At 46.5% G+C, this 60,000-nt stretch overlaps 7 protein-coding genes across 12 annotated transcripts in view; 4 read left to right on the top strand and 3 right to left on the bottom strand.

Moving 5' to 3' along the window:
• Window positions 1-11,581, top strand: part of tbc1d24 (TBC1 domain family, member 24) — a 13,948-nt gene extending 2,367 nt beyond the window's left edge. The window contains exons 3-9 of one of the 2 annotated variants that reach the window (XM_030340420.1): window positions 1,275-2,301; window positions 2,683-2,688; window positions 3,507-3,665; window positions 4,839-4,902; window positions 5,327-5,422; window positions 8,215-8,464; window positions 9,216-11,581. In XM_030340420.1, the coding sequence (XP_030196280.1) occupies window positions 1,301-2,301; window positions 2,683-2,688; window positions 3,507-3,665; window positions 4,839-4,902; window positions 5,327-5,422; window positions 8,215-8,464; window positions 9,216-9,373 (1,734 nt within the window). In that variant the 5' untranslated portion in view covers window positions 1,275-1,300 and the 3' untranslated portion in view covers window positions 9,374-11,581. The remainder of the gene's footprint in view (window positions 1-1,274; window positions 2,302-2,682; window positions 2,689-3,506; window positions 3,666-4,838; window positions 4,903-5,326; window positions 5,423-8,214; window positions 8,465-9,215) is intronic. The other variant, XM_030340421.1, reaches the window with a different exon arrangement.
• Window positions 11,582-14,414: 2,833 nt separating this feature from the next.
• Window positions 14,415-22,538, top strand: atp6v0cb (ATPase H+ transporting V0 subunit cb). Its single transcript, XM_030340147.1, has 3 exons — window positions 14,415-14,701; window positions 20,780-20,963; window positions 21,518-22,538. Exons 1-3 carry the CDS (start codon window positions 14,626-14,628, stop codon window positions 21,720-21,722), a joined length of 465 nt encoding a protein of 154 aa, XP_030196007.1. The 5' UTR covers window positions 14,415-14,625; the 3' UTR covers window positions 21,723-22,538.
• Window positions 22,539-22,852: 314 nt separating this feature from the next.
• On the bottom strand, window positions 22,853-26,725 carry nubp2 (nucleotide binding protein 2 (MinD homolog, E. coli)). 2 transcript variants are annotated; one of them, XM_030340146.1, is made up of 7 exons: window positions 26,644-26,725; window positions 25,858-25,973; window positions 25,218-25,416; window positions 24,905-25,059; window positions 23,830-23,940; window positions 23,664-23,733; window positions 22,853-23,423 (listed from the first exon to the last, which is right to left on the bottom strand). In XM_030340146.1, the coding sequence occupies exons 1-7, from the start codon at window positions 26,660-26,662 to the stop codon at window positions 23,284-23,286; spliced, it is 810 nt and encodes a 269-aa protein (XP_030196006.1). In that variant the 5' UTR covers window positions 26,663-26,725; the 3' UTR covers window positions 22,853-23,283. The 2 variants fall into 2 exon arrangements, with proteins under 2 accessions (XP_030196006.1, XP_030196004.1); XM_030340144.1 differs by lacking the exon at window positions 26,644-26,725 and adding an exon at window positions 26,410-26,455.
• A 521-nt stretch (window positions 26,726-27,246) lies between these two features.
• spsb3b (splA/ryanodine receptor domain and SOCS box containing 3b) lies at window positions 27,247-36,326 on the top strand. Its single transcript, XM_030340520.1, has 7 exons — window positions 27,247-27,362; window positions 28,604-28,709; window positions 30,314-30,500; window positions 30,838-31,025; window positions 33,420-33,522; window positions 33,794-33,919; window positions 34,815-36,326. The coding sequence occupies exons 2-7, from the start codon at window positions 28,611-28,613 to the stop codon at window positions 35,312-35,314; spliced, it is 1,203 nt and encodes a 400-aa protein (XP_030196380.1). The 5' UTR covers window positions 27,247-27,362; window positions 28,604-28,610; the 3' UTR covers window positions 35,315-36,326.
• Window positions 36,324-40,820, bottom strand: eme2 (essential meiotic structure-specific endonuclease subunit 2). Of its 3 annotated transcripts, none has more exons than XM_030340518.1 (9): window positions 40,280-40,820; window positions 39,063-39,184; window positions 38,846-38,941; window positions 38,616-38,734; window positions 38,370-38,436; window positions 38,118-38,233; window positions 37,585-37,774; window positions 37,058-37,187; window positions 36,324-36,964 (listed from the first exon to the last, which is right to left on the bottom strand). In XM_030340518.1, the coding sequence occupies exons 1-8, from the start codon at window positions 40,740-40,742 to the stop codon at window positions 37,104-37,106; spliced, it is 1,257 nt and encodes a 418-aa protein (XP_030196378.1). In that variant the 5' UTR covers window positions 40,743-40,820; the 3' UTR covers window positions 36,324-36,964; window positions 37,058-37,103. The 3 variants fall into 3 exon arrangements, with proteins under 3 accessions (XP_030196378.1, XP_030196377.1, XP_030196379.1); XM_030340519.1 differs by having other exon boundaries at window positions 36,953-37,016; XM_030340517.1 differs by lacking the exon at window positions 37,058-37,187 and having other exon boundaries at window positions 36,324-36,938.
• A 333-nt stretch (window positions 40,821-41,153) lies between these two features.
• Window positions 41,154-46,996, bottom strand: LOC115531114 (uncharacterized). 2 transcript variants are annotated; one of them, XM_030340171.1, is made up of 6 exons: window positions 46,719-46,996; window positions 42,611-46,573; window positions 42,322-42,526; window positions 41,881-41,954; window positions 41,651-41,739; window positions 41,154-41,549 (listed from the first exon to the last, which is right to left on the bottom strand). In XM_030340171.1, exons 1-6 carry the CDS (start codon window positions 46,770-46,772, stop codon window positions 41,489-41,491), a joined length of 4,446 nt encoding a protein of 1,481 aa, XP_030196031.1. In that variant the 5' UTR covers window positions 46,773-46,996; the 3' UTR covers window positions 41,154-41,488. The 2 variants fall into 2 exon arrangements, with proteins under 2 accessions (XP_030196031.1, XP_030196030.1); XM_030340170.1 differs by having other exon boundaries at window positions 41,651-41,742; window positions 46,719-46,995.
• Window positions 46,997-58,323: 11,327 nt separating this feature from the next.
• Window positions 58,324-60,000, top strand: part of LOC115531626 (putative protein MSS51 homolog, mitochondrial) — a 4,206-nt gene continuing 2,529 nt past the window's right edge. The window contains exons 1-4 of the mRNA XM_030340984.1: window positions 58,324-58,600; window positions 59,113-59,268; window positions 59,363-59,487; window positions 59,739-60,000. The exon at window positions 59,739-60,000 is cut by the window's right edge and continues 305 nt beyond it. Coding sequence (XP_030196844.1) covers window positions 58,587-58,600; window positions 59,113-59,268; window positions 59,363-59,487; window positions 59,739-60,000 — 557 coding nt within the window. The 5' untranslated portion in view covers window positions 58,324-58,586. The remainder of the gene's footprint in view (window positions 58,601-59,112; window positions 59,269-59,362; window positions 59,488-59,738) is intronic.

Below are 60,000 nucleotides of genomic sequence, written 5' to 3'. Positions count from 1 at the left end.
CTACGCTTTGTGAAATGGCCTGAAGCCAAAAAACACGTTTTCTAAAGTTCTAGTCTCAGCAGATTTGTTTTGCCTTAAAGTGCAAGTTAAGGGGCTGTTTCAGCTGGGAGTAGAACATCTATATATATTTAATACATTTTTGTGCAACGGGAGGGGGGGCAAGCTGTAACTGTACTGTCGGAAAGGTAAAAGGAATCTGAGCAACTATAGGTTGAAGTATTTTTGTTGTTTGACGTGTGGATATTATATGCTCCTCAATGACATCCCTGCTCCTCAATAACATCACTGCTTTCACTGTAAGTCCCATCAAATGGGTGTGATGGGTCCGCTCAGTAGAAGCCTCACTGAAGCACAAACATCATAATAATAGTAAATCAGGAAGCGCTTTCCTTTGAACACTCAGCTTTACCTCCCATGGGCTACCTGGCCTTCGCTACGACCCGTACAGCAGCAGTGAATGGTAAAAGTAATTAAATGGGATCTGCAGGGCCTTCAGGGGTTCCTGAAGTAGGGCAACATCTAGGGCTGCTAGTTTATGGGAAAATCATAATCGCAATTATTTTGGTCAATATTGAAATCACAATTATTCAAACGATTATTTTTGAGTTTGAAAACATGTTGTATTTATGTCTCTCCCAAAGAAAACTTTGAAAATGAGAACTTTGAGAATTCGCCTTAAAAAAATACACAAAATGGTCAAAAAGAAAATTTTCCAATCTAAAATAATAAACAGATATGTATCCAGCTGTTCTGCCCTTTCTATAAAACATTAATGAAAAATATATATAGATGAAAAAAAAATAGAAAATCTCGATTATGTTAATTTTGTGTTCGTTTGACTCTAAAATTGAAATTGCGATCGAAATTCGATTAATCGCCCAGCCCTAAAAACACCATGTTCTGATTGTTATCCTCTTGGTTTAAGGTTCTAGGATCTGCAGGATTAAGGTGTTTTTCATGTCCTACAGCCCTACAGCTTCTCCAGCTCTCTTGTTGTAGGCTATCGTTTTTTTAAATGAGTGTGGCTGAAAATAACCCGACGTAGTGGATCAAATATCTTGGGTGTTGTGTTGGCGACTCCACTATAGCGCTCTGTGGGAAAGAAACGTGGATTTGCTTCCACATAATTCATGGCGTGGCTTACATTGTCCTTGTTTTTCACAAAGAACATAAGTGAGTCTACCTGATGATCCAAGTTTTGCAGTAGCAAAGAATTCGGCTACTCCCGTGAACGGATTTAAACCAATGTGTTGATCTTTCCTCCCCGTCTCCAGCGTCCGTCCCCCCCGCCGCCCTCACCATGTCTGAGGAGGACCGCGGCCCCTTCGTGGACTGGGCCCTGCTGGGCGAGACCCCCGAGGCCGGCGCGCCCGCCAAGCTGGACCTGAAGGACCTGAAGCAGCAGGCGCGACAGGGCCAGTGGTCCCGGAGCCACACGCTGCGCTGCCAGGCCTACCGCCACCTCATCGGGGCCGTGCCCTGCCGCGCCGTCACCTCGGACGCCGCCGTCTACCGCGACCTCATGGCCGGCGCCGCCCAGAAGCCCGCCTCGGCCTTCCCGCTGCCCGACTTTGTGGACGACAGCCCCGTGCCGCGCTACGCCCTGCGGGCGGAGGCGGTGGCGTCGGTGCACCGCGTGCTCTCCTGCGTGGCGGGCCAGTTCCCCGACATCTCGCACTGCCCGGCGCTGCCCGCCGTGGCGGCGCTGCTGCTGCACTTCAGCGGCGACGAGGCGGCGTGCTTCGAGCTGACGGGCCGCCTGCTGGCGTGCAACGACCCCGGCCGCCGCCTGCTGGACCAGACCTACCTGGCCTACCGCTCGTCCTGCATGACCTTCGGCGACCTGGCCACCAAGCACTGCCCGGCGGCGCACAAGCTGGTGGTGGGCGCGGCGCGCGACGCGCCCGAGGTGTACGGCGACTGGCAGCGCTGGGTGCTGGGCGACCTGCCGTTCGGCCACGCGGCCCGCGTGCTGGACGTGTTCCTGGTGGAGGGCTACAAGGTGCTGTACCGCGTGGCCCTGGCGCTCCTCAAGCTCTACCGCAAGCACAAGGCCGGGGCGGCGGCGGCGGGGGGCGGGGCGCAGCCGGCGCCGGCGCCGCCGCAGCAGCAGGAGGCGGCGGCGGCGGTGCGGGAGGACATCCAGGCCTTCGTGAGGAACATCGGCGCGGCGGCGACGCCGGAGAAGCTGCTGGAGAAGGCCTTCTCCATCCGCCTGTTCAGCCGCAAGGAGATCGCTCTGCTGCAGGCGGCCAACGAGAGGTCGCTGCAGCAGAAGGGCATCACCGTCAAGCAGAAACGGTACCAGTGGTCCCAGATCAACCCGCTGCCACCCTATCTCAGTCTCTCCGATATCAGTCCTTTAAACTCTGACATTGATCTTTGAACCGATGGCCCCCTAAATTCCAGCTTTTCTCACCAGTTGGGGTTATGGTTGTTGACATTCTAGCCTCCTCAGTCAGGTCCCCAGCCCTACACTGACAGCAAGACGCCATCCGCCCTCTCATAACATTTTCACTCCAATGGACTATTTCTCTCTCTTTCTTTTGCTCTGTTTGCCATTTCATTCGTCTGTTGCTTTGCACTAATATTTCCCATGTTTGAAAACGTTTTTTTTTCTGTTTGATTCCACCATGCGAATTCTTCCATCCTCCATCTTCTGTTCACGCCTCGCTCTCAAAGAGCCAGGTGGGTTATCTTTTACCGCTTCCCATCTCCTCTTCTCCCCTCCCCACTCCTTCTCCTTTCCTCTTCCTTATCTCTGCTCAAGCTCCTCTTCCCCTCTCACTCTCCATCTGGTGTGCCTCAAGCCCTCCTCTTGTTTTTGAGTAGACATAGATGTAGATTCATGCTGAACACACACGTTACACGCACTGACACTCATAGACGTGCCTGCCTCTATGCAGAACTGCCTACCTTAAAGTGTAGGAGGCCGGATAATGTTTCAGTCCGGATTGTACATAAAGGATGAGCAATGGAGGCTGCTCCATTGAAAGTATGTTGAAGTAAGATATCTTTGTGAAAAAGTCATTGAAATGCCTTTTTGAAATGCGCTGCTGATTAGCAGTGGATGAGTCCCAGCCCACTGAAACACCTTCATTTGATTTCGCCGAGAGCGTTCAATTTATTCTCGTGTCTCGCTGTCGAAAAACAAACAAACCCCTACGTTTGTTCCCGACAAATCGGAGATGAAGTGAAGCGAATCCCTGCAGACAGGGCGACGCCTTGCTCAGGCAGAGCTGCATGTCCTCATGTCTGCATCACTCCTTGACTGGCCAAAAGGAAGTGTACGACCTCTTGGCAGTGACATTGGTCTATGCCATACCTTCTATACCATACCTGCAAGATGCAAAGATCCAATATAATCATTGCCTCTCTCTCCCTCTCCCTCCCCCTTTTCTTATATCCGTCTCCATCTCTCTCCCTTTTTCTTCCCATCTTCTGCCTTTCCCCCTTCTCTCTCCCCTCTTTCTCTCTCTCTCTCCTTCCTGTCCCTCCCACTCCAGGCGTAACGTGCAGCTGTCCCTGAACCCCGACACCTTCTCCTCTGAGATCTTCAGTGCCAAGGAGATGCGCGATGTCTGGGCGTGGATCCCTGAACGCTTCGCCCTGTGCCAACCTCAGCTCGTCTTCACCACCGCCACGCACGGCTGCAGCCTCAACCGGTACGCACATGCAGAGTCTAAGGGGACTCTGAACAAGGGTTTTGAGTCTCTTTTGATGAAGCTGGTGAGCGACTGAAGCTCGTGCTACCAATTGAAGAGTTGTGACTTGATTGTTCGACCTTTAGTCGCTCTTAGCGATGGCGCAGAGCGCTCGAGGGGACTAAGGCCTGTGTGGTCGGACTAAGGCCTGGAGGTAGTCTGGGGGAGTCCCATTGACTTGGATCTGATGCGAGCTACTACAGGGAGCCGGTGAAGGTCCCGTAAAGGGGGGTCACAGGGGAACATTTTGGCAGGTTGAACACTGCAGCGTTCTGAATACGCTGCAAAAGGTTGATCGCGGAGGCAGTGTCTCCAACCAGGAGCTGGTTGCAGTAGTCGAGGCGGGAGATGACTAGTGCTTGGACCAGGAGCTGAGCTGCTTCCCTCGTGAGGAAGGGCCGGATCCTGCGGACGTTGTAGAGAGCAAATCTGCAGGATCAGGCCACCGCGGTGATGTTCGCGGTGCAGCACAGCTGACAGTAAAACTGAATTTACAGTCAAGAGCATGAGACATTTTTAGTGTCTGCTGTCATGTGAGTCAACCGGGCAACAAGCTGCAGAACAGTGTGTTCAGTCCCTGTAAGAGTGAGTTAATATTCACCCTCTGGTCACAATATCAGAGAATACTGGTAGCAAAGTGCACCTTTCAGTAATCATTGACTGGATTGGTATAGGTTGTGTAAAAATCATTTGATCATGACTGTTTCATAATGGGGGACGGGGAAAATATGATTTTGTTGTTATAATGTTATAAACAGCACAGTCCCATGTTTTAACTTGTCCTAAACTTGATTAGAATGTATTCTTTATATCGTAACATTCATAACCTCTACAAACGTCCAATGAGCCTCAGGAAATAGAGCAGGCTAAAGAAGAATCCAGAAGGTCTTGGAGAGACCGTGTGATGGTTTACCATCTGCTGATCTGTCCATCTTACATCCCAAAGCCAACCCCAGTTATGATGTTACTAATGGGTAGATTTTGAAATCGCCTATAATGACTAGGACGGCATCCTCCCCTACTGTAAAAAATAGGAACACGGTAACTGGTGGACGCTTAAAATGATATCTATGCAATATTTGTACTGAATGGTCAAATCAGTGCTGGGTTCTAATCCCTGCATTGTCCCTCCAGGTTCTACTCCCACTGCGAGGGCTATGAACCCACCCTGCTCCTCATCCGAACCACAGCCGGAGAGGTAGGGGTTGTCTGTTGGTATGTGTGTGTTTATATCATGTGTGTGTGTCTTTATATCATGTATGTGTGTGTCTGTGTTTATAGCGTGTGTGTCTTTATATCATGGGTGTGTGTGTGTGTGTTTATATCGTGCTTGTCTTTATATTGTGTGTGTGTTTTATATTGTGCGTCTCTTTTTATATCATGTGTGTGTGTCAGTGTTTATATCGTGCGTGTCTTTATATTGTGTGTGTGTGTGTGTGTCTGTGTTTTATGTCGTGCGTTTCTTTATATTGTGTGTGTGTGTGTGTGTGTGTGTGTGTGTGTGTGTGTGTGTGTGTGTGTGTGTGTGTGTGTGTGTGTGTGTGTGTGTGTGTGTGTGTGTGTGTGTGTGTGTGTTTTATATCGTGTGTGTGTCTTTATATCATGTGTGTGTATGTGTGCAGGTGTGCGGAGCGTTCCTCTCCACCGATTGGGAGGAGCGTAAGAGAGGAGGGAACAAGCTGAGCTTCTTCGGGACGGGGGAGTGCTTTGTTTTCAGGGTCAGTAGGAACCACTCACTCACTCACTCACTCACTCACTCACTCACTCACTCACTCACTCACTCACTCACTCACTCACTCACTCACTCACTCACTCAGCTGCTCTTATTAATGTCTAATTAAAATTCAAAATCTCACATGGCTACTTATGAGTTAAAAGTGGACATATCTCTGATTTGTTCAAGCGATGCCTGATGCCTCTCTATATCTGACTACTGGTACATGTTTCTGACTTCCTGCCAGGGCTTTCGGCGTCCTAAGCCCAGTGTACATACTCTACCTAGAAAATCCTTACTCCTACCTGCGCCTGAATCTGACGTCAGTGTCAGTTCCTTTTGGAATAAAGGGACATAGATGAAGTAACTAGTAAGACAACAAGAACTTGGCTTCTCAATCGTTGGTGTAGTTCTTCAGTCTTTTCAGTAGATGGAGCCATACTACCAATATACACTAAACAATTATTGAAGTGGTCAATTTACATTTAACTTTACATTCTGGAGGATTTGTTTGCAAAACATACATTTTAGACAGCTTTGTCCATTCCCAATGCTGGACGTTTCTACTTTTAACATGCGTACATCTCTGTACTTGCACTACCAACATTCACCACAATACTAGCCAAACCAATAGGAAAGGAAGATGATTCAGCTAGTACAACGTCTTTATTCAGGCCTTCCCCCCCATCATGTTTGATGAAAGCCCTACTCTAGAACATAGAAAATGTATCAATCTAACCAATCTTCTATCAAAAATAAGAGTTGACTACCTAATCCCAGGTAAACCTGAGATTAAGAATTCCTATCAACCTAAATAATATGACCAATATAATATATTCTCAGTTTAAGAGTTGCTAATCTGATATAGTCTTATCAAATGTTTCTATGAAGAGAAGTAGGTTAGAAAGGTCTTGTGCTCTCAGACTAGAGGCGAACGATAGAAATCGCCGAATGAGAATCAAAGAAATTCACATTCCTTTAAACTCCTGTCACCCAGATGAAGAGTTATCAGTATAATCTCTTTTAAACCAGATGAAGGGTTACCAGTATAATCTCTTGTTATGTAACCCGGATGAAGGGTTACCAGTAGAGCCCGACCGATAACCTACCTACTTCCGCTCAATTTTCATTTCACTTCAGTACTGGGTCTGGGTCTGCTTCATATGCATGGGTTCTTTGGAAGCCAGATTTTGGGCGGTCCAATCAGCGAACAGAGGGAGTGGCTGAGAACGATGACGTTGAGGTCGCGCGCCGATTTCAGTTGTAGTCAGAGGAAGACCAGGAAGACAATGGAGAAGGATACGAGAGAAGCTATTCGGTCTGTTGTGGGATCGCTGCCGAATATCAATCAATTAAAGCCGGAGCAAGAACAAGCTTTGCTGAGTTTTGTTGGTGGCCATGATGTTGTGGCGCTTCTCCCCACCGGGTTCGGGAAAAGTTAGATTTTCCAGCTGGCTCCGTTAGTGGTGAAGGAGCCGGTCCCGTCGCATGACATACGTCACGACCAAGCGCTATGCGATTGGTTATGGCAGATCCAGAGTGGCACTGGGCAGATCCAATCTTTTTAAAACTTCAACAGACACCCGCCTCCAAGTGAGTGAACGTTAGTCAATTGGGCAGTTCCAGACCTTCTGTACAAATGAAATGAAGTACGATGGTCTGTAGGACCAGGCTAGGACTATAGGGTATCCACCACAAAATAATAACTATTATCAGCACTAGTCTAGGCCCAACTGAAAAAATATCAACTGCACTCACCATTGATGTTTCGAGAAGTACCTTTGCTGATAGCCAAACTGTTGCGAAGGGTACTTTTTCAATGCTGGCCGACGGGGGCCTTCCTCAGGCTGCTGGCTAACATAACTAACAGTATTCCCACTAGCACTAGTAGCAGCTTCATCCTCCACGTTCTCTTCCCGCTCCATCTCTTGTTCCTCTTCTTGCCCTCACACTCCTTCGATGAACTGCTGATGTCCTCATCCCCACTTACTTCTTTCTGCATGGCACTTTCAATTAGGAGAGGCTGAGGCGCCACTGATTCCTCTGAATGAGGTCGTTTTTACACAAGAAATCGATCCATTTTTCACGCCGGCCAAAATAATGCACGCTAGCTGGTAAAAGCATAATGTTCAATGTTGCTATTATAAATCACCAAATATTTGTATTTTATCAGCCTTAAAAATCCTTTATCGTCGTGCTCCAGTTACCAATATAATATCTTGTAAACCAGATGAAGGGTTACCAGTATAATCTCTTGTAATGTAACCCAGATGAAGGGCTACCAGTATAATCTCTTGTAATGTAACCCAGATGAAGGGCTACAAGTATAATCTCTTGTAATGTAACCCACATGATGAAGGGTTACCAGTATAATCTATTTTTTAATGTAACCCAGATGAAGGGCTACCAGTATAATCTCTTGTAATGTAACCCAGATGAAGGGCTACCAGTATAATCTCTTGTAATGTAACCCAGATGAAGGGCTATTAGTATAATCTCTTGTAATGTAACCCAGATGAAGGGCTACCAGTATAATCTCTTGTGATGTAACCCAGATGAAGGGCTACCAGTATAATCTCTTGTAATGTAACCCAGATGAAGGGCTATTAGTATAATCTCTTGTAATGTAACCCAGATGATGAAGGGGTACCAGTATAATCTCTTGTAATGTAACCCAGATGAAGGGTTACCAGTATAATCTCTTGTAATGTAACCCAGATGATGAAGGGGTACCAGTATAATCTCTTGTAATGTAACCCAGATGAAGGGTAACCAGTGTAATCTCTTGTCCCCCAGATGAAGCCCGAGATGGAGCGCTATGAGTGGGTGGTGATCCGCCATCCTGAGCTGGCCTCCGCAGTCAAGACGGGCGGCCAGGAGGGGTCGGGCGAGGTCGGGGGTCAGAACTCAGACGGCAGCAGCAGCCTGCAACAGCCCGAGAGGCCAGCGGGGGAGCTGTCCCCCTTCCTCGCTGCTCGCCACTTCAACCTCAACTCCCGGAACACGTCCATGTTCATGGCCGGGAGCTTTGACTCCATCATCGTAGGTGAGTGGCCGCACAGACTGGAGGACATTATAGACAAACGGACCAAACTACACTCTAATGTAGTGGGTGAGTTGGACGGACGTGCAGACAGACATTCTAGAGTCCATCTTATTGTGTGAGTGGATTGACAGACAATCAGACAGACTAGAGTCCAGCAAAGTGGTTGAGTGGGCTGGACAGGCAGAGTCCATTATAGTTATGACCATATTGGGTGAGTGGGACAAGATATTTTATTTTGCAAGAAGAAACTAGTCAACATACGTTCAAGTGTGTGTGTGTGTGTGTGTGTGTTTGAGAGAGTTATCTATTGAAAACCTTGGCGGGAAAGTGTCGCCATTGGGATGTCTCCATATAATTGTTTCACCATTGCATTAAGCACCGGTGCTCTATCTTATAGGGAATGGGTCATTGTTTCAAATAGGACTCATTACTCAATCATAAACAATCATTATTACTTCTTTATTCATCCATCGTCATTTAACACTTCGGGTTGGGTTTAAGAAATGATCCTTTAAACTATTAACCATAACTACTACTGTTTGCATTAACTTCTACTATAAACATTAACTACTTATATTTAACTATTTACAATAACTACTACTATTAACATTAACTATCAACAATTAAAACAAATGTCCTACTACTATAAACATTAACAATATCTCCTACCATTAACTGGGGTGCCCACCTGCTAGGTGCATGTTAATGCTGTTGCTTTGCTGATGTGCGCGTGGTGCTGCTGTCTGTCCAGGAGGGGGCGAGGGCAACGCGCTCTACATCGACTCTGAGCTGAACCACGGCCGCACGGGCAGCTGCACCACCTTCGACAACCCCCCGCTGTGCTCAGAGAGCTTCCAGGTGGCTCTGCTCGAGGTCTGGGGCTTTCAGGACACCATGGCCCCCGAATAAACACACACGCACATGCACACACACACACATTTAAATAACGGTGAGGGCTTTCCACAACAGTCAAATGCCTACTGCTCTTACAATTATTCAAAACATGTATCTTCATTTACAGACCTACAATACAAATCATGGAAGAACTTTAATACGTGTTATATGTATTCACTCACAACGCGAGACGTCCATGGAAAAACAGTCCAACCATAGTAACCAAACCAACATCCGTCCCACATAATACGTTTTAAAACATTGTTTACTATTATTTATTATTGGAGTACATTTTAAAAGAAATTAATGTTTTTGTATAACCATATATGTTTTAACATTGTGTGTATATTGTTTCGGTGTCGTGGCACTGGCATTTACAAGTATTGATGTACTTGCATAAAACTACGTACTATACTAATAATACTACGTAAAACCATGTACCATTATTCAGCCACTGTTGATTTGCTGTTTCTGTGTTTCATGTCAGGTTGTGATATGCACTAGCACTGAGCTCGCATAACGTTCGAGAAGGAAAGGGTGTGCAGTCTGACTAATGCCATTAACAAATGCTACCATCCTGGAGCTAAGTGTTGTGGTCTTCTAGGGTTGGGTTTGGTGGGTGGGTCTGATGGGAAGGGCTTGGCTGTGAGAACTCTGTTCTGTGAACGTCTACTATCATGGCTGAAGATGCGATGAACCCATGATGGCTAGGTGGTCTGCTTTCATTTCATCACGTGGTTGGTTATCCAACTACCAAGACTAACTCTGTGCGGGAACACCTAGCTAGCTGAAGCTTTGTACCTGTGTTGTAAGGAGACAAACGACTCCCTCTGCAGTACCTAACCTGCGTAGGTTGAGACAATAGGCAAATTGTTTTCATCACAATAATGTTTCCCAACAGCAGCAATCAAGTAGATGAACCATCAGTGAGGATGTGTGGTGATGCTGGTTTCACCGTGCACATTTATTTCTTAATGCACAACAGGTGTGCAGCCTGCTGAAGGCTGCTGAAACCAGCCGTCATCCACACACTCCACAACCATGAACATAAGTGACATCACAAGTGGGCGTGTTCACCCAGAGATACCAGCCTACCCAGTGGACTGTAGTAGGCTGATCTCTCCATCATCCATCTGCGTGGACACTCTCACTTGTGAGAGTGAAATGGCTTTTAATGGCTAATCACCATCACACCTAGTAGTAAAGGTGCCCTTTAATCATCAATCACTTTCCCAGTTATGTGTTGGTCGTCGATGGTGATGCGCGATGCATGGGCGGTATCACGTGTGCTTTCTGCTAATACTGCTACTTAGTGGTTGGTTAAGCCGTTGGAATGAGAGACCAGAGGGAACTGGTCTAGTAGTAGGGATCAGGTGCACACCCACGTGTGTGTCTGAACCGTCTCTCTTGGGAGATCCTTGAAGTGGATTTGGTGCTTTGTTTTTGTGTTCATATTGAATATCGTTGAATATCACTTGTTCTCCCTGCGGCAAGTGTGGGTTCCGTGCTCCCGGTTGTGAAGTATGTGGGGCATGTCTAGTTGTTGTGGGAGCGGTTGTGTGAAAAATTTGTGTGATTTGTACTGAAAGTGTAAGAATTTGGATTACCTCTGTATTTCAAATCCAAAGGGATGGATATTCTCTGACTATTGCACTGTATATCTCTGTCTCTAGCCATCTCTCTGTTATCTGCCACTCTTGGTCACCTCTCTTTCCTTCTCCCTCTATCGGGCTCTGAGTCTCGCTAGATTTCTGTCCCTCTTCTTCCATCCTTTCAGCTAGTGCGAACCTATCCGTCCAAATGTTTTGGAGAAGTCCTCGGCCATGGTGTGGCCGTTGAACATCACCGCCATCCGCAAAACTCCTAATGTATTGTACATGTGCTGCAGTCCTAATACTATCCCTCCAGTAAATCTAAAGTCCCTGATCCCTGCTAGTAGTGTTTGTTGTGTAGATGTTGAGGACCTTACTCCGCCGTCTCAGCCACGAGATATGGAAACATTTTCACAGTTTGGTAGAAGGATTCTCGACCAATATGTCGACCTGACCTTTGAGCCTCTCTACCACCCAACTTCTTCCTCTGTGCTACAGTTAAGTCAAGGAGGTATAAATGTTGGATGTACTGATAATGATGACATCTATGTGTATAGAGTGAATATGTCAATACTGAGAACCTTACCTTGTCAATACAGAGCTGTTTCAAAATAAAGGTGGTATCATAGATTTTCCGGAGAGATCCTTAATTATGGCTGAAGACCGATTTATGTTCAAAACATGATTGGGAAGATCAAATGTGTGTTTTTGGACAGAAATAGGAGCAGTGGAGACATCAGGAAGCATATTTTACCATGACTAACGTGGAAGTCCATAACCAGCTGCTGCCTGACTGGAAAAAATGCATTTAAAATGACTCAAGATTAAGGTTACAAATATAACCCTGTGGAAGGTCAAAAAGACAGACTATATGTAAAATTCCATGAGACTACTTTTACTAATTTGTTTCAAGTTACATACATTTTATTCCTACTTTATTTTCCCTTTATTTAAATGACATGGTTCAATTGTATTTACTAACAGGTGAAATTGTTCAGCCTATCTGAATATGTATCTTATATGTATCTGTATATATAATTTAAATGTCCTAACACCTTATTTTATTCCAACATGTAAACCAATTAGGATATTAGTCATGAAACACTGCATCACTATTCTTCTTGGTCAAAACAGTCTCACAATACTACTTAGTACATTCTCTATTGCAAAAAGAAGATAATGTGTTCAGTGTTGACCAAAAGGACTTCACAGCGCAAGCACTAAAGTACAGTTCAATGAGTACATTGTCTCAATTCCCATTTCTAGAAGAGCAAATGAAAAACGGTAAATAGTTCAAGTAAAAATTTGGATTTCTTTAGTGTTCAATGTACCTCAGTTCACACACTTCAAAGTCTCTTGGGGAATAGCCTTAGTATACCATATATGGGCTACGATTCAATCCTTTGAGTGGTATTGACTCAACTCCAAAGTTGTTCATTCACAATTCATCCATCCTCTGTCCCGCCCCAGGCAGTAAGACGACCTCTCAGTCCATGGCTTCCCCTTTACAGGGGCTCTCTCAGCACAGCCGTGTTGGTGTAGAAGAGTCGGCAAACAATGCGTAAAGACTGTGACTAAATAATTGTCATATAGGCTCAACATATGGCGAGGGACTGAGACCGCTCGAGGTGGGAAGAGAAGGTTATTTCAGAGGCCTGTACCCAGTTAGCACACAAAGCAATTCATCTGTAGCCAGCAGTTTTAAGTACAATTATTTTTGAATATAGGCTACTCCTGTATAAGTTCTCTGAACGAGGCAAATTCAATTTCCAAAGATCCTCGTCCATAACCATCCTCGTCACAAGTGCACGGGCCACAGCTTGGCCTCTGTCTGACGTGATTGGTTCAAATCCAATCAAACTTTATTTATATAGCGCCTTTTGTAAACAATGCAAAGCAAGGTGCTTAACAATACAATGAAAATAGACAAAATAAGTATCAATAAAAGGTTGGTTGAAGAATAGCAAAGACTATTTGGCGTTTTTTAGAACCAATATCTGTTTATTTCGAAGTGGCATGAAGCAATGGAGGCATATCTATAATGGCCGTTAAACATGTGTGAACTGGTTGTGATGTTGTGTAGACTGTTGATAGTGGTTATCTGCTGATGCATGACTTGGCAGGGCACTCTGGCCAAATATATTTAATCAATGCTATCTTTAAAGCAGTGGGGAGAAATCCTGGCTCTTCTGCCATCAGACATCAAACCCTTGCGTGTGTCTCATATGACGAGGTGGCACCCTGCAGGTAATGGGACCTAGCCGACATCGAGATACACTGCGTCTCCCGTTACAGCAATGGACCAGCACGGTGACCCCCCCCCCCCCCCCCCCCTACCACCACCACAAACGCACACACGCACACGTAGACACACAGAATACAAGCCTTAGTACCACGAGAATATAAATCAATACATTTATAGATCATTTCAACTATATTTCTCTTTAACACTGTCCCTTCATTCGTCTCTGATGAACCGTTTTGGATCACCTCCCCCTCCCTTGCTTGCGCGCGCAACGGTCGATAACCATCCTCATCTACAAAGTGCACGTGCCAAAGCTCAGCCTCTGACGTGATTGGCTGAGGAATATATATATAATTTTTGGTCGAGGGATGGGAGGAAAGAAGGAGGGGTGGAGGGAGGAAGACTGCACGAGCTCCTGGTGACTCACGCACCTCGTCACTCCCATGCAGTCCCTGGCGCGTGCTCCCTTTGAGCGATACAGTGGGGATTCTCGACTCCCTCCCCCATCACACACACAAACACAAAAAAAAAACACATAGAAAAAATGACAGCAACATTCCTTCTACTACGTTTGAGATTTTATATTATACAATCTTTGCATTCCTCGATTGTTGTATGTTTGTTAACATGATATAAATATATTATTGATATAAGCCTATATTTGATAAGAACGCAAATAAAGATATTTCTTTATTATATAAGTTACATGCATTTTTAGTATTTACCAATATAGACCATTCATGTGTTTTGCTTGTGCCATACACGCCCTCTTATTCTGCTATGAAGGAGACAAACCGCCCAGGTATCAAAACCAGTGTCTGCAGCGGATCGCACTAAAATGCATTATCGCGGGGGATGGAGTGGTGACCTTCAAAAATCCAAACACAACCATACCAAAATAGACCCATGCACACTTCTAAACTTCAACTTTCCAAGAACAATCGATGTGTTCTTTATATTTTTGCTAAGTTGGTTAAAACACCATTTCTAATAACACAAATACGCAAAGCCACCCCCCTCTACCCGAGCCGAAGATAGTATGATTCACACGGCCGGTCAGGTGACGTGTTGAGCTTCGCCATTTTGTGCCGCTACGCAACAAAATACCCGCCCGGCGTACATTGTTGCCAGATTGCACCCTATTTCCCGCCCAACTGGCAACCCAGATTGGGAGGGTGCGCTGCGACCAGGGTTGCCAGATTGGGCAGGAACTCTGGCCCAATCTGGCAACATTGTAACGCCGGGCGGGTATTTAGAGAAGCGTCGTGACTCGTCCTTACTCTGCAGTCTGCGGTCTCTCCACACCACTCAATCCTGGACCTATCGACATCCACAGCTGTCACCGTCCACAGTCATCCGTTTAAGGATATATAGTGATAATAAAGCATCGTTTTTTATCAACTAGTTTTTTTATATTAATCTTAGAAACCATGTCATCCAACGGCAACCCCGAGTACTCTGCGTTCTTCGCGGTGATGGGAGCCTCGTCCGCGATGGTCTTCAGCGGTAACTATTCATTATTTATTAAATTATTTATGAACATTAACCTTAACCGTGAGTCTGGATCCTGCTGGGCATTAATATTCAAATATCATTTTATTGGTAACATCGCATTAGCGTACTTGGTACACAGAACCAGATGCTAGCGCCTAGATATCGCGATATCTAGCTCCTAGATATCGTAGCTCGTTCCTCAGACGTCGAGGTGTCGTTCAGACGTCACGATGGCTCTCTGAAAACCTAACGCTATAACCTTATCTCTTAAACACTTACAGTCGGGATGCTTCGCTATAGCCGTGTATCTCACCTATATCTATCATTTACACAACGTTGGGAAGCTAACATTAACAAGTGTTAGCTCGTGTCTGTCTGTGTGTGTGGTTGCTGGGTGGGTGGGGGTTAGCTGCATTAGGATTAGGTTAAAGGGTTTGATGTCCGGGTCTACCACCTTCAGTCTGCTGAACACAATGTTGGACATGGTGTCCGGTCCTCTGCAGTCCAACTGCTGCTGTCTGGGTTTGATGGAGGGGGTCGTATGGGGAGGATGGCCCGTGTCATTATCATATCTGAAGAACTAGTTATAGGCCAATGTCGGATCAGCTGGGTGGTTTCCTTATGGTTCAAGAGGAACTACCGTCGATCACATGACGATCACATGATGAAACTGTCAATGGCCCAGTAGACTGTCGATTACACTAAAAACGGTACTGGTATTTAACTACATTACTCCCTGATCCATCAACTTGATAAATAATTCCTGACTGGGTATCTTAATATCTCAGTTTATACCAATGTTTTCCTCCAATGGACAGTGGCCTTCCGTTGTAATGCCTCGGGAAATTGTGTAAGCATATTGTATGTGGCGATTTCTTTGTCTTATTTTCTTTTAGCTTAATTGAATGGTGCCCCCAGCCAGTAGGTGCAGCCTCGTGCAGGATTTACTATGGTAGTCATTGAGAACCCAGACACTGATCAATGGGCTACAACATGAGACTAATGTCTTCGTAGCAGATGACCCTACGACCTTTTTATTACAAAAGTTCTCATTCCATGTATTAATTTATGGTACAAAATGTCATACAACCAGCACTTGGTTAAAATGACTTGTTTTAGAACATATAATAAGTGGGTGTACTCCCACTGTCGGGGATGTAGTGTGATGCATAGACCTTGTGACAGATGGAGGAATAAGTCACTTAGGGAACGGGTTGGCGTGCGTAAGGATCAGGGCAGACTGCAGCACTGTTTGATCGAGACCCCATTATTAAGCCTATTTGGGTGGGGGAGACGGGACATTTGTGGTCCAGGTTGATCGAGAATATCGGGGATTTGGCAATTGTTTGGGTCTTCACACTAATTCGGGTTCCTAATGGCTGAGCTTTATCATTTAGCCTCTCTGGTTTAATGTACTTGCAAGTGTTGAATTTCCACCCCTTCTGACATTCACGTGCCTAAGGAAGAGGGACTTCCTCAAAACTCATTAGCCATAAAAATCGAGGAATTGTATGCAAGTGAATGGAAACCAAGAATCCAGTGTTCTAGCATAGAACCAATGTATGGTTAACGAGATTGTTGGACCATATTTTAACGTTGAATATCCATTTCAAAGCACTTTCATCTGGATTGATGTGGTGGCAGGCTTCCGCTGTTGTGCCAATGGCTCATCCATGTTAGTATGTCTGCATTTACCTGTAGGCTAGCTCTCTTACCTGCTCTGAATAAGTCCCACGCTCTGTGGCACTTGGCAGTGAATCCAGTTGTTAACAGATGACCGTTGGCAGCAAAGCTCTGGCTTTGGGGCTGCCTCTGTGGCACTGGGCTCAGAAAAGTACTATGCTTTAATGTGTGTGGTACATACATTTTGAATGAAATCTCCCGTCAATTCAAGAGCTCCAACCTCATTGTCATCCAAACTAACGCATGAGAAAGGTTAAGCTGTCGGTCTCTTGTAGTTTTGAGTCTTGTCCAGCAGGTCTTTGTGGCACAGATCTGGAGACATCTGTGTCTCAACAGCAGTGGTTCTGTGGGCAAGTCATCTCCTTGATGAATGAGGCGGCCAGTCAGCACTTGAGCTTTAGTGCTCTATTGTTGGGCCTGACCAGTTCCTCTGCTCCCTGTCCTTTAGTTTCACATAATGGTGTTCTATTGGACCAACCTAATCTGGTAACTTCAGTACATAATGCAGCTTAAGCTTTACATAAGAAGTGCTAGATTTGTTTTGTAAGTGTTATTACTTTTTAATTTAGTAAGATTCTACCACTGACCTCATCTTTATGAATGAGGACGTTCCCTATTGGTCCAATCCAGACCTATTACCGGTTGGCTAACGTTGCATGACTGACAGCTGGCTCCTACTGTTACCTAATGCTTTCATCCAGCCTCCTTCAGAATATTCCTCAATTGAAAAGGGAAAGACAGGAGAGGGCTGGTTGGAGTAACGGGAAGGGATTAGGATCAAACAGTGCAGCTTTGGTCCTACTGTGTGGTCACATCTGGAGCTGAGGTAGGCTCCCAGTGCATCATCCAGCCGTTGATCCGCGAGGCAGAGGAGCTACTATAGCCCCTACTGGCATCCCCTGGGGATGCCCTTCTCCACAATGGAGGATGCAGGGACAGGGTGCAGTGTCTGGGGCTGTCTAAACCAGGGCAGGGGGATGAACCCTCTGAATGTCATACCAGCTTGTCTGCCTGTCTGATGGTTGGATGCTGTTCTGGGGGTTAGAGAGAAGAGAGCTAGAAGGTATGATAGTAGGGGTTTTCTTCCTTCTTCTAAAAGGGAGGGTGAGATGACATGGATGGTTAGTGACATCTCGACTCCCAGAGTAGGAAAATGTACCACGGTGGCATCAAGTTGTACTGTGGGATATATGGATTTGAGCTCAAAGCTCATTTTATTATCCTTGTCATCCTTTCAGGAAGTCGCGTGATTGTTTCTAAAGCATGTGTAAAAAAAAATTGAGGTTGTCGTTGGTTAGACTGTTTGAAATCATAAAGTATAGTGGAAGCAAAATGATCCACTTATTGCTTGTTGAATAAGTGCTGATTTATCCAGTCATCCCCAGCAGAAGGTCACTTTGATACATACTATACTTGAATATCACACCAAGATCAGCCTCAATCCACCATACTTGGGAGTGGCTAGAACAGTGCTTTATTAACCCTGGTCTATTTAACGTCATGACTCACTAGTCCGGACTATATGTTAATGTGACAAATGTAGGACAAGTCTGTTGCCTGCGAGTGCAATTATGATAGAGGCAAATACTGGTTTCATTCTCCTTCACCACATTACCATCAGGTTACCTTTTTAGGAATGGAAAACTGTTTCCTGTTTGTTATTGATCTGGGGTTGTATTAAAACTACTATGGAAAGGTTCTGAAATATGGCCATTGGGTGTTTCAGAATGATTTGTTATGCTGGGTTTGACCGGTGATGAGTTGAGCTTTCCGGCCTTGTTTTTCTGCTGCGCTTGGGAACTTTTGTGGACTAAGACCTATTTATACATACTGTTTAACTTTTTTCTGTATCATTCATAAGTGGTTGCTTATTAGGTAAGGAAAGTTGGTTGTGTTTGGCAAAAAACAAACCACTGCACGTCCAGGCAATCATTCAGACATGATCTTCCTGCCTTCATAGACATGAGTTGAGGAAATGAATTGGTGATGTCTATCAGCAGTATACCTGAAGCCCAGCGGTGTTCTCAGGGGTCACCATAATGCAGACGTCTTTCACATATATTTGATGGTGCTGTTTTATCTTTTTTGTGTTTATGGCTTATATGATTTCAACATGGTAATCTATTTCTATTTTTCCAAAGTTTCTAACATCAGACTCAAAAGGCTTTTGGATTTCTGTGTCCAAAATAGACCAGTCCACTCTGAAAATAAAGTCACGTGACGTTACATGAGGTGATCTATGGTTCTTGCGTGAAGAAATTCTTTTTTTGGGTTTAACGGAAACAACCAAGCTGGCGGTGGCGAATAAGGCAAGTAATTGAGTAAGAAGCAGACGAGAGAAGAGGTTCTAATGTCAATCCTGAATCTTTGAACTTTTCACCTTTTCACAAGGCAACTAAGGGTAATATTGCAAAAAAACTACTTTTATTAGCAGTTTGACAGCGTCCAATACGTAGGAAAATCAATTGCAAAGATTTTGTGGCACCAATAAGGACATGAACCACATTTGGCACCTGCATGGTGTTGACGTCTGATTCCTAATAATGGTCATTAGCTCATTCCGATTCCTCACTCGCTCAAACCATCATTATTTATTAGACTGTGTCCAATCTGAGTAGTGCAAATCCCTAGTCTACTGTCCCCAAAGGACTAGTCTGAGGGATTTTACTTTGATTAAGTCAAACAGCAGATATTCCTCTCTGAAATGGTAAATATAATTTTCAAATTCAGTTACTTGAAGAGCAGCCAAACACGGTGTGGGGTTGCAACCCAAACCAATGCAATGGTTGCACTTTTCGCTGCTCTCCGCCTCTACCACATTGTGAGCCTTCTGCAGCCCCTGCAGTTGATTAGGAGGTCTGGAGTGCACATCTCCGGTTCACACACCAGGTGTGGTCCAGGGTGGATATGCATCTGCAGCACTCCACACTAGGGCCCGACCGATATTGATTTTTGAGTGCCGATGCCGATTATTTTAAGAGAAAAATTACGATTACGATTTAATCGGCCGATTAAAAGCAAAACAAAAAAAAGCCTGTAAAACGTAGTTTTTGATACCTTAAATATACTTTAAACACTTGACGAATATGTGAATTGAATGCAGAACCTTTGCGTGTTTTAGAATACATTTACAGTAAAAAATGAGTGGAATGTAAAATAAATAAATAACTCCCAATGTGCTGCGCTCGTGAGCAGTGACTAACACGTGCGTGCTGAGCAGTATGGTCTCACCGTTAGAGTCTACAGTATAACAAATTAACATGGCCTGGGACCTAAAGAAAAACAGGCACAACATGCTCAAACAACGCGTCTTGTGTACATTGGTGAGGTGAGCGCGCAGCTGCCTGAGCGAGCGTGCTTTCATGTTGTACGGTAAAATTAAATCTCCTCTTTTTTACTCCCGCTAAAGTTGTTAGTTAGCAAGGCGAGTAGGAGCGCAATCTGCAGGATACTAAGCGCAATAACATTTCTAAAAAAAAAAAAAAAAAATCGGTTGTAATCAGCGTCTTTTTGGCAGATGTCGATTATTTTCAAAAAGGCTATAATCGGCCGATTAAATCGGCAGTCCGGTGAATCGGTCGGGCCCTACTCCACACCACTATCTTCCTACAGTCAGCCCTGACTATGTGTGACATCCAGTACCATAACACCTTCTCCCTCCCTGGTTATTTCCCTTGGTTTCTCTCTTCTCTCTTGTTATGGCTTCGCCCATTTCTCAGCCTTCTGCATCTTCTCTCTTCCTTCTCACATGACTGTATTCCCATTAACCTCAGTGTGTGTGTGTGTGTGTGTGTGTGTGTGTGTGTGTGTGTGTGTGTGTGTGTGTGTGTGTGTGTGTGTGTGTGTGTGTGTGTGTGTGTGTGTGTGTGTGTGTGTGTGTGTGTGTGTGTGTGGTTTCATCAACTCTCTAAATGATGTAATCCTGGATTTTTTTTTTTTTCTCGTAGAGGGAATTGAAAATTGCAAACTGTCTTGCCTGCTTCTCCACCTTAGTTTCACTTCCTTTGCTTATCCACAAGACCATCTCCCAGCATACTGCTATGCCTGGTAGCCCTTTAATAGTATGCATCATTCTTCTATCTCGCTGTCCTTTATCTCTAGTTCCCTTTGTGCCTCTCTATCCCCTCTTCTCTCCTTCGATCTTCTGTCTGGATCTGTTTTCTCGTGCTGTGAGTGTTAACTCCTTCAGCTCTTTTTTCTTTTGGTTTGTCAAATCTTCACTACAGCCAACTGTATCCATGTTAGAACGGGCCACAATACCGCCTGCATCATTGACTTTTCCTCTCGGCGTGCCTTTTGTCATCAAACCAACCAAGCCGCCTGTGCATGTGACTACACCAATTTGTATTTCCTTGTGGCCTGAACTCTCTCCATCTTAATACATCTACCCCACCTTCTCCCCCCCAGCCCTGGGCGCGGCCTACGGCACGGCCAAGAGCGGCACGGGCATCGCAGCCATGTCAGTGATGCGTCCGGAGCTGATCATGAAGTCCATCATCCCCGTGGTCATGGCGGGGATCATCGCCATCTACGGCCTGGTTGTGGCCGTGCTCATCGCCAACAGCATCACAGAAGGCATCAGCCTGTACAAGTGAGGAACGCATGCTCTCTGATTTGGGTTTGGCCTCCTGTCCACATGGAATCTGTTTCCAAAGTAGGCACATCTAGACACGCATCTCCAAGAGTGACCGTTGTTTCAGACCCGAGGTGCAGAGTACTAACTATTGGGTTAGAGGTAATAAGAGATGAATAACAATGCCAATTTTAGTTAACACAGTAGAGGGCTGACTATGAAGAGGCCTTTTCTGATTTTTCAACAGTTACAATATGTAAGCAAATAAGGCCGGTCAAATGATTCAAGATTTAAACGGTTGATCACATGACGAGTAATGGTTTAAAACACTAGAATGTGCTTTCATAAATGGATTGGTGGTGTCAAATTCCTCTCATTGGATGTCTGGTAAATGAAGACACAGGGAAGGAGAGTAGGCGTAGATCACAAGGAACCCATCCCTGCTCCACACAGGACCTGTCTCCCCATCAGTGTGTGTGGAGCTGCCCCCTCCACACTCTGCTAAACACTGCCCCCCCCCCCCCCCCCCCCCCCCCCCCCCCCCCCCCCCCCCCCCCCATGTTGTGTTGCAGGAGTTTCCTCCACCTCGGAGCGGGGCTGAGCGTGGGTCTCAGCGGCCTGGCGGCAGGCTTTGCCATCGGCATCGTGGGGGACGCCGGGGTCCGAGGCACGGCCCAGCAGCCCCGGCTCTTCGTAGGGATGATCCTGATCTTGATCTTCGCTGAGGTCCTGGGTCTCTACGGCCTCATCGTTGCCCTCATCCTGTCCACCAAATAAACGGCCTCTCGTCCGCCCGTAAGGGGCCGCTGGAGGAAGGAAAACAAAAAAAATACAACGGGAAAATATTGTAAAAATTTCTAACATGAAGAAAAAGGTTGTGGGTGGGGGTGGGGAAAGAGTAAAATAAGTATCTCTCCATACTGATGGTCTTATCTGTAATATGTGTACAGGTGTCCCTTTGATAGTCAACCTCTTGTAAATGCGCAAAGTAGTGGTTTGTCTGTCTTGTGTGTGTGCGTGTGTGTGTGTGCGCGCGTGTTTAATGAGAATTAAATGTTCTGATAAAGAATAATTTTGCTCCACTAGTTGACTTGGTGTCTGGCCGTAGGGAGATGAGCGCCAGCTGGTTTCTCTCTGGCCATCCTGTGAGGACTCTCTGCATGGGCAGACCGGTGAACGCCCAACTTGGACAGACTTGGCTTTAGTATTGTTCTTTTCCAGGTTTAATTTTATAAGATATTGTCCTTGAAACAGTCTAATTACCCATGGTGTGTCTAATAGATCTAGATATATAGAGATCTATGTAGATCCAGAGATCTCTCTAGATCCATCGATATAGATCTCTATCGATATAGATCTATAGGTTGATGCACTGTGGATGAATTGATCAGTGATTGAAATTCCTCTGGATAGGTATCTTGGTTTATAGATTCTGATTGCCTTTAGTATTTGGATGGTGGGACTTGTGTTAAGTGTATTATAATCATTACGAAAGCATTCTCAAACACGTCAACGTTTTTCCCTGTAGTACTGCTGTTGGATTGCATTAAAGATTTGTGTGCCCAGTGTTGGGTCTCACATGTTTAATTTTCATACCTCATCTCCTTATTTTTCATATCCCCCCCCCCCCCCAGCCCATCTTCATAACCGGCATGGAGTTTGATATAAGCTACACCCTTCCATTTTCTGAATGTCTTCAGGTCAGCGTCTCATACCGTACCCAGTGAGGTCACCTCCAAACTATCAAATTAAGGGAATGATCCTCGACTCTTGTACTTGGTTAAAGAAAGTTCAGAGGCCCACCACCTTCCACATCGTCTGCTTCTGCTTTCAGGGGTCTTGTCTAGCGATCTCTGCCACTGTGCAAAATATAGGATTAAGCTTTCTATATAAAATACAAATCCCAATAGACATTGAACTACTTTATTTCAAAAAGTGCATTAACTGCCATTGTGTGGGTTAACAGAATTAAATCCTACGTCATTGCATACGTTAAAAGGTTAGTGTTTCACACGCTAAAGTATAAAACAAACATACGTAATTATTCCAACAATTTACCCACTTTAATCACACACATTTAAGGATTAAAATATTCTGGTGAACTCCATCCATGAAAACTGTTACAATGTAGGAACCTCAATTCGATTTCCTGTGAAAAGTATTCATATCAGTCATTGCATGCCAAAATATAAATACAATTGGCTGTTCTTCATAGAATGCATCCTCTCCAGTGTTTGGTCCTCATCGATAGACAAAATAAATCAGATTTAGTCGACCAGTAATTCAACCATCTCATGAATATCCTAGGTGTCAATAGTGCCACTCAGGCTCTGAACCATCAAGCAGCTCCAAGGGTGTCCAGAAGAGTGTGGCAGATGTTGGTGATGGCGCTGAAGGCTGCGCTCTCTGGGAACATCTTCATGAAGTCTCCACCCCCCTCCAGACTGCTGCTCAGCAGAGGGTCCAAGGGCACACAGCCTGGAACACACCGCCACAATGCTGATGAACCAACAATATCCTCACAGCTCTGGGTGTCTGGTCTCAAGACATACCAGTATCTACATTAGTTCTAAACATATTTCATCAACACAACACCTGCCCGCTGTTTTTAAATCGCACTAACTTTTGTGTATCTTGTTTAATGTGAACGTTTACATCATTGATTAGTCAAAGGCCTCCTGGTGGCTGAAAAGTGACATTACACCAGTGAGTTCTCACCTAGAAACGGTGAGCCTGTGATCTTAGCGAGCTCCTCGCCTCCACCCTTGGAGAAAATGTTGCTGCATTCCTAGAGATTTTTAAAGATTACAAAATGTTTCATACCTTGATACTTGAAAGAGGTAGAGTTGTAATATGAAGTGCCTATGTATGTGCGTGTACTCACTGAGCAGTGCGGACACACAAAGCCGCTCATATTCTCTACGATGCCCAGAATGGGAACGCCAACCTTCTTACAGAAGGTGATCTCCCGCCTCACGTCCCCGGTGGACACGGCCTGCACACAGAGAGACAGACAACAGACGCTCACACACACACACGGCGGCTGAGCTCAGAGCCCTAAATTCTGTTCGTTACAAATTATGTTCATGTTGTGAATAGTTAGCAGGCTCTTACTATTAATGAATACACAGTGTACAAATGAATTAACTGGGCGGTACAGTTGCGTTACATTTATCAGAGGAAACACAGAAAGTTTCCCAAAAATGCCTGGCCGATTTTCAGTGATTGAAAGTCAATATTGTCAGCAGCAATGACACCTATTAAAACCAGTATGCATTGCCATAGAAAGATGATGCTTCATCTTTAGGCACGTAATCAAAGTCATTTGAAAATGTGCTTGTTAATAAATAGCATAACACGAGCTAGGCTTGAACCAATCTTACTACGGGGTTCAAAGTGAAAGCACTTACTATAGATCCCAGCAGAGAAAGCAAACATCTAAAGGAATGAGAATGTCCAGCAAAGAAATATTGATTCACTGCTCGTTTCAGGATTCATTTTGCAGGAAAACACAAAGACACAGACAGACACACAAATTCATCCTGAATATCCGTTATGGAAACAGAATGTTTCCCGATCAAGCTTCAATGTACTGCCACTCAGAATCGCGTTGGTTCCGCTTTTACGTACACGTGCAAAAAACCTCCCATTGTTGTTCTGTTTCTCACACACACACACACACACACACACACACACACACACACACACACACACACACACACACACACACACACACACACACACACACACACTCTATGAACTGTGTGCATAAACGGGTGTCCTTATCGGCCATCTCATTACGAAGCCTCCTTCATATCCCAACAGCCTTTGTAGGGTGTTGGGGTAGAGCCCCTAGCTGCGGTGTTGGTAGGGTCATGGGGTCAGGCTCCTACCTGCGGGGTCTGTAGGGTCATGGGGTTGCGCTCCTACCTGGGGGGTGGGTGGGGTCAGGCTCCTACCTGGGGGGTGGTGACGAGCACGGCTCCGTCCAGGCGGTGCTTCCTCAGGTTCTCCACGACCGACAGGTGCTCGTCAGACGTGCCAGGGGGCGTGTCCACCAGCAGCACGTCCAGCTCCCCCCACGCCACGTCCGACACAAACTGACCTATCAGGGCTGTGCGCGCAAACGCGACGAACATATCCACAGTGTCAACGTACAGTGGGAGGAGACCCAGGTTTAGATCATTACCCTGATGATCTGTATTCCATCGTTAACATCATAAGGTGAGAGCCTGCCCCTCTGTGACGCTGCCGGGGGGTCTGACCGCCTACCGTTCTTCTTGGGCCCCCGCCACACCACGGCGTCGTCTGGGTTCTCCAGCATGAAGCCGATGGACATGAGTGCCAGGCTCTTGCTGGAGTCCGTGTAGACAGGCACCCAGCCGCCGTCACACTGGTGCACGTCGGGCCGGCCCACGCTCAGCATGCGGGGGATACTGGGCCCGCACAGGTCCACGTCCAGGATCCCCACCTGACCAGAGGCAGCGTTAGAGCGCTGAGGAGGCCTGCTACAGCCGAGGAGGGACCCCCAGGCACCGACCATAACATTACACCACGGGTCATCCACAGATGCACGCAGACACAGTTTACATTTACATTCAGGGGATTTCGCTGACACCACGCAGGGCGACAGCCAGGTCGTCAGGAGCAGTCAGGGTGGGTGTCGACACCTCGACACTAGGAGGAGCGGGGGATCGAACCAGCAACCTTCCGGTTACCAGTCAACCCGCCATACCTTCTGAGCTACTGCCACTCTGAGAGACCAGCTGCAGGCTTCTGGGGGCGATGATACAATCATTTATGACTCCATGACATTTGAGTCCATGGGAGGGCGTGGCAGAAGAATAAAAGAATGCAATGCTACCGAGACAACCACACATGGCCTGGATGGATGCGTTTGTCCGGCCCTCACCTTCTTGCCTGCATGGCGCAGCGCTAGGGCCAGCTCTGTGGTCAGCGTGCTCTTCCCGACCCCGCCCTTCCCCGACAGAACCAACACCACGTGCCGCACCTGCGCCAGGTTGCCTCCTTTTGGGAGAGAGAAGATACAAATGATACAAAATATAGGCTCCCTGTGGTCAATGAAGATGTGATGGTTTACTCCTCCTCACCACGCCACTGTGATAGCGACACACACACACCCACCACCCACCCACCAACCCCCCCCCCCCCCCCCCCCCCCCCCCCACTATATAAATCCCCTGAATAGTATTACTACTATGAGTCATCTTATGTTATTTACAAAGTCGAAAAGGACTAATATAAAACAGCATTTATGGAGGTTCGGATCCCGCTGTGACCCGAGGAGCGAAATTATCCAAACTGACGCAATACCAGTGAACTTTTGACCAGGAGAAAAATTCTCAAGTCATTCTGAGTCATGTTTCATAGCCGGAAAGTCTACGTTAACTTTTAGGATACAAGTCATTCCCGCTGCTTGATACGATATGAACCAAAACCCTACCATCCAATGTGGTTCTGGTCTGCATGCCCATGGGACTTAAGTCAGGTTCATTCTCTGTGCGATATGTGACACATACCTTTTATATCGAAAATATTATTATCATAATGATTATCGATAATAAACAAGGAGATAATAACCAATAACCACAAGGAGTGGTGGATGCCGTAGTTGAGATACTTTAAACTGAGACATTACTAGGATAATAATAACGGCGTTGATGTGGGGCTATCTTACCGCTGTTATTCTCTCCCATGTTGCCCCGAGTTGCGTCGTTGTAGCAAGACACTTCCGTATAACGTCACGGACTCATCCTCCAATCAGGGGGCAGTATGTCCTGATATATATTGGGGGTATATGTCCCTCCCTCGTCTCAACGCCAACCAATCGCTGCTCGGTGCGTTCTTTAGTCCAACAGCCTATTTGGGGCAAGGTTCTGAACGTGTCCTTTATAGTCTTTATGAGTCTTGATGTCTTTAGTTATTTATATAAGTTTACATTATATATTGGGTTTCACAAGTGTTGCAAAACGGAAGGATTACAATGCATATTACTTGTTATTTTCTATAAACACTGAATTCTAAATCTTATTAAATTGCAATGTAACAATTCAGTCATTATTTTTCTGTCCTTGTTTTTCTGCATTGTGTGTTTGTCATTCCATAGTTGTTAACTCGATGTTGTTTACAAGATTACACTCACACAATGCATCTACACACGATCCATAAGCAGGAGCGCCTGAGTTGAACCCACTTAAATCATTAGGTGAATTAGCATAAACCACGCCCCCTCGGTAGCAATATCGAATCAGAGCAAGATGAGGGCGTGGTCTGCTGTGTTTTGATGGTGCTGTAAAGTGGGCCAGAGGGCAGGCTGCAGCTGTCACTCCCCGGAAAGCACAAGGGCCGGCATGTAGAGCGCTACGTCGCAGTGTCACTCAGAAGAAGACCGTTAAGGTAAGAGAACTTCGCCACATAAAGTTTTGCATTTAGTAAGAATAGGCCAATATAGCTTAAATTAGCTTAATTGACCTTTTTGGACTCGACAACATGCTTAGTCCTCTAAGCTATGTGTATCACTGTCTAAAGTGTGCCAGGCTATGTCCACAAAGGCTTTTTTATTGATTATAAGATTGGACTATTATTTAATCGGTTGCTATAGTTGTGGTCTACGTGCAGCATGCGTCAAAAGGTCAGACAAATTAATAACCCTTCACTGCCTATTGGTCTAGAACAGAGTGGAAACCTCTAGAGAGTTATTTAGTGTAATTAGTCGCGTTTTATTTGGCACATCCCGTTGTGCGGTATGTGACCACGTCATCGGAGATCGGAGGATTGACATCGATAGTTGACGCTATGTAGGCTAAAGCCTAGTTAAAGTGAAGTCCAGACGGACTCCTCTGACACGGTGGCCTTTACCTGCGAGGGCAACTATTGGCGCCATCTGCATTGGCTTTGAGAATGACATGAGGTCAAACGACCTGCAATCAAAACAAAGCTCCACACATATCGTATTAGATAAATGCGAAATATCACTTTTAAAAAGATTAAAGATTGAATATATATAAAGATGTATTACATATTTAAGGGTAGCAGGGGTCTAGATATCCAGACAGTTTGAAAGGACACGTGCACTGACACTGGGCTCGATGCCATCAGCAAGAGAAGGACCCAAGAGCGTCCAAAGACCTCCAGATCATCCACTGTGATAGCCAGACCTCCAGATCATCCACTGTGATAGCCAGACCTCCCGATCCCTGTTCAGAGAAAGCACCCCAAACCCATCGCTCCTCTGCTCCTTTCTGGAAACAACACTCAAACAAGTCCCTTCATGTTCAGAATAGGCATTAGAGCGCTGAGGAGGCCTGCTACTAGCCTGGTTCTACCAGACTCTCGTACTGCACTTCATTTCATTTCTACATTTGTACTAGTACTGAAGGGAAATTCAAATTGAGCGGAAGTACTTAGGCGGGCGGAGCCAGGCTAGCCTGCTACAGCAGTACACGTCAGAAATATAGGCTCCCTAGTGTGAGATCCTTATGTCAACTGAAGTCCTGAACCAACTTTTTCATACGATTGTACGTGTCTTTTATCATTTTCAAATGCAGGCGGTTGGCATAACATCGGCTTTTACTTAGGTTAGCCGGAAGGTCCCCTTCTCCCAGGAAGCAGAATCAAAGGATGTCTTTGTCTTTCAGAGCCGCCATGTTGCTGAGCAGAGCAACCAGTGGGTCAGAGCCTGGCCGGGAAGTAGATCTGGAACAGGACCTCCATGTGAGGGGTACCACAGAGGGGCCAGGGGACGTGAGTCCTTCACACACTTCATTGGGATTGATTTAGGTATAAAACCAGAATAAAGATAGTGGCTCATTTAACATTAGTTTAAATTCTTTAGTAGTTCCCCAAGGGCCATAAGCAGTTCCTCTTAGTGCCATTGGCAGATCCACTTAGTTCCATTAGTAGTTCCCCAAGGGCCATAAGCAGTTCCCCTTAGTGCCATTGGCAGATCCACTTAGTTCCATTAGTAGTTCCCCTTAGTGCCATTAGTAGTTACACTTAGTACCATTAGCAGTTCCACTTAGGGCCATTAATAGTTACACTTAGTGCCATTAGTAGTTACACTTGGTGCCATTAGTAGTTACACTTAGTGCCATTAGTAGTTACACTTAGTGCCATTAGTAGTTCCACTTAGTGCGATTAGTAGTTACACTCAGTGCCATTAGCAAATCCACTTAGTGGTGGGGGCAGTAAACGAGGGCCTTTTTAGCGATTAATGAAGCGCAGCCATAGTTTAGTTCTGGATTTGTAGACACCTTTGAGCCAGATTCCAGCCTCTACCTGCTCATGCATCTGAATTTACTGTAAATTGCTTTGAAATGAAAGCAATATACAGTAAAAATGTATAAACAGGATAAAAAGGCACATTTTGTCTTGCACTTTGGACCTCGAACCATAGGCCCTTTATCAGCAGCCATTTTGGAATGCCATATCAGGGTAGGAAATGTGGAATCTATCTAATTAATTTTGGTCCTATTTAATATTGTGTAACCCTGACCCTAAATGCACATCAATGGAACAAGGCCATTATAAAATATATAAATTAAACCTGTGAACTTTTCCCTGAAATACATTTTCAAAATTGCTGCTGGAAAATTGTACCATTTGAAGGGCTGGATTAAATCCCTGAACTATGGGCTCTTGATGTCAGGACCTCTCTCAGAGTGAGCTGAAACCAGAGATGAGGGTGACAGAGGCCACTCCCTCCTTCCCCAAACTTCACCAGTACTTTTCCACTGGCACTAGAAGTGAGGCAGTGGGTCAAGAAAGGAAAGCTCGGGGCCTGTCCTTCCCCTCCTGGGAGTCACTATCATCTACTGTTACCGACCGTACACACATGGGCACGTCCAGGATAGACGATAGACAGCCTTTTGGGGCCTGGGTCCTTCTGGAGTGTTCTGGGTAGCAGAGAAACCCACCTGTGTATTTACCTTTTGTTTTCATATTTTATCGTGGGTACGATTTGAGAGTGGTAAAGAGAGTAATAATTAAAAATACCATTACAAAGTTAACATTTTAAGAACCTGTGATTGACAGGAAAGATGGATTCCCGGATTGGTCAGAATTGAGCTAGAGGCGGGCTTAAAATAGTCAACTCAGAAAGGATATTCTCGCTTTCCTTCAGGATTTGCTGGCAGATGGCTATTGAAATTCCAACAATGGCACTAAAATAATCTTTCTTCAATCTTAAATACAGCCCATTAACAGTTTATATTTCTTTGCATATTTGAATCCTGTTTTTTTTACTTTGATGTTTCTATCTTTGTAAAGCAGAGCATCTGTGACCATCACAATTGAATAAATTAATTCCCAATAAAGCTTTGTGAATTTGAATCCCCTGCGTTGGACAGGTCAGTGAGCTGGAGTTCCTGGAGGACTTCTCCGTCTCCACCTCCTGCTCCATCTCCTGCTCCTCCTCCTCTCCCGAAGCAGTGACAGGAGAGTCCTTCTGCCAGTGTGAGCTCCAGGCAGCCCCCGGCCACGGGACCCCGCTACAGGGCCCTGCGGCAGAATGCCTCTGTGGGGAGGAGGACGACGGTAAGGACCCTGCCAAACTACAGCCAACAGTTATAAATAATAATGGTTTTAAATGATCGTATAATATCTTCCTGGTTCCTAGTGTTAATAATTATGCTTAACGCTAAGAGTATAATAATAGTTCATAGACCACCGCTGTATTACAATGATGCTACATTATAACAGTATACGTTTTTATAGTTGGCTCTGTAGCCTAACTTAGATGCCTCCTTGCTCATAAAGACATGTCATAGTACAACATTCAAGCATTATTCCTGAGCTTCAGTACAGCTCACATGGGCTTCTAGCTCACCGATGTCAACAGCGCCCCATCAACACCTGCCTGTCCTGTCCCCAGGCTTCAGTTGGGTGTGGGAGGAGACCAGTAAGTCCACCGAGGTGTCTCTGAGCTGCGGCGGGAGGAAGGCCAGCTTCCACGCCGACTACAGCTGCGGCACGGCGGCTACCCGCGGTACCGAGGCCCTGGCCGAGGGCCAGCACTTCTGGGAAATCAAGATGACCTCCCCGGTGTATGGGACCGACATGGTGGGTACAGTCTGGGTGCTACTGAGGACCACTATCATGTTAAGCCTCACAATATTCCTTAAGGTTGTGTCTGATGTTGTCATCAATCCAAGGGGTTTTATTAATAACTGGGTAACCAGTGAAAGTATACGGAGCATAAATGTTAAGGGCTGATGTACACACATTATTCAACCAAAATTGGTCTTTAATATTAGCAAATTGAGGAGGGTAAGTAATGACTACTCATTAAGGATGCAAGATTTTGATTATACGTTTCTGGGTAATTGTAGGAAAGTCTGAGGTCTGACAGCAGACAAGCTCCAATGTGGTTGAACTGGGCGTTTCACATCCTCTTCCTTCATATTTGTTAAGATGAATCGTGTTGCTGGAGGTGATCTGTAAAGCCCAGTTCAGACCAAAGATTCACCTTGCAACGGCTTGCAACGGCTTGCAACGAGACGGTTTTAGAACGTCGCAGGGGCGGTGTGAACGGGTCGTTGCAAGCCGTTGCAAGCCGTTGCAAGGCGTCGCAAGGAGTCGCCAGAGATTGAACATGTCAAATCGCAAGGTCCAGTTTTAGAACGCGGCGATTTCTTCAGCCAATCACAGCAAAGAACAACTTGTACGTCACGGCCTACTCCGTCCCGGTACCGTACTGCCGTATTTTGTTGATGTATTTACACTTTTAATCTTGCTGAATTCTACGACGAATAACTGTGTCCAAATACAGATATGAGGACGTCAAATGACCTGAAAAGATTTGGTTGGGGTTTGTCTCATTTTTCCTGCATTTACAGTGTGGGCGCAGAATTCGACGGTGCGCTAGATTGATTGTGGCATCGTTGATTGCGACCTGCGTTGCTTGTGGACTCTGTGATGATCGCAGACACGAATAATTGTGTCCAAATACAGATATGAGGACGACAAATGACCTGAAAACACTTGGTTGGGGTTTGACTCATTTTCCCCGCATTTACAGTGTGGTAGCAGATTTCGACGGTCTGCTGTCATGAATTGTGACCCATCGGGAATTGCGACCTGCTGCTTGTGGACTCTGTGATGATCGCAGACATGAATAATTGTGTGCACATACAGATATGAGGACGACAAATGACCGGAAAATGCAATGTATCCAACAACGGGTAATCTAAACTAACTGTAAGCTCCAGCTATTTACTCCAATGCAGATGTAGTGGAGAATGACAAGACATAGTAACTCTAGCCTACTCTCAAGTAAAATAAAACTAATTGCAAACCTAACTAATCTAACCTAACCTACGCAAATGATGATGTTGTTGCGGCTCTCAGCATGTGCCAGAGCGTTCACAGTTGCTATGGAAACCACCTAGCGTCGCAGCCCGTTGCAGCGCGTTGCAGCCAGTGTGAACTGCCCAGTTTTAGAACGTCGCAGCCCGTCTCGTTGCAAGGCGTTGCAAGGCGTTGCGAGTTGCAAGCCGTTGCAAGGTGAATCTTTGGTCTGAACTGGGCTTAAGCGTGCAATTGGCAAACACAAAATCAACACATTGTAGACTGAAACCGAGAAATGCTGTTCCACTTATGAAAGCTTCACTTTAATATCCGTAAACAGACAAAGGGGGAAATAATCACCTTCAATCTCCCAAGAGACCAGAAATCCTGCTATAAAACAGTAGGACTGCTGGATAAATAGTTCTTCTATAACGTGGAAGGACTACTGCATCTGAGGAGCTGCTATAACATAGTGGGACTGCTGGATCAGAAGTTCTGCTCTTACATAGTGGGACTGCTGGATCAGAATTATTAATACCAGTTGAGAAACACTGTCATGTAGGATATCTCTCTCTGTTGAATGTTTCTGGTGATCGCTGGTTTAACCTGCACGACAGGTGTGTAGCCTCACCCAGCCACAGAGTCGAATAGACCTGGCTCAGGCCAGGTGAGGCTGCTTAAACCAGTAATCAACCAAACACTCCACAGTTTACTTTCGGTAAATCTGCTGTGATGACACACCAAGGCCATTTTACTACATCAAGCTCACCATTTGTGCAAACATTGGAAGTGTCCTCATTCTCCAAATATAGCCTGTATTGCCCCTGCTGGTTGATACCGCCATGTAGCTCAGTGGTAGAACGCTGGGCGAGCCATGTTGGGCAGGGGGTCTACTGTTTTTTGTATGCAGGACCCCGTTAGCATTGCCCTAACCAGACTATACATTTTGATTTGTTATTGTTCCCACCTCACCCAGGTGGGAACCTCCTAGGAGAGGTGATGGAAGCAGTGGTGTATGTGTGTGGGACAGGCCACTCTCTTTCACCAAATTAAGTTTGAATGCCAATGGTATGTTTAGGGGAAATGTGTGGGAACAAGCCCACACCTTTCTGCTGTTGTATGGTGGCCTTTTCCTGACTCCAGTCATGTTTGTGTGACCTGGTTCAGATGGTTGGTGTCGGAACGTCTGAGGTGAACCTGGACAAGTTCAAGTACAGTTTTTGCAGCATGTTGGGCAACGACGAAGACAGCTGGGGACTGTCCTACACAGGTAAACAGGGTTCACAGTTCAGTTTGTATTAGAGCTGTCATGTTTTAAAAAGTTAAGTTGTAGAACTCGGGTGTTCCTGTTTTAGTTGGATCGTTTCCCTTGTGCAGCATGTTAATTGTCTCAAACGCTCATATTTCAGATAAACGAGTTTGCTCTCTGTCTTTCTGATGTTTGCTATTCTTTTAACAAATTTCTTGCGTTTTTTGAAGTGGTCTTTCAATAAAGTCGGACTTGAATAAGGTTTGTTTTGCTGTTGTTGTACCTTTTTAAGGTCTGCTGCAGCACGGGGGGACCAAGGAGATGTTCTCCCCCAGGTTCGGCCAGGGCTCCATTATCGGGGTACACCTGGACACCTGGCACGGAACCCTCACCTTCTACAAGAACCGGCACTACATAGGTGAGCTTCTGCCACCCATCACATCACATGACATCACCCACGTCACATTCAGCTGAGCTTTAGCCAAAGAACCGGCGGTGCACAGCTGAGCTTCTGCCACCGTCACATCTCTTAAGATCCATCTGGCGCTTTATAGAAAGCAAAGCACAATAAGTGCATTCAACAGGCCAGTAATTGCAAGAATCATGTGAGTACATACAATCAATCAAATCAGGCCACACTATTCCTTCTCGGCCATCTACAGTATTCATTTTTACTGAGTCACGTCTCAAGGTTTTTTTGTCTGAGGCACAGCAGAGAAATAAGAATCTGAACTGAAACCTTCATCGGTGCCTCCAGCCGGGACCTCTGGAACTATTTGTTCAAGGAGGCTTCTCGCTTTGGATTTCTTGTCATAGTTTCTTCCATTATCTACTCCTGATAATTTTTGATGTTTGCCTTTTGTGTGTGAAACATTTGACATTGTTGACATTGGTTGAAACCATCTATATTAAACCTCATCTCCTCTCCTGATTGATTTGGTTGTTGTTTGAGGGTTTGTATCTGCCCTGCATCTCATCCTCCATACAGGGCTTTTCCCGTCCAAAAGATGTGTTGCTCTGTTGTTAGATTATATTATATTAAACAGGTTTTTGTGGTGAACTCTGGATCTGCAAAAACATTTTGGGGGCAAACGGACCAATGAGGTAAATTGTCCTCTCCGCGACTTCTCCACAGAAAAGGGGTTGATGTTGCATAAAGACATCAACCTGCATCTGAAGCACCACTCTCCTATATTATAAGATGACCAAAATCCTTTTTAATGATGGCTGTTACAACGATGTCACTGGCAAAATGGCACAAGCCCTTTCCATCTCCTCTTCACCACATCCTCTCCCTCTCCCCCTCCCCCCAGGTGTGGCCACCACCCGGCTGCAGAACAAGGCCTTCTACCCCATGGTCTGCTCCACAGCCGCCAAGAGCAGCGTGAAGGTGATCCGAGCACGCCACTCCCCCACCTCCCTGCAGTACCTCTGCTGCGCTCGCCTTCGCAAGCAGATGCCCCGCTGCCCAGACGTGCTGCGGGCGCTGGACCTCCCGCCGGGCCTGCTCCGTCTCCTCCAGTCCCAGCTGGGTTGGGTCTTCAACCTCCCCCAGGGACCAGAGCAGCCACTCAGAGACGCGGTGGTCAACGACCTCACCCAGGACACGATGGGTCCCCGATCCTCTGGCAGCCCAGTGTCCACCCAGAGTGCCTCTCCCTCCCCCAGCCCGCTCAGCGACACACAGCCCTGCCGGGCGTGTCCCCAGGGGTACCTTGACACCGGGGGTACCTGCGTCTGTCCTCCGACGCCCCCCAGCAGTGACTCCTCTGAGCCCGAGGACTACCAGAGCAAGCAGGGCTGCAGGACTTGAGCCCGCCAACATCCTCCCCCCGCTCTCACCAAACGGCTGCTGGCAGTATACCAGGGGCCCCGGGGAGCCAATCATAGCTTTTGTCCGATTTCTATAATTTGCCCGAAGTAAAGTCATACGCTTATACACTAGCAGCCACAAGCACACCTATGGAGCTTCATTATGTCATTGTTTATCTAAATGATAATTATCTCCTGTATCTACACTTATCAAGTTTGTGTTTTGTGACGGGGATTTTGATTTGTGTTCATATCATATTGTGATAAAATAAAACACATCTACCGTTCTAACTTGAAGGTCAGCAGAAAATATACTTTACTTTACTGCTGTTAGAACAGTTGGCCTTTTCATTAACTATGCTGGCTTATTGGCCTCTGCTACTGTGGAAAAGTAGTGAACAAAGAGTCGCCATTTAGCCAATACACGCATGGCTTCATATCCATATAATGTTTGTGTGCCCACTGCCCATCAAAGACATTTGTGAATGAAGGAGAAACAACAACGTTGCATGGGACAGAGTAGTGCAACACTATGAATGGCTCAGGTCTACAACAGCATCACCTGTGGTGAAACGGCTGTTTCACCAAACCTTAAATGCCAAGATTGATTTTAGCTTAACTTAAAAAAAGAAAAAAGCTTACACAAACGATTTCTATAACCTACACCAATGGTGGAAGGCTTGATGTGGTTGTCGGTTTATGATCTGACAACAAGCCACTTTCAATGTTTTTCTCATGGATCGGCTTCCAAGAAGTCTGGTTTTGTGTAATGGATTCTGTAGATACTAGAATTTCCTTTTTTTTATGCAATCTACAGTAGTTAAGGTATAAACAGCCATTGTGATTTTAATGCTTTGAAATGTGAATGAATGTATATTTTCTTACTTTGTACTGAGGAACCTCATAAAATTAATCATTACCTATTTCCGCACAACCTGAATGATTGATTTCTTCAAATGTATATGAATGCATGTCCATTAATCCTTACAATTAAAAGAAAATCACAAACGGAACAGTAATTTTTTTTTTTATTATAAACTATGTACATAATACATGTACACAATATAAACTCATCACGTCACTCTGAAGGTGTAATAAAGTGCTTTCAGGTTGATGTTATTCAGCATGATAGCTCAGTAGGCAACATCAAGAACCATAACATTAGCTAAATCATTAGCTAGCTTCCAAACATTAGAAATCGTGTAGATTAGACATTGGCTAGCTTTGAAACATTGGCCCTTAGGTAGATAAGAGGTTAGATATATTCAAAATATTAGCTAGTTCGAAATATAACATATCTTATAGACATAAGCTAGCCCTTAAACATTAGCTAGATTGTAAATGTTAGCTTGCTTTGGTAGCCGCCATCTTGTAGACCTTAGGTAGCTTGTAAACATTTGCAAACAAATGTCCGGAAGTTTTTGTTGACAAGGATTTCAAAGCGCTCATTCAGGCCAGAAGGAATCCGCCTAGTCCAGACCCATCTCCGGGTTTGGCTCCGAGAGACAGCGGTAGATTCTGGATGAGATATCGGGTCCAACTCTTCTTTCTCTTCCCTCGGAAGTCACAGAGAGTGGGGCCAGTAGCTTCCTCCGCTGCTCCTCTGATTCCAAACTCCCATAGGCCTCGATAAGAGCAGGATATATCACACCTCAAACCCTTCAAACTCCCATAGGCCTTGATAAGAGCAGGATATATCACACCTCAAACCCTTCAAACTCGATAAGAGCAGGATATATCACACCTCAAACCCTTCAAACTCCCATAGGCCTTGATAAGAGCAGGATATATCACACCTCAAACCCTTCAAACTCCCATAGGCCTTGATAAGAGCAGGATATATCACACCTCAAACCCTTCAAACTCCCATAGGCCTTGATAAGAGCAGGGGGATATATAATACCTCAAACCCTTTAAGTCCATAATTATACAAACGGTCTGAATGTTGGTCTTTTATCCCCTGCACCAGGGCTTGTTTTAGATATTTCATTGTCCTATTTTTTAGGAATTAATTTTTGCATTTATTTTGGTTGCGTTCTCAGAGCTAATTTACATACAGACATTCCAAATTATTCATTGCACTAAGTGGGGCGCCATGCCGACTCAGACATTGATATTACTGGCAGGTGCAAACGATGTCTGTGTGTGTGGATAAAGATGCACTGCATGAGCAATGCCAAAGGTTTGCAACAGTTCAACACCCAGAAATTAGGTCACACGAAAAACACCAGTTGGGAGCCAACTCCTCAAGGATTGTGAACAAGATTCTACCTGCAGCAGGAGATGGGGGGAGGGGTAGGAAGCCGTCACAGCTGTCGCTACGGCCACGCTGACCCGATTGAGCTGCTGCACCTGCCGGTTCCACACCTGGCGCAGCCCGGCGCCCTCCCTCTTCACCTGCACCCCGCTGGCCCACGGCCCGTCCGCGCAGAACGGGAGGCCGCCTCGCTCAGCCAGCTGCCTGAGAGGAGACCGATGAGGCTTAACAGGCCACAGCCATGGGCCGCCCGGCGTCCTTTACACTCTGGATCCGCACAGCGTTTTGAACCCCACCAAGACATGCCCCTCATATCGACGTCCAAACGATATACAGTATATATATATATCCCCACTCATTATATTGCTTGTGGCTTTTCAACCTTTTGGTTAATTATTTAAATCCAAAATATATAAAATAACGTGAGCTTATAAGCCATCAGTCAAAGTGTCATCAAAGTGGGGTCCCGCCCCCAAGGTGGACCTGAAGATGCATGACTTGATGGAAATGGCATGTTACCGTGACAGCAGCACCAGGTGTGCTTTACCTGGAAGGCCGTTTGGACAAGGCTTTCGTGACGCCCACCAGGTGGTCTGTGACGGCCTGCCAGTCGCGGAAGAAGGAGAGGGAGACGTTCCTGTAGAGCTGGAGGTACACCATCACCTGAGAACACAGACGCCGGTACTGCAGGCTGGCAACACAGCTAGGAGGGAATGCTTCGGGTTCTATACACTAAATTAAACCAACCGCACAACCATTCATGGAAAGAAAAAAGTTTTAGTTTTCAAACTGAACCCACCTCCTCCATGTCCAGATCCTCCATGCCGATCTGGGCCTGAAGGCTGGGGGCGCTCCAGGCTGAAGCACTAGAAGACATAATGCCCTCTCTTAGTTAGATTGAGTTTCTAACAACATTATGAAGTAAAGAAGGCGTTGGTTAAACCACAGGTTTGGACCCGCAGGCGAGACTATGACTGTCACTTTACAACCTTCACCATAGACATAGAAATGGAGTTAATAATAATAACAAGCTATTTAAGAGAACCTGTTCATCTGTGATCCAATAACCAACAGGGTGACCACTTTGTTGGCGTTTCCATTCAGAAACTCCAGCATCCCAGCGAGGAGAGACCGCCCGGAGGGACCTTCCTCGCTCCGGAGAACCTGAAAGTAAAAAGACCCCCCAAACCACTAAAACACCACCACCTCACCATAGCAAAGTTTCCAAGATTCTGGAAGGGTTTAAATGTGTGAAATGTTTTCACAAAGCTTCACCTCTTTGACACTGATCACCACGTCAATGAAGTCGGCCAAATCCAGAACCCAGCTCACTTGATCCTCTTCCACCGAACCACAACCGTCCTCTCCGGGCTGAAAACAGAAACGTTACCCTAATAAATAATTTCTACCAAGAAAATTACTTCTAAATCGCGTACCACGATCCACACCTTTTGTGCCCCCACCAATACATATCTCGAGCCCTGAGACCAACCTGGGCCAGCTCCCGGGTCCAGCAGATAGTCTGGGGAAGGGATTGGCGGTCGATCACAAACCTCCAGCCTGAGGTGGAGAGGCGGTCCAACAAGACGTCTGAGCCATTGTGCTGTAAAACCGCTAGAGGGGAAGAGAGACGGGTTACAGCCCTGGCCCCACCTGGTGGGGACGTTTTGAGTGAGGCGCAGATAAAACTTAACTTTCATCTTTAGAAAGAAACACATTAATTAACTTATGTTTCAATAAAATATCATGTTTCGGTGGCTTACTTATGCATTGAGTTTAGAGCCGATTATTTCAGCTTTCGGTTCACTGAATGCTTTTAACATTCCATGACATTATTTTTGATAACAATGTTGATACATTTTAGATTTTTTGGATGCACAGATATTGCGAATGTGCTTAAAACAACTGAATGTTTTGAGCCGCTGAATGTATGCCGATTTTAGGATGTCTAAACCACAGCTAATGCCAGGGAAATGTGTGGAAGCTGCTCCAACGCACAGAGAAGGATTTTGAAGGTAGGAAAGGGGGGGATATTTTTTTAAACCAAATTGAATAGTTAAGATCTATCACGCTCCATAGTTCTTGGATGAAGACACGATTTAGTTGATATTTTGTTTTTCATTTTTGAACATTTATTTCAGAATTACATGGAAAGCATATTATAATGCTAATCTGAAGTTGTTAAACTCCACTTTGCAAACCAAACGGCATGTTAGTGTTCTGATATTCTATCTTAATAAATCTGTATACCGATTAGCATAGTCATCGGTGCGTGCCACCTGACCTTTTTCTTTTGCGTTCAAGATTTATGCACTGGAATGAAATGTATTCCGTTTTTTGCCCATCATATAAAACCCTGAACCTCAAAGCAATAAAAGGTGTTTAACTCATTAGTAAGAACTTTGGCCTATCTTAAATCCTCCAAATGATTTCCCAGGGCCTAATTTGGTTTCAGTCGCAACATGGGAGTGAGGATTATTTTTGGGCCATTCCCAACAATTCCGTAATCTAACAAAATATGCCCTCAATGAATTTCCTTTTAATAATCAATATTAATAATTGATAACCACATATTTTATCGGCGTCTAGTTGTCCAATGTTCCAATGATGAAATACAAATGTTAATGTCGCCCATTTAATTTCAGCGGGGTAAGATAACTGACAATATAAAGCCCCTATCAACTCACTCTCCGGCCCCCCATTGTTTACCTGGATCTATGCATATAGTCAGGCTTTTGAGACAGTTCTCTGGCCTCAAACTTCTCATGTGCTCTGCCAGTTTCTTCCTTCCCTGCTGCTCCCGTTTCCTCTCCTCCTTCTCTATGGCTCTCGCTGCTCTCTGATCATCTCTAGCATCTCTCTTCTGCTTTGCTTTAAGCTGCTCTGCTTCAGTGTGATCTCGGGAGCGTCGCTTTCGGTCGGGACAGGGGCTCAACGACCCTGGTCCCAGCGGAGGACAGGGGGTCTTAGACCTGGGTACCCGCGGAGGAGACAGATTATGATCTTGACTTGGTTCATCTGTGGATGCCAAGGTTGTTGATGTTGTGTCGTCGCTGCATTGGGTGTCAACGCTTTCTACTATGAAGGTCACTGATTCCGTCTTGCTTTCACTGTGACATTCGTCCTCGGATTCGGATATTTCCCATGTTGTAGCTCTGAGTGCCGCAGACATGGCACCATCTCGTTTGTATGCTGGAATGAATTCATGCCATTATATTTCCGGCTTCTTCTGGCCCCACGCGTCACGGGCCCCGCCCCACGCGTCACGGGCCCCGCCCCACACCGTCACTGGCCTCGCCCCATAAATGTAATTAGATGTCCGCCCCATATAGCCTACTGTCTATAAATAACTATTTTCTTGGAAGATCTTGCATGTGAGCAAAATATGACTGCACAGGACAAATATCATCGTTCTTCCTAAAAATTACACACCGACTATGTTATTTTATTTTTTTACAATAGGAAACATCATGACTTTATAAAACTCAAATTTCCATAGTTTTTACTTGGTTTGGTAAGTAGGTTTCATTTTCATTGGCCTCTTTCAAAGAATGATCACGCGCAAATAATTGAAAGGAGACAATTTGCAGGCAGTTGCACTGTTTATCATGGATTACACATAAAAAATATAGATTTTTTTTTAACGCAGGAATCTATTTACATGATCGGTGAAACACGAGAAGCAGGCAAGGTGCCAAAAGCTCAATGGTTGCATTTCCTTAACCAGAAAAAAAGAATCTTAACAGCATATATACTAAAGAGCTCTGATGCAAGGAACCTCATTCCCCTGAGCTCCAGAGCTGGCAGTAACAGGATATTGTGGACACGACATCTTCCACCTGGGAACATCTGGAACCGCAAGAACATGAATAACACCTCCTCTGGAACCGGCTGCCAATAGAACCTCTCGTCCTCTCCTCACTCTTCGCTGGTTTTCTTCAGTTTGCTCTTGAGCTCTGATATAAGAGGGTTCCCAAATCTGTTGGGGGGGGGGAAGAGACCACAATGAGGTGATAACAACGTGCAGCGAACAGCCTACAGAGAAGGAATGCAGTTTTCTGGAGGAGATAAAAGCTGTACCCAGGTTGCTTTGGGGGCGTCCATCTTGGTTTACGCTCAGCGACGGTTGGTTTTGGAGATATTGTCTGTCCTTCTTGCGGTTCAAATTGCTGCTGTAAGCAGACACAATTCACAAAGACACAATAAAGGAACCCATTAATTTTAATTTCATGCAAACAAACGTCTTCACATTAAGAAGAAGAACAAAGTTAATATAATGAAGACATTGCATCAATGGCACACTTTATCACCTCAGGGACGACTTCATCTCCTCCCTTCACCACCCTCTGGGTTTTCTTCAGAGCTGGGAAGCCACCTCCGAAACCTGAGAGAACAATAAACATTAAAGGGGTGATATCATGTCACCAGGTGTGAGTGTGAACATCCATTACAAGAAATCGTCCTTTCCCTTTTTCCTAGTGACATCACAAGTGGGCTTGTCCACCTAGATGTATGCCGGATAGATCAGTCCACCAGCCTACCCAGTGGACTATTTCAAATGTTGCTTATCTATCTATCCATCATACATCTAGGTGGACACGCCCACCAGTAGTCTCACTAGGGCACAGGGAAAGGCAGATTCTCAAACGGCTTGTAATGGCTTATCACACTCACACATGGTGGCACGATATCACCCATTTCCTTTACAGTAACTGAATGAGTCAGAATGGACACAGTACATGTTGACCTACCAGGAAGCTTTATCCCAACCCCGATGCCTCCCATTGGCCTGCCTGCCAGAGGCAGGGCTTGCTGGGTGTTGGAGCGGTTTGAGGGGGCGGCCTCCAGAGAAGGCATCTGCAGTAGGGCCCTGGGGTCGGTGGGACGCCTCGTGCTGGGGTTCTTCACCAGGATGCGATACTTCTGGACGGTAAGGTCCAAAACATTAACGTCCAGCTGCAATAAACAACAGAAATATAAGGTCTATGACGTCATGAAGAATGATGAAAAAAATAAAGTAATATATTGGGTCAAATATACCTCAAACTCCTCTCCAAATGTTCCTGGAGGTAGACTGTGTCGCTGTCTGGCTCTCTCTTCTGCGCTCAGGTCAAGAGCGGGTGGAGCTATGAATTCTGATCTTCTAGACCGGGCTTGGTTCTTTAACAAAATCTTGTACGATGGATGTTTGGAGTCCAAACATGGACCTTGTCTGCTTTCGCCAAACCCCTTTTTTTCCCTCAGCACGACAGAGTCTACCTCAGGAGGTGAGCTGGCGTCGGACAGCTTCACGTCAGGCAGCAGGCGAGACGTATCCTCTACACCAGAGTCTTCATCCACACTGTTGGGGATAGGAACCGGTATCACTGGTGTTTCATAACTTCCATCCTCTGTTGCCCCATCATAACTCATGGCAAATGCTGAAACCTCAGGATATATGTTGATGGCCTCCATTTTGATAGCTGCTTCTTCATTCATTTGCGTTTCTTCCAATGATTCATCATGTTCTGCCTGAGATGAGACAGCTTCATCATCAGAGAGCTTTCCAGAAGGCGGCAGGTGGTGGTGTTGTGGTTCCTTTTCTTGTGAAGGTGTCCTCCCCTCAATGAATGAGGGTGGCGATACATCTGGAGCATCAAGGTGCACTGTCATCAACATCTCAGGCAATCGTATTCCCTCTGGTTTAGTGCTTAAAACCTCACAGTCTGGCATACTTTCTCTTCCTGAGATATTTTCTGAATCCTCACCATCCTGTGCTTCCAAAATATCTGATTTTCCCAAAGTCCCCGCCAATCCATATTGGTAAGAATATGAGTCCAGTGGCAGTTCCTCGTCTTCTTCCCCTTCAATCTGGGTAGACATCTCCTTCATCTCAGCTTGGTCTTGGATCTGCTCCTCAAAGTTAGTTGGATGGTTGGTAGTCTCATGCGTCTGATAAGCTGCTTCATCATCATCCTCATCATCGTCGTCTGAGGAGGAGGAGGAGGAGGAGGGAGTCCTGATCTCGGTCTGTAATACTGCTTGTTTCTCTGTCTTTGTTGGGACAGAAAGGGTGTGGTCTGTGTCTTTGTGGAGGACCCCCATTCCTAGAATCTCCTCGTCCGTCCCCGTCGCCTGCCCAAAAGTCAAGGCTTGCTCATCCTCAGCAGCTTTTACAGCTGAAACAACTTCCACACGTTCTTCAATTTTCTTTGCTGAAGTCCGGGTTTGCGGTTCTGTAACTCCGGAGGTGGACTCCTGTAGTTCAGCTGGCAGGTCCTGTCTTATGTCCATCAAAAGGTCAGAGGATATATCAGTAAGAGATCCTGGTCCTACGGTCTCAACTACTGACAGATCGGATTCTCCAGCTTTTCTTTGCTGTTTCGATTCTGTGGTCTCCTCAAGCCCAGCGATTCCCGTCTCTTCATCTGAAATGTCTTTAACAATGTCCTCTGTTTTTGTCTGTCCATCATCAAAGGATCGAACTTGGTTGTCAATTGGCTGATGGATGGATTCAGGTTCAATATAGTCCTCTGATTGGCTTGGAGTACGCCCTTTGTTTTCTTCAGTCATCGTGGCGGCTGTGGATTCACCTTCACACGGCTCTGTTGTCTTCTGTATCACATTGTGTGGCAGAATTAATATTTCCTCACAAAACTGGCGGTCATCCTGTGTGTTGACCTCATCATACCAAACACTCCATAAGGCTATGTTATCCAACGCTACTGCCTCTTTAGATGCAGCTCCTGTGGATTCACTCCTCTCCCCGTCTAATTTGAACTCAAACAATGGTTCCTCAGTCTTAAAGTCTTCTACATCGGTCTTGTGAGCCTCATGCCTGGAGCAGTCCTCATCCGACAGTCCGTCCCCTGTCCTCCCTTCCTCTCCTGTGGATCCTACTGCTCTACCACTCATCTGCTGTTCAACTCCCCGAGGGCCATCCCTGTCTCCAAGGCTCTCTGGATCAACACTCCATCCATCAACCATATCCTGGCCGGCCACCGTATCTTCTCTTTCCCCGCTCTTCAAAGTCGTGTCATGGTCCTCCCGTTGAATGTGGTCTACCTCCCCTACCCCAGCTACGTATTTAAAACCTTCAGATAAGTTCGGTAACTGGGAAGCTACCCACCTTTCGTCAGAATCCCTTCCCATCAGGGCTATTTCCTCTGTATTTTCGGTGGCAGCAGCAAAGTCTCCATTGTATACTTCTGGAATTAGAAGTCTTGTTTCCTCAAATGGAATACAGCTCAGACCACGAAGCCCAGCACCTGATCCTGGAGAGGTCCCTGGGAAAATGTCTGGGAGCGCTGCACTCATTTCCTGTTCATTGTTGCTTTCCGTTTTCACCAGTAAGGCCACGCCTGGGGAATCAATTCCTACCGGCCACTGAGTACTGACCCCTCCTTCCCCATCATCCCCATCCTCATCGCTGGAGGCACTCGGAGAGTCTTTGGTATCATGTTTCACGGCATCACCAAAACCAAGCAAGGGTTCAGGACTGTTGAATTCAGTCACTGCCTCCGTTTTCAAACTGTAACTCAGTTCCTTGTCTTGGGCCGCTTTATGTATTAATGAAATCACTTCGGCTCCCCCTTCTTCCTCTCCTCTTTGGTTCACCTCTTCCTGGGGCTGTGACTCATCGTTTTGGGCATCAGCGTCGTTTTTGACTGCAGTTTTTTCTTCCACATATGCAGTGACTCCCTCCTTTGTAATTTCCTCTTTGGTTCCAACCACTATCTGGTTTCCTACTGGGCCTATTACATTACTTCCCTTTCTATAAAGATCATTACTCCCCTGGATGAGGAAACTGCTCTGTTCCTTCATCTCAAATTGGCCCACCCCAGATCTCTGCTTTGACTCCACTTCCAAATGTTCTTGTCCAACAACAGCATTGCCATCGTTGGACAATGGGCTGCTCAGGTTGGCTTCTGGTGTGTCAACAAATGGAGTTAAGAAATCAGAAATTTTAATTTCCTGAACTACCTTGTCATCCTCATCTGAAACTATTCCAGTTAAGTCCTGTTCCCAGACTGCCTCAATAGACTTCAAATTGTTTTCACTTTGATTAACTGTGAGAGTGCTGGCACAAGGCTCTGCTGATCCACCATCAGTGTTCTCTAGGTTTGGTGAATTTTTATTTTGTGTATCTCCTCCTTCTGTAGATAAGTTTTCCTTATTTACAAAGGGGAGGTTCTCCTCTCTGACGATGTCATGGCCTTCCGTCTCTGACCCTGAAACATTGTTTGGTTCATTTAAATCTGGTTCTTCGTCACTGGAGAGAGAGACCCTTGCCGCTGCCACCTCCTCTTCCTCCTCCTCGTCCTCCTCCTCCTCCTCCTTCTCCTCCTCCTCCCCCTCCTCCACTTCAGTGACCTTGCAATACTGGCCAGCTTCTTCTTCTGGTCTATCAGCAGCCAGTGCCTTTCCAACCTCCTCAACAAGACCTGAGTGGTGGTTGTCATTTTCTTCATCAGGGTAGTTTGAGGTCTCAGTGTCTTGTTGTTGCTGTTGTTTTTGATGGTTCTTAGACTCTTCTGCCCTGGACCTGCCTTCAAGAAGCTTTTCATAATTTTCTTGGTCAATCTGTTGCGTTGCTGCAGAAAATTTGATGTAGCCTTTTTCTGTTCTTTCTCGCTCTGTCTGATTGAACCATTGCACGCCATCAGTATCTTCCTGTTCTGTTTGACCGTCGATACCACTCCCTCTGGTGGACACTGCCGTGCACTGAACCTCCCTCGTCCCTCCTGGGCCTCGGAGGAGTCCGTCAGTAAGGGATGGTAGGGTGAGAGGAGGCTGAGGACAGTGGGGCAAAGAGGCGGTGTTCAGATCGGCTTGTTCCTCCTCCTCCTTTTTCTCCTCCTCCTCATTTTTCTCCTCCTCCTCCGCCTTATCATCTCTCTGGCTGGGGTCTCTCTGTGCTCTTTCAAAGCCCACCGTCGGACCCCCTGTCCGCTCGGCATTGCCTGGGTTGTTGACAGCAGGTTCTGCCCGCAGGAGCCTCGTCACCGCTCCGCTGATGTAGTTCTAGAGATGCGTGTGTCCACAAAGAGAAGGAGGGGCGAAGGAGGGGAGCACATATTTCATTAAACATTAAAAATAAATAATAAAAAAAACATTATATGGACGAAACAATTCTAATTCTGATTTAATTTCGGTATGCGGAACTCACCCAAACATTCCAAAAAGTTCTCTCCACTCGGATCAGCGCAGACTGTTCGTCCATCGCTGACTTTGAAATCCGACGGGCGGCGATGATACTTAATAGTTGTATTGCTGATGTCAACTCGTGCAGGCGAACGAAAAGTTGTTTTTTGACAATAGAAATGTCCTCGTCCGACTCAAAACACGCATATATTGTGTCGTGAATGGTTAGCTGTGGGAATTTGGAGCGCCTTCTCGTCACGCAGCGGGGTTGCAGATGCAGATGTCCGGTATCAGAATGAGGAAGAGAGGCTGCAGAGTTGCGGATGTGATGATGACGGGGTTGGTCAAACCGCATGCACACACATTGAGTTGCCTTTCTGCGACGGCTGAATAATCAGCCCCAACAGGGCTGTCACAGCCGGTAAGTCATACAGCAACCGCTCTGTTCTGTAAAGGATCCACTCGTCCTCACACACCCATGCTGCTCCTGTTGTTCACCCGTATACCTGGTCTGAAGAGACACACAACGGCTGTCAATGTGGGCGAATGATTTGGATCTAAATGTATTTAAATTCACAAAACGTGGCACGATTTAAATGTGCTTCATTCAACAATGAAACGACTTGCTTTCATCTTCCTCTTTTTTCAAGATTTATTTTTTGCCTTTTTATTCTTGATGATGGAGTGAGACAGACAGGAAGGTATGGAAGAGAGACGGGGAGACATGCAGCAAAGGACCACAGGCAGAAATTGAACCCGGGTCGCTGCCCAAAAAAACCTTATTGAGGAAGTTGTGTGGGACGTGATGAAAACACTCTTCCCCCTCCCCTCCCATCACCTCCTACGCGTATATGTCTCGTCTTCTGATTGGTCGAGAAGACTTTCCAGTGTAACTACTCTTTTTAATCGGCCAATCGTTTTTTGTTCCGCTACTTTTTTTTATAACACGTTTAATTTGACATTTGCAGATTGTTCTTATGTGAAAGGAGAAGCACGTTGCTTTTCTGTATTCATTTTAGTGAAGTGCTGTAAATAGGGCAATACATTTATATACATACACATACATACATACATACATACATACATACATACATACATACATACATACATACATACATACATACATACATACATACATACATACATACATACATACATACATAGGCCCTACATACATAGGCCCTACATACATACATACATACATACATACATACATACATACATACATACATACATACATACATACATACATACATACGTATGCATTGTCGTTTCTATTGGACTTCATTATTATTATTATTATTATGCATTAACACACAACGGTGGAAGTTTCATGCACCACGATGCACAAATATTTGGTAGTTGTGTTTCGTAAAATGTTATCCACATGGATATTTCACGATCCAGATACATAATGTCCGCTTGTGTCTTGTAAATTCAAATCCACACTTTTACACATTTATGGATAGCAGGGCTCTTGAGTTGCTTCATTTTCTCGATCGATTTTTTTTCCAATCTGTCCCACTGGCGATCTGTAAAATGTGAATGAGACTATGCAAAAGCAGGCGCCGCTAGAGATTTGAGGCTGCTAGAGATTTGAGGCGCTATTCATCTTGGGTAACTTCAACCACTGTTTAATTGACAAATCACTGAAAGGGTTCTCTCAGTATGTCAACTGCCCCACCTGTCTGGGGAAAATACTGGATGAATTCTATGGTTCAGTCCCAGACACCTACAGAGACGTCTCCCTCCCTCCTCTCGGCTCTTCTCCACCGCAGCATACTGCTCGCTCCTGCCTATACATCTGTGGTGAAGAGGACAGAGAAAGTCATCAGTCAATATTTTTCCCCGGTTCTGAAGCTGAGAAGATGGAGGTCCACAGGGGGGTGAAGCGGGCCATAAAAATTGCCAAGCTGAAAAATACAAACAAAGTGGAGCAGAGCTTGAAAAAAGGGGAACCTCCGCGCAGCCGCAGGTCTCAAGAGCATGGCAGCAGTTAACTCCGTCTGTACCCGCTGAAAACCCAGCACTTCACTCCCGAATGATCTCGACGTTCTTCGCAAGATTTGAAAAGGACAACAGCACCCAGCTAGAATCATCATCCCCTCACTCAGACCTGATGACTCTGTCCTAAATGGATGGACTGCATTTATATAGCCTATCGCTTTTCCAACCATTGGCCACCCAAAGCGCTTTACAATATTGCTTTACAATATTGCCTCACATTCACGCACACATTCACACACCGACGGCGGAGTCAACCGCATGGCGACAGCCAGCTCGTCGGGAGCAGTTAGGGTTAGGTGCCTTGCTCAAGGACACTTCGACGCTCAGGTTACCAGCCAACCCGCTCTACCTCCTGAGCTACTGCCGCCCCACAACACATCAGAGGTGATGAGAAAAGAACAGATCTCTAGGAACAGACCACATCTGTGGGCGGACTCTATGGCACTGTGGCACGGAGGTGTGTTCCAGCATCTGTTCCAGGGCTCTTTGACCAGCAGCACAGTCCCTGAAATGTAGAAAACCTCAATAAGACAGAGGAGGAAGTCAACCTTCATCCCCAGGGCTGTCCAGCTCCTTAATGCTGGTCACTGACTTATGAAAATGCTGCAATGCCATTTATAATTGAAGCACTTTGTTAAGCACTTTTTACTCATGTGTTGAAGGTTGTTGTTGCGTTATGTGTGTTGCTTGATTGTGAAATGTGTGTGTTTGATACGTGTGTTTGTTGATTATGTAGTGTGGGTGCTGCTTGTGTTTGTTGATTTTGTCTCTTTTTCAGTTACTCTCATGCACCTCCTTTAAATTGCCCTTCGGAGACGAATATATGATTTAAATTGAATTGAATAGAATACAATGACCGTGTAGTTGTCTTCAAGATATTGTTGCATTTTGGCATTTTTTTCTGTCGACGGACCCATACTGGCCTAGCCTGGTTCTACCAGACTCTCGTACTTCACTTCATTTCATTTCATTTGTACAGAGAGTCTGGACCTAATCAATTGACAAACGTTAACTCACTTGAAGGCGGGTGTCTGTTGAAGTCTAAAATGATTGGATCTGCCCAGTGCCACTCTGGATCTGCCATAACCAATCGCTAACGTTTGGTTGTGACGTATGTCATGCGCCGGGAATCACGCGCAGGTTGTACACAAACCAAACACCTTGCGCGTCTGCACGAAAATGTCCGTCAACGACAGCTGCAGTTTTTGTTCGTCTAATTTAATTTATGAGGGAAAAATTGCACATTGTAAATCAACTACCGACCTACAACAACAACTCAAACTGGCGTACGACTTCATCGTCATTGTTCTCAGACACGCCCTCTGTTCGCTGATTGGTGTCACGTTAAAATTGTACCGGGGGCGAAAATTGTACCGGCCTACGTCATCGTTTGTTTACATCCTGACAACCTGCCCGGCAACAGACGACGCGATGCAGAAAACATGTTTCCAAACGACGAAATAACATAATACAGATAGCGGATCGCTATCTGTATTATGATAGATAGCGATAACACTTGTTTTTACTTTATATTTGTATTGTATTTAATTGTTTAATCGAAACAATAAAAAAAATTGCCCGCGAGACGGGCGATCGCGTCAAATGACAAATGTTTTGCCCGCGAAACGAGCGATCGCGTCAAATGACGTAGGAGGGTTCTTGAAACATAATACAGATAACGGATCGCTAGATAACTTATTTTTACTTTATATGTGTATTGTATTGAATTGTTTAATCGAATTTAGCTAGTAAACTGAGTGTTTTAAGCAGGTTTCATAGTCTAGAATGTTCAAGAACCTTCCTACGTGATTTGACGCGTCATTTGACGCGATCACCCGTTTCGCGGGCAATTTTTTTTATTGTTTCGATTAAACAATTAAATACAATACAAATATAAAGTAAAAACAAGTGTTATCGCTATCTATCATAATACAGATAGCGATCCGCTATCTGTATTATGTTATTTCGTCGTTTGGAAACATGTTTTCTGCATCGCGTCGTCTGTTGCCGGGCAGGTTGTCAGGTTGTCAGGATGTAAGCAAACGATGACGTAGGCCGGTACAATTTTCGCCCCCGGTACAATTTTAACGTGACAGCGGCACAAGAAAACCAAATTACATACAGCACGTCCAGACCTAGGCTGTTTCCCAATGTCAAGGAAGCATGCTCAACGGCCGCCCTTTTAAGGACGCTACGTCATAGAACGCCGACAAGCACTGTTCCAATGTTGAGGACACTCGAAAGCCGCGCCATTTTTGCGTCCTTTGTTTTTGAGAATTCCGAGATTTTTCAAGGATGCATCCCTGCATCCTAGACGAGTCAAAACGATAGTTATGTTATTATAACTCTAGTTCTATGATTGTAGGCGTAGCCGTCTAGGCTTCGCCTTATGGGCTTGTCCCGTGCGCGCGTCCGCGCGCGCTGAAAATTCAAACTATGCACCTATCAGCGTGGGCACCGCCCACATTTCCCACGGTATCGTGTCTATATAACGCGGTGTATACCGTCGCTCATCCTCCACGCTTTTCTTTCAGCATTTGGAGGGTACAGCAGGTGGGAAACTAGACGGCTACGCCTACAATCATAGAACTAGAGTTATAATAACATAACTATCGTTCTATTTCATGTAGGCTACGCCGTCTAGGCTTCGCCTTATGGGTTAAGGTGAAGCTGCGAGCGGAGCCCGATCAATGTACTCCTGCTGGACCCCAGTCAAAACGACCTAAGTCACCAGAGCACATTAAGACTCAAAAAGCCAAGGAAGTGTAAAACACAACAGCTTTATAAAAACTAATTCCTCCTAGATCAAGCAAGGCAATGATCAAGGGAGAAAAAAGTGAGTCTGTAAAGACTCCGGTTCTATTCCGTGCTTCATGGAACCCATGAAAAGGAAAAGAAAACCAGAGCAACACAGTTTCCATTAGGTCCGCTACCACCGGGGGCGGAGCTACGGAATTCGGCTCTCCAATAATGGGACTCTCTCGGCCGTTTCTTATTTGAAGAAAACGGCGGGAGTGCCTCACTGGTAAACAAAACCACCAGACAATTGCCGAGCCAATAGAAAACCCCCTAGCCTGTTTTTCATTTGAAAAAAGGTGGGAGAGTAAGAGACTGGTAATCAAGACCAACTCGCCAGCCGGCGAGAGGAAATCCAACCACGCCGCTTTAAAGAACATGTCTATATTCTTAAGCCGTAAAAGGGGTCCCGGACTCTAGCACAGAGTTGCCGAGTGAACCCCTGGACATGTCTAACATGTAAAAACGGACAAAGGGGCCGGGGGAAGACCAAGACGCAGCCGCGCAGATGTCTTCCACCGAAACGCCCTTGAGTAGAGCCGTTGAAGCGGCCACGCTCCGTGTGGAGTGAGCTTTAACGCCCAACGGTGGCGCCAAGCCCTGCCGAGAGTAGGCTAGGCAAACACCCTCACATACCCAGCGAGAAAACCGCTGCTTAGAGAAAGCGCGGCCCCTGCTAGCGTCGCTATAACACACAAACAACTGTTGTGTGGAGCGGAACGCTGCCGAGCGATTCACGTACATAGCCAACGCCCGAACCGGGCACAGGAGATGCAACCCCGCCTCCGCCTCACTAGAATGAGGCGGGGGGTGAAAAGCCTTAAGCACAATATCCCTCGACCGAAAAGAACTATTAATGTTCTTCGGGAGGAACGCAGGATTAGGTCTGAGCAACGCGAAGGAGCTGTCCTCGTTTAGCAACAAGCAACTCGGGCTGACAGACAGAGCGGTTAGCTCACCGGCCCGCTTGGCAGAAACCAAGGCCAACAAGAGCGCCGTCTTAAATGACAGGGCATCCAAAGGGGCCTGGGAGAGAGGCTCGAAAGGATCCCTGGACAATCCGCGCAACACGGTGGGGAGATCCCAGCGTGGTGTAAGCACGCGTGAAACAGGCCTAACCCGTCTAGCCCCACGCAAGAATCTCTTGACCAGTGGATGGCTGAAGATCGGTCCACCATCACAGCCTGCATGGCCAGCCGAAACGGCTGCCGCATAGACCTTGATAGTGGAGAAGGCCAAACCTTTTTCCAATAAGTTTTGCAGAAACGAAAGCACGCTTCCCACCTCGCATTGAGATGGGACAGCGTGGTTCGTCTCACACCAATTAGAGAAGGCGCACCACTTCGCCGCATAGAGGGAAGAAGTAGAAGGCGCACGAGCACTCTGAATAGTGTTGATAACCGTCTCAGGCAAACCTTTGCCCTGCAGGATCAACCTCTCAGGAGCCAAACCAACAGCCGTCCCGAGACATCGGGCGGGTGGTGCACCGTCCCGTGGGCCTGTGAAAGCGCATCCGGCCTGAATGGTACTGGCCAAGGCGCCGACCGCGAGAGCGCGGCCAGCTCTGGAAAACACAGAGCTGAACGGTTCTCCGGGGCCACTAATATCAGGGACAGTCTCTCCTGTCTGACCCGTTCCAGGAGAGGAAGGATCAGCTGGAGCGGGGGAAACGCATACAAGAGAGCCCGCGGCCAAGGTGTGTGTGCCAACGCATCTACCCCCAACGGGGGAAGATCCCGAGGGCTGAGGGAGAACCACCACCTGCAGTGCGTGTTCTCCCGGGACGCGAAGAGGTCCACCTGCGCTGTCCCGAACCTCTGCCAGATCAGTCTGACAATGTCGGGATGTAACCGCCACTCGTCTCGGCGGGGACCGCCTCGAGACATGAGGTCCGCCCCAAAGTTCTGGGCGCCCGCGATATGCAGGGCTCTCAGACTGCGGAGATACTGATGAGCCCAAAGCCAGAGCTCGACCGCCTTTCGGTGGAGAGCAGGGGAGCGGACTCCCCCCTGTCTGTTGATGTACGCCGCCGCCGACACGCTGTCTGTCCTGATCAGAACGTGGCGGCCGCGCACCAGGTGAAAGAAATGCAACAGCACTTTCCTCACAGCGTCGAGCTCCAACACATTTATGTGTGCTGTAGGGGGCGTGCGCCACTCGTCTCCGACCGAGTGAGAGAGGCACGTTCCTCCCCAACCCGTCAACGAGGCGTCCGTGAAGACCACTACGTAGGACGCCACCCTGCCCAGTGGAACACCCTTGAGAAGGGCAGAGGGTCCTTTCCAATATTCCAGGTCTGGCGACACCGAACGGGGGACGAGGAGCACCCTGAGCTTGTGTCGCCTGGGGTCCAACCGTTGGCGAGCAAACCACCGCTGGAGTCTGCGCATAAAAAGCAGACCCAGGGGGACCACGGGGTGGGCAGCTGCCATCAGCCCCAACAGGCGCATGGTGGACAGTGCGGTCACGTTTCTGCGAACGTGAAAACGGGAGAGCGCCGACAGGATGGCGTCTCGCCGAGGAGGCGAAAGCATCGCAGTCATGGTGGCTGAGTCTAGGCAAAGCCCCAAGTAGACTGTCTGCCGGCTGGGGAGCGGGGAGCTCTTCTCCCAGTTGATGGCAAAACCCAGGAAGGAGAGATGGTTATCACCAACATGGTGTCCCTTCTCGCGGTCTCTTCTGAGTTGCTCAGAATAAGCAGATCGTCTAGGTAGAAGAGAATCCTCTTTCCCTGACGTCTGAGCGGTTCCAACGCCGTCTCCACACACTTCGAGAAGGTGCGCGGAGCCAGGGAATAGCCGAACGGCAGACACTGGTACTCGTACGCCATCCCCATAAAGGCAAAGCGGAGAAACTTTCTGTGCGCCTGCCGAACAGGGACGTGGAAGTAAGCATCCTTGAGATCCAGGGATGTGAACCAATCGTCCTCTCTCACACGAGGCTCCAAGGGACGCCGCTTCTTAGAAGCAGGTGAACCAGAGGCCATGTGAACACGCCGTCCGACCGCCACCCTACAGCCACCGGGCTGAGAGGGGGAAAGAGGCAACATGGAGGAGCGCACCACAAGCGTAGGACGCAGGTGGCCTGGGGAATATCGCTCTTTAGGTACCATGTACTGCCGTTCGGCCGAACGGTCTTTACTCTTTTCTTTAATAGGGAAAGAAAAAGTAGGAGCAAGCGTCCGGAACTTCCCGGTCCGTGGCGCTGCTGCTCTCCCCGTGCGCGGCGGCTGCAGCTGCTGCACCGGGGCTGGAGTCGGAGGCGGCCCCATGGAACGCTGGGACCGGCCTAGACCCCGCTTCCTCTCAGCCTGCTGGCGGGAGGAGCCCGTGAGAATCGTCCCGAACCGGGAACGATTCTCACGGACTGACTGCTGGTGCGCGAGCACCTCGGAGAACCTGGGACCAAATAGGCCATCCGGCGCTAGTGGACCCTGGACGAGGCTGGCCCGCTCTCGTTCCGGCACCGCAGTGTGGGAGAGCCATATGACCCTTTGAATCATGGTAGCCCACGCCATATGCTGGCCGGCCGAAACGGCTATCGGCTGGCATAACTGGAGGATGGCGCTGGAAAAGCGGGAAACCGCCAGCCATCTCGCGGCTTCCTCCGGGCCGTAGGCCTCCCTGTCAGCCGACAAGGAGACCATGGCAGAGGAGAGCAGGGCGATGTTGTTGACCGCCGCCGCGGATTGAGAGGCACAAACGAACACCCTGTCCGTTAGGCCGACAATCTGCTTCTGGAGGCGGTCGGGGGGCAGCGGCTTTTCGTTAAGGAGCCATCCAGCGCCCGGACAGAGAAGCGCTGCCAGGGGAGGCTCCAGACGAGGGATCCCCCTCGCCTGAGTATCGGCCCACCCCTCCACGTTGGTGAAATCCGTGTAGGATCTTACCGGAGCCTTCAGGGTCGAAGGGTCCTCACCTGCAGCAATAAACAAGTGCTGCAAGGCGGGAACAAGGGGCACTGGGTAACCCGCCGGGAAAAAGATGGGGTGCGAAAGCACTCGCCCTGCATATCGTCAGATACGTGGGGCGAGAGGCGGGGCCGGCATGGGAATCCCTTTGATGGCCGCCGCCTCACCCATGATCTCCCGGAAGAGATCGGTCATCCGGCGCGGACCCTCGTGTTGTATGACGGTGGCGGTTGTAACCCGAGAGCGGGAAAAACCGGACGCCGAGTCGCCGAAGACGTCGTCCAGGGAGGCGTCGATGATGCCATCGTCGACGTCAGGTCCGAATAGGTCGATGGCGTCAGCCATTTCCACCGCAGGGGAAAAGAAGAGATGCCTGGAGAGGATCCCCTCTTCAGGCAGCTCCCGGCAGGCGACACAGGAGACGGGGGCCGCCATAGCAGCCGCGGCGTGGTCGGCGCCGAGGCACCAAAAGCATGCCAAGTGCCCGTCACCCGGTGCCAGGGAGGCGGGACAGGAGGCGCATAGGAGTCCTGAAAAGGACCTAGCTCTAGGAGCGCTCTCAGGTGGCCCTGAAAAGGGCCGTTTGTCCGCGGCCTCGCCCGAGCCGCTGCCACCGGCTTGGGAGATCCGTGTTGTAGTTCTTAATAGTAGTTCTCAATTTCTCGCTGATAAGCACAAGTGCTGAAAGAAAAGGGAGGATGAGCGACGGTATACACCGCGTTATATAGACACGATACCGTGGGAAATGTGGGCGGTGCCCACGCTGATAGGTGCATAGTTTGAATTTTCAGCGCGCGCAGGCGCGCGCACGGGACAAGCCCATAAGGCGAAGCCTAGACGGCGTAGCCTACATGAAATAGAACTACCCACAATCCTCTGCGTTCACTGGGCGGGTTTTTGAAAATGGCAGAGCAGTACACATTCAAATGAAGTGAAGTTATATTAGTTTTCAGAAATATTTTGTGCCGTATTGCTTTTTATAGATTCATCATGTTAATGATAATAATAATAAAGCCTAAAGACCTGTGCCACTTTTCAAACGTTTTTGCAACTTCAAATCCAAATCAAATCAAATTTATTGTCATTTTGTTGATTGAACAACAAAACGAGAAGGCGTTTCTCACGGATCAAGATCAAGTACACATACATTTCAAACAAACGTCCCGATGATGAATAAATAAATAATAAATAAAGTCCAGTGAGAAGATCTGGGACGCTGGTGCATTGAGCATCCTGACAGCTTGAGGCAGGAAGCTGTTCTACAGCCTGGTGGTGGAGCATCTTAAGCTGCGATAGCGCTTCTTGGAGGGTAGGAGCTGAAAGAAGCTGTTCAGTTACTTTGTTTACGTCCACCCCGTCTCTGCTGCTCCCTCCTCCGGGCAGTTGCGGGCAGTGTCCGTTAGTATCCTGTGTTTGCGTAGTATGTCCAGATGCCAGCGAATGCCAGTGATGTTACTCGCTTGCAATGTCCTAATGTTTAATATTGTTTCCCTGTCATAAACTATGTTCGTAGGACGTCTCACACTCAAACATTCAATCTCAATCTCACAGATCTCAAGAGGGGCCGCTGCGACTGCACGCGCCGCCCTGGCAACGAGCTTACTTCCTCGTCTCCTATCCTGTTCCTAATTCCTCCTCTCGATCCTCTTTTCCTCCGTATTGTCTTCTTTATCAGAGTTGTTGGTAAGAAATCCAGTTGTTCGGGTGATAAATCAACTGTCTGGCAAGCGAGTTGAAGCTCCAGAAGGTCCGCTAGTGCGTCTCGGTGGATTTGGATACGTGGTGACCCCAGCAGAGAATAAACCTCCATAACTTGATGTAGAATGGCTTTTGAATTCCTCCAACGCAGATTTGACAGTAGCCATAAGTCATACGAATATTGTCACGATTTAAACTCGACAAAAATGTGAAAAAGTAAATTAAATATGTAATAAAGTAGCCTTTCAATCACGAGTCGCTCAAACAGAGGAGCGCCCCGCATCTCATTGTAACTTAATGATACGTTGCTATATTTTGCATGGACGTAGCTGGTGTTAAACACCACTGTCAATTTAGTCGCTCACAAGATTACATTATTTATGTAAACCTATTTATGTTTGTGTTGAATCGTTTTTTTTAGGGTCAGCCCAGCAAACGGAGGCTTTTGTGCGCCTTAGGGTGGCGCAAAAACATTTGTTTACCGGTGGAAGGGAAAATACGACTATCCAATGTTGTAAAATGAATGCACAACCGATCATTTGTAATTTTGAATGAACGTATATAATTGTATTTTATATGATATACTTATATGTTCAAAGCACTGGTTGATTGTAGGCATATATTAATGAATGAATCAGATCCGTTAAATAATATATCCAAATAAATACATGTTTATCATCTCTTTCTTTGTCTTTTCCCCCCTGCATAATAGTAATCAACTGTACTGTAAATGTGATGCATGAATGCAGTTGGATGCAGTTCTCAGACAAATTCACTTAGTTTTATAAAAATGTAATGGATTTTCCTTTTAATAAAGACGATTCGATCAACCGCAACAAAGCTTTTGTGACTTCCCCAAAGAGGCTCCATGCGAAGGAGACATGACTGCATTCATAACAGACAAAAGTCAAATAAATATCGATCAGCTTGATTGCTGCCATGTTTTATTCATAAGCGCACATGTGTTTACAAGCGGACACGCAGTATTAAAAAGCGGAAGCGTAAGCGCTTCCACACTACCAAGTCGTTCCCAAAGTCCGACGTTACAAATGCTAGGAAGCACTCGAGCTAGCACTCTAGTCTCATCTCCATAGGACGCGACTAGCAAGGACGCGTCCTAGCAAGGCTGCAGCCTTCACTTTGGGAAACAGCGAGAGTACTGAAGGGAAATTCAAATTGAGCGGAAGTACTTAGGCGGGCGGAGCCAGGCTAATACTGGCCTCTAGTGGACGGAATCTGTACAACTGGCATATTAAAACGAGAGCTTGGTAAAATATGAATATGAATATGATAATCAGTACCATTATTCCATGAAGCTATAAATATTTTAAAAATATGTTATTCATAGTAATTTGTCTTGAGGTTTGGTCTTCACCATGCCTGTCTGGACATGTCAGACCTTTCTAGAAGGACAGTCACAGGTGGTATAGCCCCCTGGCCGTTCTGCCCCCACTCAAGTCGACCAGTAGTACGCTGCCCACCATGGACCATGAAAGGTAAGAGGATTTAATCATTAGTCAATAATAATTATACATAATTTCCCTCAGTTCTTGCCAGCAACTTTGATTTACATTCTAAAACTTTAATGTCCTCCAAACTTCAAGGCGATCGACCTCCGTAAGAAACAGAAACGGTTCTTCAGTAGATCATATTGCAGGATTTCTCGGCGTCGAATTGAGTTTTTCTTTTCAATATCAAGAGATTAACGTTACGTTGTGTGAATACGCACCGTCTCTAGAAGCTATTGTAAGGGAGCCCATAATAAATAAATATTATTATTCATTCATTACTCCTCCACGTGGTACCCTGTTGTGTCATTCTGATACACAAGTAAACACACACACACACACACACACACACACACACACACACACACACACACACACACACACACACACACACACACACGGCCTATTTATAGCCCCCGTCTAAAATAGTTGAGACTGTGTCACCTGTTTAATTTCACCTGTTGTAAGAGCAGCCGTGTGTGGATTCTTATTCTCTTAAGAGCTGTTTTGGATATCAAGGCCGCCATGGCCGCCCTGGCGTCCCGCTCCCAAAAGGAGATGTTTGAGAAATTGGAGGAATCCTACAGAGTCTGTGCCAGCTGCGAGAAGCGCTCCAATCAACTCTCAGCCTCACAGAGCCTTAAACGTTGCGTCAGGTGAGGGGAGAAGAGAGAATCTCTACCCGTCTCTCTCGGGAGTTTGCGATTTATAGGCCTACATTCATTTTAATCTGCGCTTGTGTCCCCCCAGATGTCTAGCCGCGAACTACTGCTGTAAAGAGTGTCAGAAGGCGGACTGGCCAAAACACAAGAAGGCCTGCCCACAGCTCCACCTAGTGGCCATAGACAGACTTGTTGAATGGCTGGTATTCAAAGGTAGGCTCTATTCCTATTACAAATTAATTGTAAGAAAGAGTAATATTTCAAATTTTCTTTATATATAAATAATAAATAATAATTTAGAAGAAAATAATAAAGAAGAAGAAGAAAATAATGATATTGCTAGTTTGACTGTTGTGAGGTAGTCCCAGGATTTATAGGAATAGTAGTATTAGTATATTATAGTGTTATATAGTATGGTAGTAGTATTATAGTGGTACAGTGGTCCACATGGTTGTGGTCTGCAGGAGAGCTCCCGTTCCCCACGGTGGAGCCCTGGCCCCGGGCCCCGGGGGAGGTGAGGGCCTGGGAGGACTGGCTGGCCATGCAGGGAGAGCTCTCCCTCCGCCTGCAGCCCCTGCTCGCCAGCCCCTCCATGGCCAACATGTGGACCAACGCGGGCCGCCCCCGGCCGGACCCCCGGGCCCTGGAGCAGTCCGTCTGGAGGGTCTGCAGCGAGTTCTTTTCCAGGCCCCTGAGCGTCCTCTGGGGGCTGCGGGTCTTCGGCCT

Source organism: Gadus morhua, chromosome 18, assembly GCF_902167405.1.
Source record: "Gadus morhua chromosome 18, gadMor3.0, whole genome shotgun sequence".
In the NCBI taxonomy this organism is placed as follows: Eukaryota; Metazoa; Chordata; class Actinopteri; order Gadiformes; family Gadidae; genus Gadus; species Gadus morhua.
This window is presented reverse-complemented; position numbering and strand designations above follow the sequence as displayed.

What these genes read in the sequence shown, in the direction of transcription:
- nubp2 (XM_030340144.1), bottom strand. Translation starts at nt 26,440, where the DNA reads ATGGGCATGCAGACCAGAACCACATTGGATG. An exon ending in GACCAGAACCACATTGGATG is followed by an intron (nt 25,974 to 26,409) that starts GTAGGGTTTTGG and finishes CTCTCCCAAAAG; the next exon opens with GAGGCAACCTGGCGCAGGTG. An exon ending in GCGGGGGCCCAAGAAGAACG is followed by an intron (nt 25,060 to 25,217) that starts GTAGGCGGTCAG and finishes TTGCGCGCACAG; the next exon opens with CCCTGATAGGTCAGTTTGTG.
- spsb3b (XM_030340520.1), top strand. Translation starts at nt 28,611, where the DNA reads ATGTTGCTGAGCAGAGCAACCAGTGGGTCAGAGCCTGGCCGGGAAGTA. An exon ending in CCACAGAGGGGCCAGGGGAC is followed by an intron (nt 28,710 to 30,313) that starts GTGAGTCCTTCA and finishes TGCGTTGGACAG; the next exon opens with GTCAGTGAGCTGGAGTTCCT. An exon ending in CTGGGGACTGTCCTACACAG is followed by an intron (nt 33,523 to 33,793) that starts GTAAACAGGGTT and finishes TACCTTTTTAAG; the next exon opens with GTCTGCTGCAGCACGGGGGG.
- LOC115531114 (XM_030340170.1), bottom strand. Translation starts at nt 46,772, where the DNA reads ATGGACGAACAGTCTGCGCTGATCCGAGTGGAGAGAACTTTTTGGAAT. An exon ending in CATTTGGAGAGGAGTTTGAG is followed by an intron (nt 42,527 to 42,610) that starts GTATATTTGACC and finishes TGTTTATTGCAG; the next exon opens with CTGGACGTTAATGTTTTGGA. An exon ending in ACGCCCCCAAAGCAACCTGG is followed by an intron (nt 41,550 to 41,650) that starts GTACAGCTTTTA and finishes CCCCCCCAACAG; the next exon opens with ATTTGGGAACCCTCTTATAT.
- eme2 (XM_030340517.1), bottom strand. Translation starts at nt 40,742, where the DNA reads ATGTCTGCGGCACTCAGAGCTACAACATGGGAAATATCCGAATCCGAG. An exon ending in GGACCCGGGAGCTGGCCCAG is followed by an intron (nt 38,942 to 39,062) that starts GTTGGTCTCAGG and finishes TTCTGTTTTCAG; the next exon opens with CCCGGAGAGGACGGTTGTGG. An exon ending in AGGATCTGGACATGGAGGAG is followed by an intron (nt 38,234 to 38,369) that starts GTGGGTTCAGTT and finishes CTGTGTTCTCAG; the next exon opens with GTGATGGTGTACCTCCAGCT.
- atp6v0cb (XM_030340147.1), top strand. Translation starts at nt 14,626, where the DNA reads ATGTCATCCAACGGCAACCCCGAGTACTCTGCGTTCTTCGCGGTGATG. An exon ending in GTCCGCGATGGTCTTCAGCG is followed by an intron (nt 14,702 to 20,779) that starts GTAACTATTCAT and finishes TCTCCCCCCCAG; the next exon opens with CCCTGGGCGCGGCCTACGGC. An exon ending in GAAGGCATCAGCCTGTACAA is followed by an intron (nt 20,964 to 21,517) that starts GTGAGGAACGCA and finishes GTTGTGTTGCAG; the next exon opens with GAGTTTCCTCCACCTCGGAG.